A 72089-nucleotide genomic window follows, 5' to 3' on the forward strand; every position below is an offset into this window, starting at 1 on the left:
GGCCAGGGCCGGATTAACCATAGGGCTAACTGGGCTACAGCCCAGGGGCCTATGGCATCCAGGGGGCCCTTGAAAGTGCTCAGCAGCAGTATTGATCGGTCGGGGGCGGGGGCGCCCCCGGCGCGATCAGTGCTGCTGAGCACTTTCCCTGCAGTCCTTCCCCGGCGCGCTGTAGTCTCCTTACTGAGGAGATCTCGTGATTCTCACTCTCACGAGATCTCCTCAGTAGAGAGCGAACAGCGCGCCGGGGTAGGAGGTAAGTGCCGGGGGGGCGGGCAGCTCGGATCCCGGGGGGGGAGGCAGCTCAGATCACGGGGGGGGCCCTCACGGGGGAATGGAGGCCCCCTTAGCCCAGGGGCCTCCATTCCCTTAATCCGGCACTGTACACGGCCTAGAATGGTAAGATTGTAGGGTCGGCAGTCTTCCGCTTGTTGTATCATCTTAACACACATTTTCTTATGTATGTGTGGCTAAACCAATGATCATTTTACAGTACTGGAAGTATTGCACTTTTTAAATACACTTTTTGTCATGAGTAAAGCATGGTTTTATACGGTCACACAATCAGCCTGCTGAGAGATGTACACTCGATTGCATTGTTTTAATAAATTAAATGTGTTCCATGTATAGGGCGTCAACAGGGCTGGTGTAACAATCCTCCATTAATATGTGATTATCATGTTGTGGAAGAAAATAATCAAATAACAAACAAAACAATCAAACATTTGTACATCTCATTTAAAAGCACAGTAAAATTGCCCACATATCCATAGCATTAAAGTTTGCTTTAATAATTTAATAGTTAGCATTTTAGAAAGAATTTAATTGTGCATGCAGATAAATTACTCATAATTCCTGCTCAAAGAAAAATATAAAATACATTAAAAATCAACACACTATGATTCAACAACCAGCATTCAATGGACTCGGTGTGATGAACTTGGTTTTTGAGAAATCCATTATAAATATCTCCCCACATCCTGTACAGCTGCTATGATTAGTTGCAACAATAAATATAAGAGATTTGTCGTCAAATCACTAGAGAGCAATATTGTCAGGATATTTATGGCAAACTTTGGCTGGCAGTTGTTATTGAAATTATACTTTAGGAAAGCTATGCCTAACACAAACCTACCAAATTTAATATGAATGTATGGGGTCTGCTACCAGTCCAACTTAAAAAGCATCTATGCATAAAAAACCTAAATCTCTCAGGTAACAGCAAATGGCACATTAGTCTGAGACTTCAACATCAGGTAGAGATCCATATGTTATCCAAACCATCTCTAAAGTCAATTTCGGCACCAATGCCGTTAATAAAGACAATACAGTTTGGAGCTGCAAAGTCTGTGAAAGCAAATTATCTTGCTGAGTATGTTCCATATAATTAAACAATAGACTGAAACAAATGTTCCTCTATTAAAGTCCAATTATAGTCTAATTCCCAATAATTAGATACTCTATAGCGCTTAAAGTTCTTATATTTTTACATTTCTTTTGTTTTCGCAAAAAGTGGTAAAAAGCTTCCTATAGTGTATTAACTACTCATGCGTAAACATCACAAGGTTCATCAAAGTTAACATATGTAGATAATAAAATGATAATACAAACTTTGAAACGGCAAAGGAAAAAAAAACAGTGTCTCACTTAAATTCACTTATAATTGCGTGGAATAGGTGTTGTTAAATGCAGTAAATATTCCTTAAGGATGCTTCTAAAATATCAGCAAAACTTAAAATGGGTTATCCAGTTAAATTAAACAACTTCCCTCATCTCATCAATTATCATCATTATCATCAACATCATCATCAACATTTATTTTTATAGCGCCAGCATACACCGTAGCACTTTACGATTGGGAACAATCATTAATAAAACAATACTGGGTAATACATACAGACAGAGAGGCTATTTGACCCTGCTCACAAGCTTACAATCTATAGGACTATACCCTGTCTCCTCCTCCTTAGTCGTATGTTTGTCACTTATTTGACGATCCAACACGGGAAGCTGTGTGATGTACAGCGTTTGTGCACTGCTTTATTGCTGGATAAGTAAATAAAATACACAATGTGAACTAGTGTGCCATAAACGGCTTAACCTATAGCTAAGAATCATTTAAAATATACATTGTAGTCTTGATCAATATAAAAAATTTAGACATCCCTTATATACTTGTGGACAGTCAGATATACAACACAAGACCTTTTACAAGAACGATTTTTTGTCTCATAATCCACAAACACCAATAATGCCAAAATGTTATATCTTTAATATTGCACCAGGCAGGATATCACCCTTAATATCATGTCACACATTTCAATACAAAGGTTCAAAAATCTGATCTAAAGATCAGTTGCACTATGTTAGGGGATGATGAGTGCTGTGTTTTTAGAAATCTTTTGACATGAAAGGTCACAATGCTGTGAAAGAAAAATTGTATACAGAATAGTAATTACCATTAATTAAAATGCATTCAACCATATGCATGACAAGTAGATAGAGCCTAAACATAAATATTTACTGCCCACGCCTGTTATTCCCTGCTCAATAAGTTAATTGTGTGAGAGATGCTGATGCTTGAAGTATTTAATAGCTGAAATGACTACAGCATATTTTATTCTGTGAAGAATAAAATATATAGAGCTAAAAAATGGGTAGATTTAAATTTACTTGACATAATTTTTTTTACATTTAAAACATGGGATAATTAATGCAGATAATTTTCTTTTCGTAGAACAAGTTAAAAATCTATGTTTTTTTTACTCTGATGACATTGCATTTTCTGTACGCAGAGCTGGATTAGGGCTCTAGGGTACCTGGGGCACTTAAAATGGGGGCCCCTATAGTGTAATATGGCTATAATTGTAGATAAATGCACAGGCTATACTGCTTGCACTATTTTTAGGTGAACACAGTGCTCCCTTTCAGAGCATTGTGAAGCAGGACACACTTACCATACTTGCAGTCGAACCAAATCACAACTAAGTGGGACAGTCACCCAAATTCAGGACTGCCCTACCAGGGTCAGGACAGTTGGCAGACTGTCCAGTTCTCTCCTACCTGTTCTTGCAGCTTTCACTACCTGCGGCCGATGGTATCTTAAGCTCAATTTCTGCTTTCTGGATACTGGAATGCTAGTGTCATATTTGGGAAAAAAGACAGGTACATCAAATTTAGAAGGCCCCAACCAGCCCTTGTTCTAAATCAATAGAACACACGTTTAAATGAATAGGCATTCCTGCCTTCAATCAGCCCCAACTATTAATATTAATACTATTTACATTTTTATTTATGTAAAGTGTGCATTATATTTTAACTAAAGATTGTTGTCAATAAATAGTGCTTTCACATTCTATATCACATTGCATACATCCATCTCTATAATTGATTCAAGCGCAGAGTATTTGTTCTATTAATATTAATACTATTTACATTTAATAAACAGACATATTTTCCTCCAAATAGCCCAGACTGTAAACTAATGGTAATCAAATTTAATTATAGAACTATTTCCCCCGACCAGTCCTGACATTATATTAATAGCATACACATTTAATAAATAGATATATTTCCTCCCACACAGCCCCAACATTAAATTCATAGTATTCCCATTTACTAAATAAACCAATTTCCCTCCCCCTCACAGCCCCAGTGATAACCTAATAGCATTTATATTTAATAAAATATACCTATTTCTCCACAACCATTGCCAACATTAAATAATTAATATTCACATTTAATAAATCGCCATCCTTCTCCCCAAACTCAGCCCCACATTCAACTAATAGCCCCCAAATTACCCAACAGCATTAAATTAAAGGACTCATCCCCCCACTTTAAATTATTAGGCTCCACTATTAAATAATTATCCCCAACCCACACTCCTCCATTAAATAACCCACCTCCCACCCTCATTATATTAAGCCCTCCTCCCCTCTCTCACCTTCTTCCAGCCACATTGTGTCAGAGAGGCAGACTATACTGTCTACAAAACAAAAAGACAGTTGGCACTTGTCCTTAACACTGCATATCTGTGTGTATCTTGCAAAATGAAAACATAGGGTATTGGTCATATTTTAATCAAAACATTTAAGCCTGCATCCCTGCATACCTCATTGTATGCAGGTCGTAAACTAAACTATTTTATTAAAACACAGTTTAAATGCCATTAAAACCAGATGCACTCACCTCTTAGGTACAGGAGCTAACATCTATCAAGAGCTGGCTAAATAATTGTCTCGTTGCTTTGTATACTTATAGCATACTTAGTTTATTTCTGAGAAGAACTTTGTTACATTCTAAAAAGATACAGCATACATCTTGAATTTATATCATGGTTCCATCCAATCAGGAGCAACCTTTTTTCCTGAACTTACATGGTAGCATTGGCCTCGACTCAGGCAGCTCCTAAAAAATAATATTCAAGATGAAGGAGTTAAATGTGAGGAACTCAAGAAAAACTGTTATCCATAGGTCTGTAGAAGTGTACTGGTAAACTGTTTTAAAAAGTGAATATCTCTTTTAATCCTTTCTTAGAGGCAAACGAGTAAGACATATGATACACAAAAACTTCATAACTGAGACTCAAAGTTCTACATGTTTGTGACCTTTAAGGCAACTTGCAAATAAGTTGCGTTTTTAAAAAGAGCATGTAACTTGTGCTCCGCCCGTATTCAGATCCACAGATATCGCAAGATTTGTTTCCATTTGAAAGTGGAAGTGCACTCTGCCTAAAGCCATACGTAAACACACATAACAGACTGCAGTATACACACATGTGTAAGTACAACAAAAGGTCACATTAGAATGCATAAAACTTCTATTTGATCCTAAAATAAAATAACACCTCTTAACAGTATATTAATTTATATAAATATTTATTTTTTTCAAATACTTTTTAATATTTTTTTGACTAATTACATAAACTAAGATGATTTCAATGTGTATTGTACATACAATGCATTATAATAGTATATTTTAGTTGCATATAGTTGATCTGTGATAGCTACTGGAATGCATACGTGCAATTTTTAAATAATAGACTATTATCATATAGACTATGTCAGTCATCACTATCAGTTGGCATTTACACCTGCCCTGTAGTGGTTGCAAAACATATGGGTGAAAACAAATGTATTTATGATAAACCCAGTACTTGGATCGGCAGCATCTGCATCGGACATAATTGCGTTCATTGGAGGAATGTCCATTTGTAGGCATACACAGAGCTATTTAATGCAAGATATGCTACGCAAAAGGATGTACATCTGAACATGAATCAGGCCCAAAGTCATCTATTTAGATGGAAAAATGAGTAACACAGAATATTGTGCCATAATAGGGTGCAAAATTTTTGTAGTGCAAGACCAGGGTCACAACTAAACGAACAGTGAGGCAAAAAAACAGAATAGTGTAGAGCGAATAAGTTGGCAAAGTAAATCATGGACAGATAACTATCGAGTAATCACAACCAGGAAACCCAATAGGAGATCAATCACAAAAGGCATATTTAAGTTAAAGAAAAGTCTACTGAATGCACATCCTCACTACTGCTGGATTAGACGGCAGACAGGAGATAAACCACCAGCCCCCTTGGGAGAATTCCTGTGAGAAAGTAGCAAGGTCTGTGTAACGAAATCATGCACAATGAGTGGTTAAGACAAAGATAAGATAGTTAGGGGCGTAGTTTGCTGAAGTACGTGATTTTGTACAACCAGAGTGTTATAAGTATGTGAATTTATAAACAATAAAGTAGAGATAATTGCACACACAGAACTTGCAGTGTCTTTTATTTTCTCCGGCCGATAAGCTCATAAACTGGTAAACTGACGCTCACAGATGAACTGACAGATTAGATCCAACACCCAGGACATAAATATTAGATAAGTGCAGAATGGAAATGGCTCTGAAAACGAGATTGGTTTTTAGTAAGGGTGTGCACCGGCCACTTTTGGTGTTTTGGGTTTTGGGTTCTGATTAGCTTGAGGTTTTGGGTTCTGATTTGTTTTTCCAAAACACCCCACGAAAGGTTTTGGTTCTGATTTTGGGTTTTGGGTTCTGATTTTTTTTTAAAAAAAGCATAAAAAGTGCTAAAATCCATATTTTTTTTTTTTTTTTTCACTCCTACACTATTATTAACCTCAATAACATTCATTTCCACTCATTTCCAGTCTATTCTGAACACCTCACACCTCACAATATTGTTTTTAGCCCAAAAGGTTGCACCGAGGTAGCTGGATGTCTAAGCTAAGCGACACAAGTGGGCGGCATGTGGCCCATCGTAGGTGGCTGTGTAGGCTTGAATGGGCTTTTGCTGCTCCTCCATCCTCTGCAGCATATAGAGGGTGGAGTTCAAGCGCGTCACTACCTCTTGTTTTAGTTGATGGCAAGGAAGGTTCATGCTTTTTTGATGTAGCAGGAACAGTGAACGTAGTTTAATATCTGATACTAATATTTCTGCACTGCAGGAACAGTGAATGTACTTTTATATCTGAAACTAATATTTCTGCACTGCAGGAACAGTGAACGTATTTTAATATCTGATACTAATATTTCTGCACTGCAGGAACAGTGAACGTAGTTTAATATCTGATACTAATATTTCTGCACTGCAGGAACAGTGAACGTAGTTTAATATCTGATACTAATATTTCTGGACTGCCTATTGAAGTGGAATCTCGACGGGATTTGGTACCGGGGACACAATACCTCCATCAACCGTCTAATTTCCACTGCACAGATGGCAGACACCGGATGCACGTCTAACACCAACATAGCTGTTACGGCCGCAGTTATCCGCTTTGCCATAGGATGACTATATAGGAGTGGCACTGCAGTGGCAGACAGGATGGCAGTTTGAAAAACTAGGCCCCAAAGAGCACATAATGATAAAAAAAGAGTTGCAAGATGGAATTGTCCTTGGGCCCTCCCACCCACCCTGATGTTGTTGAAATAGGACATGCGCACTTTAACAAACCAATCATTTCAGCAAAAGGGCCTACAAAACTGTGGCTGAAATGATTGGTTTGTTTGGACCCCCCAAAACGAGCTGGCAAAGAAAAAAAAGAGGCGCAAGATGTAATATTCCTTGGGCCCTCCCACCCACCCTTATGTTGTTGAAATAGGACATGCACACTTTAACAAACCAATCATTTCAGCAAAAGGGCCTACAAAACTGTGGCTGAAATGATTGATTTGTTTGGGCCCCCACACCAAAAAAAGCTATTCATCTCTCCCTGTACAAACTAAACTGGCTCTACTGAGGCAAGATGTCGTCCTCATCCTCATCCTCTGATTCCTCGCCCCCTTCAGTGCGTACTACCTCATCCTCACACATTATCAATTCGTCCCCGCTGGACTCCACAACCACAGGTCCCTCTGTAGTCTCTGGAGGCCAGTGCTGTTCTTGATTGAGGAATTGATAATTCATTTTTATGAACATCATTTTTTCAGTATCTATTTTTTAGGACTGCAGAAACAGTGAACGTAGTAATTTAGATTGCAGTACCTATTTTTTGGGACTGCAGAAACAGTGAACGTAGGTAAATTTAGCAGTACTAATATTTCTGGACTGCAGGAACAGTGAACGTAGGGAAATTTAGCAGTACTAATATTTCTGGATTGCAAGAACAGTGAACGTAGGTATTGCAGTACTAATATTTCTGGACTGCAAGAATATATTGCTCTAGAATTTTTTTTATACTTTTTAAATTATTTTTTTATATTTTTTTTTAATTATTTTTGTACAATTTTTTTTTATTTTTTTTTTATTTTTTTTATGATTTGTTAATAATTATAAAATTACTATGGACTTATCAGAACAAAGCACAGGACAAAAGCACCACTGGACTCAGCAGGACAGACACTGGCCAAAGCACCACTGGACTCAGCAGGACAGAGCACAGGACAAAAGCACCACTGGACTCAGCAGGACAGAGCACTGGACAAAATAATAAAGCACCACTGGACTTATCACACAGGAGCAGGAGCACCACTACCCTACAACCTCCCTCTTCCCTGATCACAGCCCAAATGAAGATGGCGGCAGCAAGCGGTGAATTTATGACATCCGAGTCTCGCGAGATCCGACGCGAGACTTGGATGTCATAGCCTCGTTTCGGATTTTTTTCCCGGGCGGAAGTACCCAAACAGGGCTCGGATCCCGTCGGATCCGCACTGTTCAGATGGCCTCGGATTAGCGGAATCCGAGCCCGCTCATCCTTAGTTTTTAGAGAGCACCTATAGATTCTAGGGGAGATAATCAAATGTGTTAGGAAATTCTATAGGTGGGTAATGGCACGGGAGGAGTCTTAAAAAAGTAAGGGAAATGCAAAAGTTCAGTACCTTTTTTTGAGCCTGAGACTTCTGTTTCATTAAGGGAGATTCAATCCAGCACAATGCGTCTCTGGAACAGTCCCACAGAGACACATTGCGCCAATGTTGAGGATGGATTCTCCACTCATTATAACTTGCACCACATAGAAGTGCAAGGAAAAATGAGCAAAGATTCCTTATCGTAATGGCCGACAACATGCACAGCAAGGTGATGTCCGGCAGTTCATCGCTGACAATTGAATCTCCCCGAATGTATCAAAACAAATTGTTTGTATATTCAGTTATCAAGTTCTCATGTCCCAGCTACTGATCGCAACAGACAATCCAATTAAACGCCTTTTTTCTGCATCCTAGCAACAAAGGGAAGATGAAGATCTATAGTACATGCACACATTTCTCTAATATATCTCATACTGACGACTTCCTGAAGTTGGCGTCCGGGAACTGCCTGGAGGTGGTAGCCATTACTGGGGTGGGGCTATGCAAATTGTGCCATTCCCCCCCCCCCCCCCACGACGTAATGATGCAAGCACATAATTTTACAGTGGGGGCAGGGTCATATACGCGATTCCCTGAAAAGCATGCCATTTTGGATCTAATTCTGCCCACTTCACTAGGAAGTGGGTTGATGTGGGACTCCAGGAGACTTATCCGGAATCTAGGACATTGCGGGAGAGTTGGCAAGTATGATATATGTGTGCTATGTAAAGCAAACACAATTTAATAGATAGTATTTTGGGTCTATTTACTTAATGTGTATTGGTACTACTGCTTTTCACAATCTGTCTCTTTATTTTATTACAGGGAACTTTACTCTGTTTTTTTTATTGTGCCTTTGCATTTGTCTAGTGAAAATATGTAAAGATAAATGCAAAAGAAAAATTCTTGTTTTAGAACTTTTTTTGTTATTGTTATTTTTATGATCGTACTAATTAATGTGTTTGTTGAGCTCACCATTCAGGAATTGTGCTATTAACTGCCTTCCCTTCCCTAAATTCTCTGTTTCTACTCTCAGAACTCTACTGTCAATCTAATTGATGTTTGTACATTCCCCCATGGTTTATAGCTTAGCCTAGTGGCAAGAGGTAAAAGTGATTTCGTCAGCAAGGTATGATGTTTAGAAGGACTAAGGTCATGTTCAGATGGACCAAAGTGGAAGCATATGTTTTAGGTTCCAATCCCTTTAAACCATATGATAAAAAACATTATCTAGAAAACTTTTATTTACATTTAAACTTTCAATTGCGATTAGTATAAATATAGCAACATTTTTAATGAATAGAATTATCCTAGACATTCCTACAAATATATATTCTCAAAGACTGACTGAAAATTACAATCTGAATGTGTCATCAGATGACAGTTAAATGATTTAACACTGTTGAACTGGAACTTAATTAACAACGTGCTGATATATGAAATAGTTTCTTGAATAATAAGTGGTGCCTTTATATTCAGAATTTGGGCTATTTTATAATTACTGTATTAAAGGCTCCTGTAACATTTGTATTATATAAAGGGATACAAATGTTAAAGACCTAAACTTTGGGTATCCGAGTACCGATCTTTCCCGCCCGCTCCGAATCCAAATCGAGGCCGAACGTCATTGTGACGTCGTCGGATCTCGGGGCTCAGTTCTCGCGATACTTCAAGATTATAAATACCTGCCTCCACAGCAATCCATCACCATTTGACAGAGGGAGAGAGCAGGGTGTAGTCACAGGCTGATTAAAGCAGGGACAGAGAATACAATATTCTTATTGCAATTGCTGTAACAAAAATCACTAGAGATGAGAGGAGGATAGAGGTTTATTTTATTTTTGTAATATTTGGCACTCCCAAGTGCTTTTGGGGTGTCCCCCATAATTGTGCATAACTATTTCTGGCTGTCAAAAGTGATATCTGTCAGCAGTATCTACCAAATAATTTTTAGCACTCCTCAGTGCTTTTGGGGTGTCCCCCATAATTGTGCATAAATATTTCTGGCTGTCAAAAGTCATATCTGTCAGCAGTATCTACCAAATAATTTTTAGCACTCCTCAGTGCTTTTGGGGTGTCCCCTATAATTGTGCATAAATATTTCTGCCTGTCAAAAGTCATATCTGTCAGCAGTATCTTACCAAATAATTTTTACCACTACAAGTGCTTTGCGCTCAGAATGGATTCAAAGCAGTCCACATATGATCAGAATGTGCAACCATGTTCTGTCACCAGTCCTGATGTTAGTGTTCCCAGTACGTCATCTGGGCAAGGCGATGTCAAACTACACAGTGTTTCGAAATCAGTCCAAAAAAAAAAAACCCCAAAAAAATTTACTGTGTTGAAGCGAAAAAGAAGTGTTATTGAGCAAAAGTTAAGTGCCGATAAAGAAAAATTAGCCAGCATGCCATTCTACACACGCAGTGGCAAAGAGAGAATGAGGCCTTCACCTTTGGCTATTAGTGGCAGATCCCAAAAAGTTACCGAGCCTACAATTGATGCACAACTACTGTTACGCGTCAAAGCCAAGCTGCAAGATAACAGTAAGGCATTAGAGGATAATGTTTGCTCTGATTCACAAATTACACCAATCCCTGTGGAGAGTCCATGCAACAGTGGTATGTCTAATCGTGAGCATTCTGTTAGTGTACCCATAAAGAAGGGCCCTTTCAGCAGTTCTGCTGATGTGTACCTGAACAGCCCGAGTGTAGCCGCTGATACACAAATTGAGGATGCCACTTTGGAAATAGAAGAGGATGAGGGGGAGATTTGTGGAGGTGACAAGGGCGCTAATGAGGATGTTGATGATAATGATGCAGACAGATACCAAATTGCCTTTCTCAATTTCTATTTATATTCTAGATTATATAACGGCTGAATAGTTTTCTATTTTACTCCTAGTGGATGCAGACAGATACCAAATTGCCTTTGTCCATTTCTTTCTATATTCGAATTTCTAGTTCTACAGTCTATGCAGGCTGCTTTTTTTTTATTCAACTACAAGTGGAGGGCGGGGGGCATAGATAGCCAGCAAACTACCGTGGTCCATTTAATTTCACTTTCTAGTTCCACAGTCTGTGCAGGCTGCTTTTTTTAATATTTAACTACAAGTGTAGGGTGTAATATACACCCAAAGACGATGGCTACATTGCCAATATTCAAATATGGAGGAGGTAGACAACCAGGTTTGTCTGTATAATTTGCAGTCAAGTGTTCGCATTAAGGGCGGCCTACCAGGGATTAAACAGTTTTTTTCATAATTTATTAGCTTTAGAATTACCTCACTTATCTAAGAAACTGGTGGAGCACTAAATTAGATTATTTTAGACCAATTTTTTCAAAAATAGCAAAACAAAACCAAGCAAAACCAAAACCACAACCAAAACACAAAGGCAATCCAGATCCAAAACCGAATACAAAACCAAAACACGGGGGTCAGTGACCATCTCTAGTTGCAAGTGACAATAATGGCGGTAACAGAAATTGGAAGAAATTAATTATATATAATTTCATAAACAGAGTTAAAATAAACTAGACTTCAATTATCCAAATTTATCACACTAGGGGGGTTTAAGTGCCACCATAAAAAATACTATTGAAAATCTGTGTAAGGACTATGTAAGCCGCCCTAGACTATACTAAAAGCATACTTGCCAACTTTTAATTTTTTACCTACGGGAGATTCCAGAAGAGGGGCATGGCTGGAAGGCGGAAGAGGGCGGGACAGGTCGATTGCATCATTTGCCCCCTCCAGCTGAAATTGACATATTGTTGGAGGGGCGATGCCAAAATGATGCGATTCCCCTCTAATCGCGTCATTGAGGCTTTACTAAGAAGTGGGCAGGATGCGGGAGAATTTCCTGCTATTTCGGGAGTCCAAGAGACCTACCCGGAATTTGGGAGTCTCCCGGACTGTCTGGGAGAGCAGGCAAGTATGACTAAAAGTGTATACTGTCAGTAAAACTTATGACAACTTCTGAAAGTACTACATTTAACATAGCATGCATCACATCAAGGGTTATCAGACTTTTAGTTTCAGTCCCTGGATTTCTTTTTCCTCTATATTCTAGTTATTTATTTTACAAACATTTTAGAAATACATAAATAATGTGTCTTTACAAATATTTTTATTATTAATATCCTGTATTTATAAAGCACCAACATGTTACATAGTGCTGTACATTGAAGGAGTCAAAATACAAATAAATAATATACAATAACATGAACCAGAAAGATGTCCCTGTCCAAATGAGCTTACAATCTAAGAGGTGTGGGGAACACTGGAGTCATACGGTTGTGGATTAATTGTATCTGGTTTTGGGGAAAGTCTATGCGGCTACTGTACGGATTTAGAAGATGGAGAAATATTGCCCAATACTCGATTTTTATGAAATGTAGGTAAAGAATATTTTCGACGCTTGTCAACTCTGTGCTGTAGTCCAACAAATTTACATTGTGATACTACTTTGCTGAATTGGAGCTGCCACATTTTCAAATATACAGAACCATTTACAACAAACAGGTTTCAACATATTAAGATAAATTCCAGAGCTTTACTTACCTAGAGGATCTGTTCTCCTGGTCTGCTAGCAGGGGAGGGCAGGGAAATTTTAGTCCTGGGGGAAAGATTGGACTCAGCAGACTATTTTAAAGGGAAAAAAATGCAGATGGCCCAGTGACCCAGCCCAAGGCAGCCCACTATGGGACCGGCCGGGGGGCTAATGCCCCCCTGCTCCCCAGCTCAGCCAGCCCCCGTCTACTAGGTTCCCCAAAGTTTTCAACAGTCCAGCATCAATCTCCTTTTCATTAATACTGCTTGACTGTTTCAAGCAGGCATTGATGTTGTAGGTGCCGTTCTCCTGTAAACTCCCTATTGATGCGAATGTTAGGTTTACAAGAAGCAGATTTAGGAATTTGTTTTATATTTCTTCATGTATAGATAGGGATTGAAATGATTTGGAGGTTTAACAAACAGAAAAGTGACAATGCTGCCGAGGAAGATTTAATTGTAATAAGCAAATGTTTCCAGGCCATTGAAGTATGTGATTAATTGATTGGTTTCTGGGTATTGTACTTGTAGGAATAATGAAGACTGAAGGGATTTGGAATATTTTGAGATGTATTTTTTTTCTAATTTCAGTGATTTGGAGAGAAGAATTCAGTTTGTAAATGTACTGATCACACTTTATGATTCCTGTGAAATAATTGCACTATTGCTTTGTTATAGTTATCAGAGTCATTGAACAACTATAGCTTGAAGTCAATAAATATTTTGTTAGGCTTACTAGGTGCAAGAGAGCCGGTGGCAGGCGTGTTAGGACTACTCTGTCTTCCTCCACTCCACACTCCGACTCCAACTGAGATAGTGATATTGAGAAATGTAGCCAGCTGCCTATCATTTTGTTATCATCAGCTTCATCTTTATGTTTCAACCATATAATAGAAGAGTTGTACTTTGTGTGCTTGCACATACTCCCATAGAGAGCTAAAGAGATAGTGATTGATGTGATGTGCTATCTGAATGTCACGCTGGTACAATCACCTTCATTCATTTCTCTCCCTCGTACAAATCTGAATGGACACAGTTTTCCCATAGGAGCAGAGGGTCAAGTTAATTTCAAGATATATGTTCAAACTGTTTTCCTTGCTGTTCTTGAAAATAAATTATTTAAAGCCCAATCTCACATTGATGCAGACATATACAGGGAAAGGTGTATATACAAGCCGAAGTGTTACCCATACTGTCCTTTATTGCGCAACATTTCAGATTTACGTATATACAGTTTCACTTTCTTTTCTAGTCTTCAGAGCACGGCAGACATAGTGCAGAGCACATATACTGTATAGGAAAATACCACTGTTCATCAATGTCATAAGACAATCTTCAAATAAACTTGGCTAGCATCAATCTTCAATATACACATAAAACCATGTATAAAAACAAAATACTCACTAAACCGTGAGCTCATCCCTTCATAAAACGTCCGACAAGTTGTGCACATAGTGTGATATTACTTCTGATATATCCTCCAGAAGCAACTGTGTGTTATTGAAACAGACACCTGGGGGTAAATGTATTATCTTGCGATTCATGCAAGTCGCCGGAAATCGGCGACTTTGCAGCAAAAATTTAAAGCGGTGATGGAAGGTAAACTAGCCTTTAGAATCCATTGCTGCTTTAAATTTTTACTGCAAAGTCGCCGATTTCCGGTGACTTTAATACATAGCAAAATGGATCATTTACCCCCAGATGTCAATTTTCCAGGCATTCTGATCACCTTGAAAAAGACTTTACAAGTTGAAACGTGTTGGTGTGTAGTGGGGAAATGTGATATGATTCTTGAAGAGGGGTCCATTAAGACGGCAGCATTCTGGGTGCTACCTGTCTAAGATTTGGATGCTCGTTTTACCTCATATCATCTGAAGGGAGAGAAAAATCCCTATAAAATCAGAATGCCCTGGACAATTGAGACCAGGGGGTATATTTACTAAATTGCGGGTTTGAAAAAGTGGAGATGTTGCCTATAGCAACCAATCAGCTGTACTTAATAAATGATAGCTAGAAGCCCGCAGTTTAGTAAATCTAGCCCCAGGTGTCTGCTTGACTAACACACAGTTGCTTCTGGAGGATATATCAGAAGTAATATCACACTCTGTGCACTACTTGCAGGACGCTTTATGAAGGGATCAGCTCATGCTTTAGTGACTATTTTGTTTTTATATATGGTTTTATGTGTATATTGAAGATTGATGTTAGCCAATTTTATTTGAAGATTGTCTTTTGACATTAATGAACAGTGGTATTTTTCTATGTATATTTAAAGGAAGCGCCAGACCTCATCCTTCCATTATTTATTTCTGATTATATTGTGCATTCTGGGTGTAAGTGCTTAGAGGCAGAGGGGCTGCATCCTTGTGGTGTGCCTGTTGAATCTGCTATAATCTGCTTTATGGTTTACTTACTGTCTTGAACTTACATCTTAACAAGGGACCAGGAGTCTAGTATACTCTTAAATATAAATACACCAGCATTATTGTACACATGAAGTTTTACATGCCACAAATGGGCTCCAAACGAGGCCAATAATGTGCAAGTGTAACAGAATGCCAAGAGAGGCCTTAAGCCGAACAAATTTAAAATTATGTGTTTGTGTCTTTCAAACACTTACCCTCACAGAGTTAAATCTTCAGAAGCTCATAACCAATTGGAGCCCAGGGGAGTGTCCTTGTTTCAGATCCCATGGATGACGTAGTGTTTAATGGCGATTCCAGCAATCCCCAAAGGGACACCCCTTCAACAAACATGTCTCCCATGGTGTTCTCAATGGAATCGCAGCAACAGGTTCCCACAAATGCAGAACCCAGTAGTGCTTCCCACAGCGTTTCAATGGGGACAAACGCCATACCTAGCACATCTGCTGCCCCTCATATAACCTATAATATAGGGCCACCTCCCACATTTCCACCACACTCATGACACCTAGATCAGACGAATGTTAGGCCCTTTCCACGTGCTGGTTTTCAACAGAGCGGCACATCTATAAATTTGAATTGGTCCCTTCCTTACCCTTCAGTGGAAGGGGGCATTACAGCCAATTTCAACACTTCATGGATAGCTCCATACCCGTCACCTACTGGCCGACATACGCACTACTATCCCTGTCCATCCTTCCCTAGCTGGGGCCTATGTTCACTTCCATACACTCAACATCCCCCCCCCATCCGTGCCAGCTTCCCTAACTTTCTACTGGTACTAACATTCCTCCTCTCCCAGCGATACAGGTCCAGTTTCCTGCCACTGAGTCACAACAGTCAAATCCAGAAGAAGCAATACAGTCGGCTAATCCAATCCACCCGATTCCCCGGAAGCAGCTACAAATGAACAGGCAATGGCAACGGTCAAGTAGGCAACTACTGAGACACCTGGTGAGTATGAAAATCCCCCTGCTTCATGCCCACATACAACAAGACCGCCCATCTCCACAACTACTGACGACTCCTCTTCCTCCCCTGACCGAGGACCCAGTAAGCTAATTAAGATACTTCACAAACATTCAGGGGTAGCAAGGCGAAGAAAGTTACGCAGACAAAACACGGGCCCACAGGAAAGGCAAGCACCCCCATGGTGAGATGCGAGAATACAGCTTTGCTGTCCGGTATACACACTAGCATGAGGGACAAAATAAAGAAAGGGTTTTATGTTGATTTATTTGACCTGACCACAACAGCCCAAAAGGAGCTTGCAGCAGTTGGGGCAAAAGGAGGCATAGGTATTGAAGCATGTAAAAAATTCCCAAATTGGATAAATGGTTATTGCCTGTTTATGGCGTGCTACCTCGGGACCAGACCTGAGGAGGTGATTGATGTGTGGAAATATTTGCATCTCATAAATGAGTTGTTCATGTGCGAACGACCAGGCAGATGGTGAGCTTATGATGAACAATTTACGAGAAAAAGTTAGCGATCAGGCCGACATCCCTTTATGATATAGAGATGTAGAGACATGGATGAAGCTGAACCGGGCGAATAAGGCCCCATATCAAGCGATCCAGTTAGCTCGATTTCCCCCAGTGGGGAGATGCAGCACTCCCCAGGTCAATAAAAAAACTGATGCTTCATGTTTAACAATTCGTGTGGCTGGGGTGAAGCCTGCAAATATTGGCACATTTGCTCCAACTGTAGAGGAGTGTAGCAGGCAGAGGGCGCGGTAAATCCGGAGGCGAATCATAACGCTTTTTCCCCTATCATCATGAGAAAGTCTGCACAGATGTTAGCATTTAACGCATCCTAGATCCTTACATATCCCCCATCTCAGGTTTAGTGATTTCACCAGTAGGCTTAGTTCCCAAAAAATCCTTAGGTAAGTTCCACGTTATACAACTCATATCCCACCCCCCGGTAGTTCCGTGAACGACACCATTGACCCTATAGTTAGCACAGATACCTACCAATCTTTCTATGAGGCTTTGTCCCCGATCAGTAGTTTCGGGCCAGAAGCGCAAATGGCAAACTTGGACATTGAATCTGCATTTCGGTTATTCCCCCTACACCCGTCTTCTTTCATGTTCAAGGGTTTTAAAAATTGCAATGGGTTCTACATAGATAATTACCTTCCCATGGAATGTTTAGTGTCTTGCGCTTTCTTCGAGTCTTTCAGCACCTTCGTTCACTGGTGCATTGCAGCAGGAACAGGCAATCATGGGATAGCACAACATCTAGATGGTTTCCTGTTCGTGAGTCCTCCCTTCTCCAGTATTTGCAGGGATACCCTGCTTGCTGCCCAATCGTTTTTCCACACCATGGGGGTTCCCGTTGCCCAGGATAAAACAGAAGGGCCCATTACCACACTGTCTTTTCTCAACATCAAAATAGACACAGTCGCAGAATGTTGTAGGCTGTCTCCTGACAAGATAGAAAAAATTGAAAACCTAATCACAGAGATTATCTCTCCCCCTTCTAGTACCTTGCGACAAACCCAATCACTGTTAGGCTTTCTCAAACTCTTGTGCCATCCAATGGGCGAGGTATTTTTGCAGGAAGCTCCAGCTGACCACAGCCGGCTTTTCTCGCATCCATGCACATAGTAGACTGGACGAGGAGATTCGAGGAGATCTGAGAATGTGGATTATTTTTTTTTTAATTTTTCAACGGTTGCTATTTAGTGTGGACTTTTTTATGGCTTTTCACAGATCTTTTAGAGTCAGTGAACTGGTTGCACGATCCAAAGAATCATTTTGTACAGCACTGCTAACCAAGCATACCATCTGTCTACTATCTATGGTGAAATGTAAGATATCTAGCTCAAAAACTGATCAGGCAGGCAAAGGCCACTGGTTAACATTGAAAGCACAAACTAATTGTAACTTTTGTCCAGTAGCATTGTGCCTTAGTCTCGTAAACGTAGCCTCCAAAGAGGTGCGTGTTTGAAAGTCAACATCAACACTATACATTTTATAAATGTTTTCTCTGTGAATGAGTAGGGGACAACCGTTACTAAATAGATGACTCTATCCTTATGGCATGCTTCTGTGATTTTCAGCCATGAACTTACAATCCAGCTGAGTTTATTTTCAATGAAATGGGGAAGCAAAGACCATACTGGAAGATTTTATTAACGGAAACTTTGACCCTCAACAAAACAGCCTTTTCTACTGCAAACTTAATTTGATGCTCCTATGTGGCTCCAGCGCAAGGTATTGTATAAAGAAAACAAAAATGAAGGGAAATGCAATGAGTAAGGAATGACTTTATACAATGGGGCCTTTTTTTCCTTTTATTTGCATATTTATAATACAACAAAACTCACATACCAGATTTATATGATTTGATAGCAGCTCCTACAGGATATAGAATTAGATATATTTAGTTCTATATTTGTAGGGCTTTTAAATATATTTTAAGTTAGCATGAACATTCTGTTAAGGGATTTGTTCTTATCTGGAAAAGGAGGTAATTAAATTCTGTTGAGATCGTCCATGAAAAATTTAAGACTGGATATTATTAGACACGCTACTCTGTGAGGATGTTCAGCAAAGAGCCACAGAAAGCCGAGAGAAATGTTATATCTCAGCCATAGATCAAAATTCTACAGTAACATAACTGAATAATGAATGGACAGCAGCTTTCAGTGACAAACGTTTAGTCACTCAGGTCCAGACATTAGTCCCTGCATTTTTTTTTAATAAATATATTAAGATATAGGATTCAAAGGTGCAATATTATATCAGTTCTCAGCATGCGTATTTAGTCCATTCAAACTTAAATGCAAGTTTTAACAAAAAAAAAGTTTTTAATGGAATCATTGGTTGTTCATTGGGGTAATTCAGCTAACTCTTTTTGTGAAAAAAATAATCAATCTAGCAGAAGGGCCAACTTTCTTTTAGACAAGCACCATGACCTGACGCCTGTAACAGGGCAAATGTATGTGGGTGAGGAAAATAAACACACATGTCATTAGTGCACTTTGCTATTTTATCATATAAATATCCAGGCAAAACATTTTCCACTTATAATTAAAGTAGCTCTTAGCAAATGCCCGTCACAATAGGTATATATTTTAACAACATATTCATGTCCGCAAAAAAAAAATCACAGCTTGTCATTAGTGCTGTTAAGTGTATAAATACTAGAGATGAGCCGTTCGGATTCAAAGAAATCCAACAGATCCGAGATTTGTAGTTCCGAGTAGATACAAATCAGGACTCGCGCCAAAATCAGATCTGAAAAGTTGGCAAAATGTAATTTCCAGGAAAATATGAAACCAATATGCTTGTTATACAGGAAGTGCGTCATTACACTAACGATTAATGCATTCCAAGCTGGAACTCATAGCGCCAGAGTCTGCATTTGATAGTGGAGGTGCGTTATTGCACCTCCTTGTTACATGTCTTAGATAGTCATGGGGAATACACACCTCCTAGGCAGGTGTCTCAGTGACTCACCTAGGAACCACTGTGTTTGGTTATTACGCTGAAAAGTACATCTGGTTTTGACACTTCTGGGTTTGGCACTTCGGGTTATGCATTCCAGGTTGAAATGCATATTGTTTGGAGTGCCTCATAGAGAATACAAGGGAGCCATTTCCACGAGCCATTACCTTGTATATTTTGCAATGATATGCAGACTATTACCGTTTGATGAATCATGAGCTGCGACTGAAGATAATCTGGGATTGCATAAGAATTCAGGGAACTACGTGTTATTTTTAAATATCTGTCTTTTCTGTTGTTCTCTGTGGTTGTCTTGACAAAGGTCCAAATACAGGACCGAAACGTCAACTTATAATGTGAGGTATGGAATTGAAGTAAAAGAAAATTATAGCAGAGATGGTGATTGTATCTTATAGTAAACTACCATGTATGTTTGCATATTATCAGTTGTGAAGAGATCATTAGAAAATAGACTGTACATGACTGTAAATGAATGTTAATGCTGCAAATAGTAGCAAATAGAAGCAAAAAGTGCTAAACATTGCATACTTTTACCTATTGTTCACAATTTTAATTAAATCCAAAACCAAACCAAAACCTTTCAGGATTTTTGGGCAAATGCTGTAGCAAAACCAAAACACAAAGACGTTTAAGGGCCAAAACCACATCCAAAACCAAAAGACGGGGGTCAGCACACATCTGTAATAAATACCCAGACAATTCATTGTCATCTGACCTGGCATATTATTACAGAGCACTGACTGCTTAAAAAAATTATTTTTTGCACAACTTGTTTTATCACTTGCTATTTAATAGTATAAATACCCAGGCAATATGTTGGCCTCTACTGGTGTCTATTTGCAAAGAAAAAAAAATGTCTCCACTTGCATTAGTTACCTATTTTAGAGTGTTGAATGTGTGGGTGTATTAGCTTTAGAACCATGAAAATTATTTAATTGAAACCCATATACAGTAATGCTCGTATCTAGTTACAACTAGTGCACAAAGCTATATGCAAACATTTAGAAATCCTTTTGCCACTGTAGAGATAAGGTTTTAACGAAAGCCATAATAGCTCATTTAAAATATTTGTGAACATGCTGAACTTTGCAATACATGTTGATGTTCAGTTTTTTCTTCTGTAAGTCATGTTTTCCTTTAAATGTTATTAATGTACACTAACAAAGCTTGGTAGAGTATTTATAAAATAATGCACATCCCCACAATCAAGAAAAATATACATTACTATGTTTTCTACTAACTCTATTTAATATTTTATTTTTCCATCTTGGAGAAACATCAATGCCAAGCCTTCTTGCTTACTCAGTAATTCCCTCTACTTAGGATAATATATCCTACAAGCTGCAAAAAAAGTACCAAAAAGTTCCTTACTCTAGAGATGATGACAATACATTATTTAAAAGAACAGCAGCAACTGAAAGCTTAAAATTGACAATTTGGAAATTTTTCAAAAAGACATCAGTAACAGGGCAATGGTCAAGTGTGTAGTATGTGCAGTTGAGGCCGGCAGGTAACAAAAATAGAAAAGTCTGCCCTGATGCAGCATATAGAAAAATCCATCATAGCCTGTTTTGGGAGAAACAGAAAAGACCTGTCAAACCAGATTGTAGTTTCAAAAAATAAAAAATAACATGCTAACTGTAAATCAAATCTTATTGTCCTAGCTGATGGTGATGAGTGTGATGATGACAATAATAATGATGTATATAAGCCCATAGGAAATTTCAAATCAGCTTAGCTATGATCACTAACCGTTATTGCTGGAAGTATTAGACATATATAGAAGGGGCGGAGAAATGCATCAGGTGACGCTGGTGTGCAGAGATGCACCTTGTTTTCTTTATTGTGTATACACGTTTTTTTCCGATACTGAGACACCAAGACGATATTGCTGTACTAAGTCTCCTTTGCACTACACGATAACAGCTACACTAAACTCAAATGACTCAACCACAGATTCCAAGGTGGACACCAGGAGTGATCACCAGTCCCTGTAAGATACCGTGGATGTTTGATCGTCAAAGAGGAGACGTTTGGCATACATAGTGTGCACGGGCTCTGTTCATACAGTTTATTACCTCTGAACTCAACCTTCTCTGAGGACATAATTGTGTGAGTTGGCTGACATTAACTTTGTGCCTAGGGGTCTTTAACTGGAAACACTCCTTTATTTATGGCATCATTGGACATTGGGTCTTATAGCTGTCTATATTAGTGCTTTTTGTCTATTTTAACAATTCAATTGTTTTTAGGTGCTTAATTGGCACGGTGAACGCTCTTGATTATTTTATATACAGATTTTAATAAAAATGTTCTTGTAAGATTTACCAGCGCTGCCACTTGTTCTCTCCCCTTTTTTTTTGCTACATCTCTGCCTGTAATCACTCGTAGTAAAAAAATATAGCTTTAGTAATTATAACTTTCAAGTTTGTTAAATTGGTGTAATTTCAGGAACTGATGGCTTGTGCTGAACCAAGATAACTAATATCTAGTTGCTTTTATTTTTCAAAAAGTCTGCACTAGATAAATAAGTTGATATTTTTACCAACTTACAAGTGACGCTTTGCCATTCAGTCATATGTTTACTCTAAAATCATTAAATGCAGAATTGAGCACTGACAACTAAAGATTTAAAAAGTTACATTTGACAACGACTTGAATATTATTATCATCTTGCACACACTCCATATTTCTCTAAATGCTTTGTTTAAATGCTTAACCTCACTGTACAGTGATTCTTCTTGAAGAAAACTGTCTATTTTAAGATTCAAATTCACAAGAAATTATCTTACCGTGTTCATAAAGACGGAACAATTATTTTGTTACACCCAAAATTTGTGGTAAATGTCTTTATTTACCCATGGCAATTACAACTGATAGACATCCAAATCTGTTAGCAGAGATGATTGTGGTATAAGCAACACTTTACTTTTTTAATAAAAAAAACACCATGTCCACAAAATAAACCAAAATAAATACAAGCTCTTACAGCTTTCAAAAAAACAACCTATCAAAAATAGTCCACAGGTTCCTTGCGTTGCAAAATAAAAAAAACATTCAGAACCATGCTACCTAGCTATTCAAAGGAAGAGTTCCCAGCGCATAATGACATAATTACACTGATAGCACTATTTATAATATGGGAATTTCCCATGTCACTGAGGTCGTGGGAAATCCCTATGTTATAAATAGCCCTAGCATTGTAATTATGTTACTACACGTCGGGAGCTCTTACTGTGAATAGCTATTTTTTTATTTTGCAACACGAGGATCCTGTGGATTGTTTTTGCTGGGTTTGTTTTGAAAGTTGGAAGATCTTGGAACTATTTTGTTTAATATGGGGGCATGGTGTTTTTTTTAAGGCTTGGAAGACCTTGGATATATTTTATTTTTTAGTTTTGGACAAGCATGGAATTATTGAAGGTGAAGGCCCTGGGTGTTGGTGAGTACTATAGAGTTTTTTTCTATTTATTTAAAATAAAGTTATTTTTAAAATGAGTATATGTGTTTTATTTACATTTGTGGTTCACCACAGGTCCCAGCGGGCTCTGGGTGCCACACCCAGGCTGTGGGACAAGCCCTAGTGCTTTCAGTATGGGGCTGGATACCCCTGGGGTGGAGGTCCACATTATCTAGGAAATGCAGCCCCATGCTGACTAGCCTAGGACTGGCTTTTCATTATGGCAGGAGGACCCCACGCTATAGTGCCACCAGTCTGGGCTGGCAAAGCCAACTTCTGCTGCTAGTAAAATCGGGGGGACGCTACACTTTATGCCCCACTGACTTTGCTAGTACCAGGAGGGATCTTTAAAGTAAATGCTTTCTGTCAACACTGTGACTGTTGACATTACAACCTGTCGACAGTCACATTGTCGACATTTTAACTGTGGAGACTTAATGAACTTGTCACCATTCTTTGAAATGGTGACACTAGCTTTGCCTTACCAATTATGCCACCACCAAGGCTTTTTGTGAAGAGCTGACACTTTTATTCAGGAAGCCTTAGGTTCTCCCTTAAAACTAATCAAGCACAATTGACTTTAATCAGAGTTACCATAAATCACAATGTTCTCCCCTGTTTCAACTATGTAGCGTTTTGACCAAACTGTCGCATGAATTCATAAGAACACAGAGACTTGAACGTATTAAGTATAATTTAATATAGAAAATTCTTCCACAATGCTTAAGGTAAAACAATTAACAAATGACATACAAATATATAATGCAATGGTTTCTTGTAAAATAAAAAGGATAAACACAGAATTGATAAATCTTATGCATGATCAAGTTTCTGTTGCTGGGAGAAGCAGAAAATGGAACACTCTTCCATATGAGATGGACTACCCAAAAGTGAAAAGGGCAGCATGGTGGCTTAGTGGTTAGCCCTTCTGCCTCACAGCACTGGGGTCATAAGTTCAATTCTTGACCATGGTCTTATCTGTGTGGAGTTTGTATGTTCTCCCCGTGTTTGTGTGGGCTAACTCTGGGTCCTCCAGTTTCCTCCCACAATCCAAAATAAAAATACTAGTAGGTTAATTGGCTGGTATTAAATTGGCTTTAGTCTTATGCAGTCTCTGTGTGTGTGTGTATGCTAGGGAATTTGGAGGATGATGATTCATTCTGCTTTGTTGTGTGATTGGGGCATACTAAGGGAGAAACCAAAAAACAGTAAATCATTGTTAGCGCTCTAGAACCCTCTTTATAAATAATGAATCATACACAAATGGAAAAATTACCATATGGACACAAAAATCAAGAATCTCAATTAGTTTAATCTAACATAAAAACAAAATAAGTTAATACACATAGAAACTGAACATCATCATATACGCTAACACCTCTCAATGAAGGCTATAGCAATAAAAATAGTAGTCATATGATGTCATATATATGTAATAAACATAAACATTGAGGATCCAACTCTCTTAGAAGATGAGAGATAAATCTTGATACGTCCTGAGTTTATCAAAATATAATATCAAAACCGCTTAAAAGGAAGGTAGCTGCCAATCCAAAGTAGATCTTGAATCAACACATCTGATATAAATTGTTAAAAGGGGTCCATTAGGAGAATAAGTATATAATTATTATTATTATTATTATGATAATTTATTTGTTAGGCTCCACAAGGTATCCGCAGCGCCGCACACAGTACTAACAGTAGACTATACAGGATGAAACCATACAGAACAATGAACAAAAAGTACCAATACTTCAGAAACTCCGGCTAGTCATATGCAGTAAAGACGGAGCGGAAGAACAGGTATGGAGACAGGAGGGGAGGGGGCCCTGCTCATACGAGCTTACATCCTAAGGGAGGGTAAACAGACCAGGCACAAGAGGAGCCAGTTGAGGCAAGAGGAGAGAGGGAAGGATGAGCAAAGGGAGGAGATGGGGGTTAAGTAGATGGTTTGTAGGCTTTGAGGAAGAGGTGAGTTTTCAGTGCACGTTTGAAGGAGCACAGAGTAGGAGAGAGACGGATGGAACGAGAGAGGTCGTTCCAGAGAATTTACACTCTCCAGTTTTTCAATATATAGTCCCAAGAAAAATCATCAAAATCAGATAATGTTCATGGTCCAGAGCCTAATAGTAACTGGAATCAGGTAAAGCATAGAAAGGAACATACACTTCTCACCTGCTCTAATAATTCGATCCCATGGCTTCCTCCAATTAATCCTCGAACGAGTGGTGTGCACGTAGATAATCTGCAGAAACCATCATGATCATAAACGTTCTGTATGAGAATAGACCTGCTGTGATCAAATTAATTCTTATACCAATACTGCTCTCAACACCCTCTGACATGTTTCGCTCCATCAGAACTTTTTCAAAGCATATGGAGAGTCCCACAGGTACTTCCTTATAAGTTGGATCTTGGCCAATCCTGATTCCTTTTCTGATTAATTAAGTAAGCTATACCTGCTCATCTCATTAGATCGTTTAAGAAGAAATATTACAAAAATATATATATTTAAAACTTGCAAATAAATAACAATTCAAAAATAATCAATAAAAGATTTTATAAAAAGCACTCTTCCAAGAACACCAAGGACTCCCAAATGACCAAGGGACATAGAGGAAAAGGGGGGGTAGAATGTTTGCCGAGAAGAAGAAAGAATTATTAGAGGGAGATAGTAAGGGAGTATTTAATCTATCTAATAAAGCTTTGACTAATGCAGAGATTCAACTTCCTAAGAAGGGAATAAATTTTGCTCCTAACATTGGACTTAAACCCTTAGATCTGTTTGTAGAACTAAACAAGTATATACGAACATTATGTTGTAAAAGGTATTTTGCCTCGAAGAAGTTAAAGAGATATGATGAGGATTTGAATCCGATTATTCTAGACTTTGATGAAAAGATGGGTCTAGAAATGTTAGAAAATTTGTGGATGGAAGGGAATTCCATAGAGATGACGATTCAGAGGGAGGAGAAACTGATCTATGATGTTAACGATGGTCTACAGAGAGAACATGGGAGGATATTCAAGAGTAGATCCAATTTTTATCCAGTGGGTGAAGTTCAGCAATAGACATATTTTAGAAGACCATGTTTTAAGAGATTAAACAAATTTGCATTGGGTCCTACTACCACCAGAACCTATGGAAGGGTAATTTAACTAAGGAGGAGAGGAAAGCCCTAAAGAGTTTACAAGATTATACAACTATCATTATTAAACAACCAGACAAGGGAGTGGGAGTAGTAATCATAAATAGGGAGGATTAAATGGCAGAAGCTCATAAACAACTATATGATTGTTAGGGCTCACAACCATGAAGATGAACTTTTAGAACAGTTAGAGTAGAGGTCTTCACCTTTAGCAGCCGCCTTTTCCGTAGAGCTTTATATGTTCACAGGTACTCAGATGCCCCCAGTTCTTAAGCTCAGAGTAGTAAAAGCTCATCAATGATGGCTGTAGCGCAGATGGAACGCTAGCCCAGACTGGAGCAGGTGGTCAGTGGCAGGCCGAGGTCAGAGGTCGGTAGCAGACAGGCAAATCGATATCCAGGCAGAGGTCAGGGTAACAGGCGAAACAGCGAAGTCCAGAATACAAATCAAAAAGTCAGGGTCACAGGCAAACAGTGAAGTCCAGGATACAAGCCAAAAGGTCAGGGTCACAGGCAAAGTACAGGATACAGGCAAAAGTCACAACGGAAGATCAGGCAGACAGGAATCTAACAGCATATCAGCAACAGCACAAGACTGCAAACGCTATAACCGGCAGGGAGGCTAAGCCCTTCCTGCCTTAAATACAGAAGGCAGCCAATCTAGGCAGGGAGGCTGCCTAACAAATTAATTACTGGTTTAATTAGCCTGCAGGCTGTTTATCAGTATGCGCATGGGCCCAGCTTTCAGCGCTGCCAGGACACGGCGCTGCTTTCGAAAGCGTCCGGACCGTTGCCATGGAAACCAGAAGTGACGTTCCTGCTGTTGCCATCACAGCCAGGATGCCAATGGAGGAGGCGAGCTGCGGATGGCCAGTGCTCCTAACACTGATCTAGAGTTTTATCAGCCTTTCAGGAAAGATCCTAGTCATAGCTCTAGGCTACAATTTAGGGATTTGTTGGAAGTGGCCCTGTCTGAGGGAGTGATTTCCAGGAAAGTTTATCACTTTTCATATATTAAAATTCCTCTTACACCTATTTTTTATTATCTCCCAAAAATTCACAAACCACTTGAACATCCACCAGGGCACCCTATTATTACGGGAGTTGGGTCTCTTACATATAATTCATCTGACTTTGTTGATTTTCATCTACAAAAGTCTCTCTGAGATCCCATGTACAAGATACCATGCATTTATTAAATCTTTTACAGGGACATTGTTGGCAATCTTCAAATGCTTTTTTAAATTTGAATGTCCAATCACTGTATACTCATATTCCTCATATCAAAGGAGTTAAGACAGTGAGATATTATTTGTTGCAGGATGCAGGGATCTCGAAGGGACTACGGAAATTTATTTTAGATTCTATTTTGTTTATGTTAACACACAATTATTTTTTGCTTGACACTTCTATATTTTTGCAGGTCCTTGGGATGGCTGTTGGCAGCAGGTTACATAGATCAGTGGTCGGCGAACAGGGGTAAAAATGACTTTTCCGGGGGTAACCATACGCCGCGGCTCCAAAGCGGGTTTTTTTTTTCCTACGCCGCGGCTCCAAAGCGGGTTTTTTTTTTTTCCTTAAATACATCACCTGACCGCACGGCTCCCAGCAGTCCCCTCTCCTGCTCTCTCCCACTGAATGTCATCACGGCCGACGTCAATTTCAGTGAGGAGCAGAGACGAGCAGCGGCAGTAGAAAACAGTTGATGAACAGAAAAGAGAGAAAGTCAATATAAAAGTAAGTTAAATAACAGAGGCATATAGGGTGAGGGAGGAAAGATAAGGGGGAAACAAACTATGGAGGCATATATATATATAGTCAATTGCATTATTATTAGATGCTTGACTAGAGCCCTGCGCAACAATCAGGCCCTACCTGGTGCTCAATTAGAGGTGCTTTAGTGTCTTTTTCTCTCTTTGGATTGTTTTACATTGGTACTTAAATCAATTTCCATGTGTTCATTTTGTACAGCTTTCAGCAAGTGTGAATCTGACTTATTTTTGAATTTTATTGGAATAAATATATTTTCATTGTATTTTCATTTAATTTTTTATATATGGAACATAATGTCCTCGTAATTATAGCTACAAATACAACTTCTTGGAAGAGATTCATCCAAACCGTTTTTAGATTTTGTGGTCTGATATGGTCATCAATTGCTGCCAGGCTGTGTACCGTACTAGCAGGATATATCATCAATTTCTGGGGGTACAGTGTGCATTACAATTAATTTCAGTGGTTATGGAACCTTTCTGTGCTCTCTAAATGTGTGCTGAAGGGTTACAACTTTTCCAATCACTGTCTTTTTTACCCTTCAGATAACATCAAATAGAAAACGAATATACCAGGAAGAGTTCCTTGATTATGGGTTTACTGAAATTGACGACAAAGGAATAATGAAACCACAGTGTGTTGTTTGTTTAAAAGTACTGACTGCAGAATCTTTCAAAAAGAGTCAATTGAAGAAGCACTTGGATAATTTGCACCCACATCTGAGTTCAAAACCGCGGGAATATTTCGCAAATTTGGAAATGTCTGTCAAAAACAAAGACTGGACAGCAACTTGAGAGGTACATTCAATCAACGTTCAGCATCAAAGGCTAGCTTTGAAGTGGCCTGGTTGATTGCTCGGAACAAAAAACCGTATACTATTGGTGAAGAATTGGTTAAACCAGCAGCTTTGAAAATGGCAGAGATTATGTGTGGTCAGAATGAAGCCAAGAAACTAAATTCAGTGCCCTTGTCTGCAAGAGTTGTTAAAGGAAGAATTTCTATTTTAGCAGAAAATGTGAGGCAAGAAGTTATTACCTCAATAAAAGAGAGTAAATACTTTGCTATTCAGCTTGATGAGACTACAGATGTTAGTAGTAATTCGCAGCTGATGGTATATGTCCGCTACAAAGGGTTACGTCTCATTGAAGAGGAATTGTTGTTGTGTTCGCCTCTCGACTTGCGATCTCGTGGGATTGATATCTTCAATAAAGTTAATGAATACTTTAATGGCGTCAATTTAAAGTGGGAAGACTGCGTTGCTGTGTCTGTTGATGGAGCTCCAGCTATGTTGGGTCATGTTAATGGTTTTTCGGCTTTGGTGAGAGAGAAAAATCCAAAAGTTGAAGTAAACCACTGTATTATCCATCGCCAGGCACTGCTTGTGAAACATTTGGAACCTGCACTGGAAGCCGTCATGCATGATGTTATCAAGATTGCAAATCTTATCAAAGGACATGCACTAAACACGCGATTATTTCGTGAATTATGTAAAGATGGTGAGGCTGAATATACAGACCTACTTTATCATACAGAAGTGAGGTGGCTCTCACGTGGAAATGTTCTGAACCGAGTGTGGGCTCTCAAAACTGAACTTGAAATTTTTTTGGTTGATCAAAAGCATGTTCTCGCAGAGAAGTTTACAAACTCCACGTGGGTTGCACATCTCGCATATTTAGCTGATATGTTTGAGCATGTTAATATATTGAACAAAGAATTGCAAGGAAAAAACATAAATATAATTTCAGCCAGAGAAAAGATTTCTGCATTTGGATCAAAGCTTTTATATTGGAGACAGAAAGCTGAACAGAAAAAGATAGCTACCTTTTCAAAGTTAGCTTTGTTCTTGGAAGACTGTGAAAATATTACTTTTGAAGACATCAAGGATACAGTTATAAGGCATCTTACCAAACTCAAAGAGCGGTTCTCTGATTACTTTCCAGATCTTGATTCACATGCTGTAGGTTGGATTGTAGACCCATTTCAATGTGAAATTAATGTTGTACCAGAAGAACCTCAAGGGTTGGCAGAGGCACTTCTTGAACTTCGATGCAATAATGAAGCACGTATTGCATTTGAAAGCAAAACAGATCTTTCAAATTTTTGGATGTCGACTGCTGCAAAGGCATTCCAAATTGCACATGAGGAGGCAGTCAAAAAGTTGCTGCCTTTTGCCACTACCTACCTTTGCGAACAAGGATTTTCAACTTTAACAAACATAAAAACAAAGCAGAGAAATCGATTGGACGCTGAAGACTGTATCCAAATTGCTCTGACATCAAAATGCCCCAATATTGATGCTCTCGTATCAACAATGAAGCAACATCATTTCTCAAAAACCTGAAGTTTTGAAGCTGAAGCTGATTCCATACAGGTTAGAAGTCAAATAATTAATAATATATGATTTCCTTAATTACTATTATTAATATTAGTAATATTTTGTTAATTTCTAATCATGGGGGTAACGTCGCCATTTCTAAATATATTTTGGGGTAAAAGGTAAAAAAGTTCCCTGACCCCTGACATAGATGAAATGTTTATTATTTGGGATGGGGATGCACATTTAGCACTGGATTTCATTTCTTATCTTAATAGCAATAATTATAATTTTAAATTTACTCACAATTTTAACACAAGCACTATGAATTTCCTGGATCTCACTCTCTTAGTACAGGGTAGTGAGATAATTGCATAGAATTATAATAAACCATTTGATAGCTGTAATTACCTACACTATAGAAGTGGGCATCATAGATCATTGATAGGACATATTCCAAGAGGCCAATTAAATAGATTGAGAAGGAATTTCTCATGAGAAACAGATTACAAAGAACAACCTGATAGCATGCTCTCAAATTTTGCACTGAGAGGTTATCCTGGTTATATTTTGGGAGAGGCATTGGATTTTACTAATAACCTAGACAGGAAGGATTTATTATTACTGAATTCTGTGAGCAGGCTTTATGGAAATAAAGACTTTGTAATTAGGAGTGGGGATGATTGGATTCCTTTTGTTTCGAAAATTAAACCGTAAATCTTATCAAATAAGGAAAATTTTAAATAAAAATTTTTGAATATTAAAACAAAATCCTATTCTTGGAAGTGAGAAACCACAAGTTATTTTTTTAAGAAAAATGTCAATATTGGGTCTTTATTAGCACCAGGCAGGTTAAGAACTATTACACGATTATCAGGGGAAGTAGAGGGGAGGAAAGGAGATTGGCTCCAGGGGAAAGTGACTGGTTGTTATAGATGTGGCAAATCTAGGTGCTTAACTTTTAATCACATTGGGAACAAAGTCAATTCTGTCATATCCTAACAAACAGGTGTTCCAAATTAGGGACTTTATTAATTGTGTATCTGTGTATGTGGTGTATGTTTTCGAATGCCCATGCTCATTGCAACATGTGGGCAGGACTACAACAAGCCTTAAAGAAAGGTTTAGGGAACACAGAATGAATGCTATTAAACGGATAAATACTCATAGTGTGGCGAAACAGTTTGCTTTAGTACACAAAGGGGGATCCCAAAGGATTGAGGGTTATAGGGTTGGGACAAGTGAAGAATACAGGTAGAGGGGAAGATCGTTTTGTTAGGCTGTGTCAGAGGGAGACATTTTGGATATTTAAACTCCAGACATTATACCCAGAGGGTTTAAATGAGAAACTGGAGTTCAATGAGGAGTAAGCAAGCGAGAAATTGTTTTCTTGAGTAGAGGGGGTATTTGGACTATTTGAGGAGTCTCTCATTTGTGAAGAATGGATATCCCGAAATATTGAATTTGGAGGTTTTGCTTATCAGGATGATACTGATTTAAAGCAACATAATACTTCAATATAATAATAATAAAATAATTGGCCTATTTATACGGACTTTTTCTGTTGTTTTTATTATATCTAGACTATATATACCCCTTTGGGATATATATATATATATATATATATAAATATATATATATATACAAGTTAACCCGTGCATGATACTCATGCATTCTAGTCAAATCAAGCTACTTAATGTGTTAAAAAGGTTCTTGTCATGCATTTGGGCCATAGCCCAGGCCTCAACCACCAACCACTCCCCACTGTCACCCCCGGCGACCACCAACCACTCCCAACTGTCACTTCTCCTTCAAGAAATATATATATATTTTTTTTTAAATCTTTATAAACACTTTTAACAATTAACAAATTAAATTAACAAATTAAAAACATCTTAGTATACCAAATTTCAGCCCTTTCTGAATTTTTTTCCCCACACAAACTAAGAATTTAGTAGGTCAGTGTATAACTCTGCCCAGCAGGTGGCGCTGCAGCTTGGTTTTATTTTTTCCACACACAGACAGACTAACACACGCCACTAGACATTTATATTATAGATATATATATATATATATATATATATATATATATATATATGTATATATATATATATATATATATATATATATATATATATATATATATATAGATGATAAATCCTTAATTGAGATGACTTGATAATAAATACTGGTATATGGAACAAGCTGCAGGAGATGAATGCTATAATTGGTACTGCTATGGTAATGTTTCTAAATGTGAGTTATGATTATTAATACATTTTTTATTAGTTGTTTTTTTAAAATCTTCTATTTATTGTTTTGAATAGTTATTTATAGATAAGCTTTTAATATTCATTATTAAACGATCTAATGGGAACATTTATGATCTTGATGGTTTCTGCCCAGGTAGATTATCTAGGCGCACACCACTTATTCTTGGATTAATTGGCTGGAGCCATGGGATCAAATTACTAGAGCGGGTGAGAAATGTATATCCCTTTCTATGCTTTACCTGATTCCAGTTGTTATTAGGCTCTGGATCATGGATATTATCTGATTCTGATGATTTATTGTGGGACTATATATCGAAAAACTGGAGAGTGTGAGTTATATACTTTAACTTCTAATGGACCCCTTTTAATGATTTTTATCAGATGTGTTGATTCAAGATCTACTTCGGATTGGCAGCTACCTTCCTTTTAAGCGGCTTTGCTATTATATTTTGATAAACTTAGGACGTATCAAGATTTACCTCTCATCTTCTGGGAGAGTTGGATTCTCAATGTTTATGGTTTATTACATATATATTAGCTCTCATATGATGACTATTTTCATTGCTATAGCCTTTATTGAGAGGTGTTAGCGTTTGTGATGTTCAGTTTCTGTGTGACTGATATCATTGTATTAACTTATTTGGTTTTTATGTTAGATTAAACTAATAGATATTCTTGATTCTTGTGTCCATATAGTAATTTTTCCCTTAAGTATGACTCATTATTGATAAGGGGGTTCTAGAACGTTGACAATGTGTTTTTTGGTTTCTCCCTTAGTTTGCCCCAATCACACAACAAAGCAGAATGAGTCATTATCATCTAAATTCCCAAGCATACACACACACACACACACACACACACACACACACACACACACACAGACTGCATGAGACTAAGGTTACTTTAATACCAGCCAATTAATCTACTAAAATGTTTATTTTGGAATGTGGGAAAAAATTGGAGGACCCTGTGAAAGTCAAATAATTGGATGAAGTAAACTAAATTGATTTAATATTGTTTTGCTGTGCGATTGTGGTTAGTACGCCATGTGTAATGTTGCTATCGCATGGATTAATAACACAAACATTTACATTTGCACTTACACTTGTAAATAGTACACATTTATTAAGGTTCCAATTTATTAGTAAAATGTATTAGAGATTATTTATACATAGATAAAACTATAGTAAAGGTATTTATCGTTCAGGTCCTCTAAAAGGTAAAGAGTTTGGTCTCATATTAAAACTTATTTCACCAGCATTAACCCGGTTTCGATAGAGTAGCAATCGCATCTAATGGGCGCAAGTTATGAACAATATGAGAGTAATACTCAAAAGTGCTTTGTTTATGGGTCAGTTTAAACTGGTTATTCGGCGGGAAGACACGTAGGCAATAGTTGGAGTGAGTTGCTCCCACCCTTGGAAAAGATCAAATGAACTGACCTATGACCAGCAGACAACTGAAACATCATTACCCCTGGACCAATAAAGACCTCTCTTAGTGTTATCTGTACATATTTGTGACATCATCACTGTTTATGTTAATATAAACTGCATATAATTAAGCTCCTGGGCCATTGTTAAACCTCTATCTTCCTGAATACAAACTTCATGGACGTGGGCCCAGGACGCGCTAGCGAAAATTTAATGTATTCGTGTTTAATACTTTTGTAATTCTGGGTGGAACAAAAAATGTTGAAATCCAAATTCTACCAGATAAACATGCAAAATTCCTTGCTTGAATGTAGAATGAATGTTCTGCAGGATACTTTTGAAAATGTTGCTTATCTCTAAGCAACAGCTAATCTAATTTTGTTTGTGTTTTTTAAAAGTAAAAAATCTTTAAACTTCATGAAACACCTGATCCACTTCTAAAACACTAGGAATGCCCCCTGCTGTGTTCACTGTTTACCTGTCCCACACCCCAGAATTTTTTTCCTGCAGCTGCACAAGCCAGCAGTAAAGATTTTGGTAAATGTTCAATTAACGAATATTGAAGCCACAAGTGAAGACATTTACATACATGTGGTGTGTATTAATGTAATACAACTTAAAATATAATATTTAGTTAAGATTTTGTATGTGGCTGGGTGACACATACGAGCCTAAGTTTTGCTACAACTCTCCCAAAAATTGCAGAGTATTGTAGGTGCAAATGATTCAGTAGTAGTTTTCCAATCCCTACAGTGCCTGCTTTCTAAAAATGTATGGGTTTGTGGTATTTTCAGAACCGTAACTGACATTTTACTGCCCTAGGCATTTTGGTGTGGCCAATGGATAGGACAGCATTAAATAATTGCTACCATTAAATTAACAGCGCTTTCCATCACCCCAGCAAACAATTAATAGCTCCCACCCTCCACCTACCATTACATTAATTACCTCTATCCTCACCCAACAAATATATTAATAGCCAGCATCAACATTATATTAAGAGACCCCAAGACTTACCTTTATTCCATTCAGAGATGAGTGCTGTAGGACTCCTTTGTCTGCCTGGCTTGCTTTCTGCACACATGTGCAAGGGTGCATATATACAAGTTTTGTCAAATTATATTAAACTTTAGGCAATAGCAGGAAGCTGTGTAGAGAGCTGCCCTGAGTCTGCTTTAAATACATTTCTATAAGAGCCTGCTTTAATAGTATTTCAATAAGCGATAGAGTCATCTGTTGATGGGCTATAGATGGAGTAGAGGACAATGCCACTTTCTGTACTGCAAGGGCACTGGGCTAATCTGAATGTTTCAGGTTAAGTAGGTAAAAAGCAAGTGGGGTAAATTGAAGATGAGTGAGACAAAGGAAGGGCAGAAGTTAGTGGAGAAAATCACACACACACACACACACACACACACACACACACACACACACACGTAAATAGGCATTAAACTAAGAAATTAAGCCATGATAAATAGATAATCCCGGGAGTATTATACTTATTCTCATTTCATGATATATGCAGTAGTTGTATAAATGGGGAAAAAGGGCAGGTACCAGTAAGTTTTATAAATCCATCTATTTTTCCTTTTTCTAGATACAGTACTACTTTGTGACTTACAGGTTTCTCTGAAACCTGAAGTGACCAAGCATATACTAGTAACTTACGAGATGGAGGAGGGAGGAGGCAGCCAATAGGCAGGTGGAGAGAAGGGGCTGCAACTCTCCATTTGAAAAGGAGTTAAGCCAGTTAGGAAACTGGAAGTGGGTCTGTATAGTAGAACCAGCCCCTAAGAAGGTGCCATAAGCCATAGCTAGAAATAGTGAAAGAGAAAAAGAAGAGCTTCTTTAAATTAAAGAAAAGTGTACAAATGAATAAAATGAGATGGCAGCAAAGGACAAATAAGACCAATGTGCAAGTGCAAATAAAAGCTATAGCTGGCCACTAATAAAACCTGATTCCCAAACCGCAGTGGCTCACTTCCCACTGCCCTAGCTACGGCGTTGGGCACAGTCAATGTTTGGGCTATATATTACTAGATTTTATTTATCTTAGCATTTCTTTGCAGTTTCGGACACAATGTTGGTTTCATGTGAACACTCTTAAAGGATTAGATGTGTGTTGCTTCTATGAACTTTGCACACAAAAATTATCTTTAAGTCTTTTCTTTCTAAGTGCTTTGTGTGTTAGACCCAGTTTGGGTAAGACTTATTTTATCACAAACTTGAGATTTAATACAATATTACTGCAGGATAGTTGCTAGTGCAAAGTAGTGGGTAGTACTCTGTCTGCTTTCAGGAACTATAAGGATTTTGGGGTGTAGTCACTGTTTGGTGGTTTGTAATCCATGTATTCACATGTTGGCCTTTCCTTCAAATTTGCATCTGAAACCAGATTATAGGTGCCAGGGATTTGGCAGTTGTTATTATTATAACTATTAATGTTGCCTCTCAGTTATATAATGCCACCATATTACAACATACTTACCTACTGTTGAAGGCAGCTGTCCGGGAGGGGGTCAAAGGGGCGTGGCCACGCATTGTGTGCCACAATGCCACATTTAGCCCCGCCCCCACCCATCTTCAACAACAGAGACAGCTGGATCCGGGATTTTTGCCTGCTCTCTCGGGAGTCCGGGAGAACTCACAAAAATTCAGGAGTCTCCCGGACATTCCGGGAGAGTAGGCAACTATGTATTACGTAGCACTGCACAGATAGTATGCAATCATTCAATCAGACTTTGCCCTGTTGGATTCTATAATCTAAATTCTCTACCACATAAACACACATAAGCACACTGGGATCCATTTTTATCACCAGCCATTTAACCTATCAGTATGTTTTTTGACTGTGGGAGTAAACAGCAGCATGCAGAGGAAACCCACACATGGGAAGAACATATAAACTACACACAGATAGGGTGTAAATCTATCCTATGACCCAAGCGCTATGAGGCAGTTTTGGGAATACATTCATGTGCAAGCCTAGACTTGCATGGCACAAGCTGAATTTTCATGTTTAGGAGGTATTTGTGTCTAAGATCCTGTTTGGATGTTGTTTTATATTACAAACCTGAATTTGAATGCCATTTTTGCAGAAACTGACTGTATGTCCTAAAATTTCAGCAGGGTGTTTGTGAGTGCAATTTACTTTTGAATAGCTAATGAGCAAACAGAATCCCCAAGGAAATCCAGGTGCTTTTTAATATGGCCCTAAGACCCCTAATGGAGTGCTAGAAATACAATGTCCAAAAAAGTATATATATTAAAGAAATGACAATACAGCATAAATTAACATTCAGATAATAATAGCATATGACCAGGAAAACATTTTCACAGTTCTACATATAAACTTGGAGTTATTTCAATCACTGGCTATGTTTATAGAAAGGTTAGGTTAAAAAAAAATAATCACAATTTGTGCAGTTTTTGCTTCTTCATAATCTAATTCATGAGAAAATCAACATTTGTTTATAATTTGTCAATTTGCTCAAACTAAGTAATTTAAATGACATTACACTACATTAAGGATAGGTGACAGCAGCACCTAAATTGTAACAGTTTTCAAAAAAATGATGACTTTCTTCCCATGCTCGTGCCATCGGATTCTCTTTTTCAGCACATTATACCAAAAGAAAAAAGAACCAATTGTGCTTGACTGATTTATACCAGCTGTCACGGGATGTGGGAGATAAAATATTGTACTATCCTTGAAAACTTTGACCTTACAATATTAGATGTGACTCCAAAACTTTAATTTCAACAACTGTACCTTGAAACAAAAACTATCAATTTATGCTGTAGTCATACCAACCATCATAAATCAGGACTGATGACACATAAATGTATTATATATTTCTTATCCAAAACGCACCTAGATCAATTGATTACTTTTGTTATAATGCAAAAGTGATGCTAAAATATGTATAAATTACTTAAACACCAATAAGCTGATTCCGCCACACTGTTCTAAACCCTATATACCTTAAAATCATGACTCATATAATGAACCTGAAATAAACCAGATGGACACAATAATACATTTTGGCAAACTAAGGTCACAGTTTATTAATTAGTTAGAAATTGTAGAAAATGGTGGCAACGAAAGCGACTGCAGGCAGGCTACCAGTCAAAACAAAGTTTATCAGAATACTTTAAAAGGGGATGGCCAGCCGACCCAAATACCCCTGCGGAAACCTTATGGCGTCAGAAAGACTCCACCCCCTCTGGCCTAGCGGGTACGCTTAATAAAACGATACCCAGGGCACCTGCAAAGGAGACCCCCTAAAGAGACAGGATTAAAGGGAGGATGACTCCTGCGCCCAACCAAACTAACTGCGCCCTGTATTAACCGCTGCCCTGGAATGCCTGTGTAGTCAGAGGAGTCGCCAACCGGATGTGGCCCCTTACACTTTGGCAGCAATGGAAAGGGTCCCAAAATTTTGCTGTACTGGCCGCAAAATTCCTTATGGGGGCTCTGCCTACATGGCATCATGGTAATTAATGATCTTCCCCATTCACATCATGACCGCATTAAAGCAGTGTAATAGTTGCAATGTTCATTTAAGTAAATGTTCATCACTAGGATTTTTAGACTCACAAAATATTTCAATTTCCCCTTGCAACATATTAAATGTGACTCAAATTTAAATTTAGTATTGAACTCTTCTTTTGTGATGTTAGGCGATGGCAATATATTCATAATCTCTGTATGGAATATTTAATTTATGCTGTTATAAATTATTCAATTCAAAATCTACAGAATAAAGGATGGCTGGTGTTTTGTTTTCTAAGGGATAAGAAGCAATATCCAAGTACATTAGTTGTCCATTAAGTCGATTTTGTGTTATGTACTTCAGATAATATAACATAATCTAATTATTCTTCAGTTCAAGACTTTAACCCATTACATGAAGAAAATAAATCACAGAACAATAGAAAAAAAACATAACACATATATTACAAGCAGTATAAGCAGTATGGCCAAACTTGGGTTCTGGGACATCTTAGAGTTTCTAGGGTGTCATCAAGTAATAATTGCCTACTCTTACAGAATTTCTGGGAGGCTCCTGAATTTCGGGGAGTCCTCCCGGAAGAGTAAGCAAACCTGCCAGATATTATAAAGTGGCAAAATTCACGGCATTGAATAGTGGGGAGCGGGGCTTAATCACGTAATTAAGCCATGCCCTCAATATTCTGTATTTTTAGTGAAGGCGGGGCTATAGTAGCGCAACAACGCCATCGCGCCCCCTCCTACTCTCTGTCACATGACCTGTACTCTGGGATCTCCCAGAGTACAGATTTAAAAAGTAGGTAATTATGTATCAAGTTCAAGAATCTTATGTATTCTATTAACAGGGTTAAAGGTCTGAAAGAAATAGTTAACACTGGTTAGCACAATGGTCTTGCCTCTTGCTACAGGTGTAAACCTTCATATCTTATTTATAAAGGAAATGCCATTTTGATTCATGTCAGTGTCAGTTCTAAAGCCGGTTCTGGGTTAAGGAATATGGAATATTCTCCAAGAAAAGAGGAAGGCATTAAGAAAATAAAGGCAATCGAGAAAAACTAGACCAGGAGTTCTTTATAATGTAGATTTTGATCCACAAAATGAGTTCATATGCATTTTCCGAAAATCTTGTCATACTACTAATGTATAATGTAATTATTACTCATATTCTAGTAACTAACTTTCCTAATAGAACTATTTTGTTAAAAGAAACGTACTTTACTTGTAGTCATCAGTAAAGTCACAAGACAGACACACAAATCATGGCTCCAACCGCCTCAAGAGAAAAAAAATAAGAGAGAAGGGGCGGAGGGGCTGTGTTTTATTATACCATACATTTGAAAGATTATTAACCATGATCTTTATTACTAAAAAACTGTATGGCATTCAGAAACACAAAAACATATGTTATCTATAAAAACACTACTCTCTAGATATAGGGCAGACATAACACAGGGTGGCTTTAAAAAAACAAAGCAAAAACTGTGCTACATTTTTAGGAGTATTTTCATGCTTTTTCCTACTTTGCAATGTTTGCTCTGGTTTATATTTCGAGGTGTCAAAATCAGAGAGAAACACAGGAAAAATACTGCCACCTTCTGGCTAACGAAAATATTTTCAGTATCCATATAGAATGATTTTTAGTGTGTCGGCGTAATATTTATATTATTACTTGCACATACTCTATGAACATTTAGGAAACATTTTGTATTCTTCTTCAAGACTACGTGCAATTTCACTTTAAGATGCTAATTTATGTAAATGTCATTCCTTACTCTTCGAATTTACATGCAAATGATTTTCTACTACAGTCAGTTTTTCTGCATGACAAGGGTGGTTAAGTGCCTTTCTCCCAATAGGATGAGTCAGCCATCTTGGGCCCGCTCAGCTGCTATTCTATGAAATCACTCATATCAGTCCCTGCCACCATTGGAGCTTACAGTCTAAATTCCTTACCATGCACACACTGTGGTCTATTTTTGTCAGAAGCCAATTAACTTAACAGTATGTTTAGGACTGCATGGGATTAAATCCATGCAAACACAGGGAGAACATGCAAACGCCACACAGATAGAGCCGTGGTAAGAATCAAACTAACCAATGTAGCACAATGCTCTGCCTTGATCTTTCATATTGAATAATTTTACAAACTGATTCCATTGTTGGCAAATTTTTCAAGGGACCATCTTAGTTCCTTTATTACTTAGGAAGATGTATAGACAGTTAATTAGCTTGGAATGACGTGCACCAAAATATAGCAAATAAATAGCATTTTTGAGAGCAAGGAAGCAGGGCCCTTTCACATTTAAGTGATGTCAAAACTGTTCTAGTATCATTGAAGGCGATTATGGGAGCCAACCAACCAAGGGACATAAGATATCAATTAAATGTGTTTTTTTCCACATGAAATAAAAATAATGTGATTTATTGAAGTTACTTAATTACATGGCATTATGGCATGGTATATGTAGGGTAATCTAGCAGATCAGTCAAAGATAGACTGCATGAGTATAGATCCAATATTCTGTCCTGTGATACTGAAATAAAGAAATTAGAGAAAGTAAAAGAGAAAACCAATGTTTAAACATGACTCATGTGTTGCTCTGTGTTGTTTTAGATGCCCAGTGCATGCAGGAGGGGGGTTCTATTAAATACACTAACAGGGATTTGACAGAACCAGAGAGAAGTTTTTAGGATTATTATTCTTGATACTATTGATTTGATTACAATTCTGCAACCAAATGTATCAATTAACAATATACCTTTAATTGTATCTAACTGTATATGTAACAGCCAATTGTACATCAATACACTTCAACCCTATTTCGTCGAACATAGGTGAAAGGTATTGCTAGTAAAAGTGTTCATATGAGTGTTGGCCTAATCACTAAGTCCATCTATATATAAATATGTTGGATATGTGAGTGTCAGACACAGCAGATAAAGTGACAAATATATGTACAAATTATGAATTATACTATAATATATTTATCAGAGTATACACAAATAAAATTATATTATGCTATCTATGATGGATGCATAGTATTTCACTGTCTTGCTTGGTTCATATAGTATTTGTGTATAACTGGGTATTAATTTATGTACATATTGGACTGTTTATTTGTTCCCAGTTAAATTACCTATGACTGACTACAACTGGCTAAGATTGTTGAAATTACTAATTATTATTTAATACTTTGCATCTACATATTTGTAAATGTTCATGTTTTTTCATATGTTAGGGGGGAAGCCTCTAAACCCTGAAATGATGGCACTACCTCTCTTTTATGGCAGTATTAAATAAAATAATGAAATGTTTTAGCAACACTAGATATTATTGGTGGAAGCAGCTACGGTCTAATTTAACTTTCAAGGTGCCTTGCATATCGGCTCTCTCACTTATAATTCACAAGTAAGTTTTGGATACTCAGGTGGAAGAATTAAAAGCCCCTGACGCGTTTTATCTCACTCAGTCAGACTTTTTCAAAGACAATGCCGCAATACCATTCAAACCTTCTTACAACAGGTAATATTTATTCTGCCCCTAATTAAGTAAATGGGGACCAATACTTATCTAATTAGAATAACCTTCAAGGGCTCACGACATCTTTATATCTAACATCCCATTTTATTTCACTGCTATCAATTGCTACATTGCAAATGTGTCATTTACATAAATCTCAGAACCTTGGGAATCCTAATAATTAATATAATGATAATAATAAAAATAAATATAAATAAAAATAAAAAGTAAATGAATAAATAAATAAGATATTATACAATTACAACATTACATACAACCAATAAGATTAAAAAGGGGATGTTTAATTGCCACAGCTCCAAAAGACATCTCCCTACAGACCTATCTAAAAATATTTTTAATTTTATTTATTTATTTACTTTCTGAACCACTCTGTATTTCACATAAACAACAATATTCTCAAATATATGTTAACAGCCTTTATATTATCAAAAACACTTAAAGATACTTAAAAAATAAGGCTGTTATATAGAAAAGGAATTCCATAATATGAAATAATAATCATTATAAAACTGACATAATATTGGGATAAATAGCACCATAAGGGAAGAGATATCAACAAAATCAGTTAAATAAAAATTCAAATATCAGCCTTGATCTAGATCTCAACAATAAACTTGATCTAATCTTATTTTTAGAGGTGATGGGCCTGATTCATTAAAGAAAGTAAGACAAAAAAATGAGTATGTTTTCTCCTGGAGAAAACCATGTTACAATACAAGGGGTGCAAAATATTGCACACAAATACATGATAGCTTTATTTGTACACTAAAATTTAAAGTTGATCTAGAACATACCTTACCCCCAGGTCTCACAGAAATCAGTGGTTTCATTTAGTCCATCTGGAACCAATGTTTGCACTTTGAAGATCCATATAGTCTCTGCATCTCAAAGACACCGATATTTATCCCCCTCCAGGTGTTAACCCTATCTGTTCTACACCAATTAATCTTAATCCCACTGTATCTATTTTATGGAACTGAGAAAAATAGACTATGTGTTTGTAGACCAATCTGTATATTCAATTTATGTTCCCTAAAATGGGTTTTGAGGGATCTTGTGGTCCTCCCAATATATTGCACTTAACATGGACACTGTAACATATAGATTACATATGTAGACTCACAGTTGATAAATTGGCTAATGGAAAAGGTCTTAGCTGTTACAGTGGAATTCATTTCTTAGGCTTAATTAACCATAAAGTCACATGTTAGGCAAGTTTGATTATTACATTTAAAACAAGCTAACGGCTTAGATGGTAACCAACTATCTATTTTCTTCAGTGGTATGAAATCAGGTCTAAAATAGCTAGGTGCTAATATATTCTTCAAATTCTTATTATTCTTCCAAAAGACTACACTTAATTTTTTGCCCAAAACAGGTTCCAACACTGACTCTTGTTTTAACAGTTCAAAGTTTCTTGTAATTACTTTTTTAATCTGTGATGATCTATTAAATTTGGACACAAAAACAGACATATCTTGATCATATTGACTACTCTCTTATTATCCTTACTCTTAACACTTTTCTTCTCATTTAATTCCCCCAAAAGCTAAGATAAAGTATGTTCCCTATTTTTTCTTGGAACATGCATGGAAGTGTGATCTTTCTGCATTGCAAAGGTCACAGCTTCTTGTAGTAGATTCTTTGGATATCCCCGTTCTAAAATTTTTTTAGTTGTTTGTGTCATAAAGTCTTCATCCAGGGTGCAATTGTGCCTTAGGCGAGTCATCTGACTCTTAGGGAAATTGGTAACCCACGCTCTATGATAACTAGTTTCATAATGTAAAAAACTATTAACATTTACCTGTTTATTATAATTGGTAGAAATAATATTTTTACCTTGGACCGAGAGAGTAACGTCCAAATAATTAACCAGCTGTGAATCATAGGAATAAGTGAATGTAAGATTATAAATGTTAGTGTTTTAAAAAGAAACAAATTAGTGAGCCAGTTCAGAAACCCCTTTCCAAATAATAAATAAATAATCTATATACCGGCCATAGAATACAAGCTTCACCTGGAACTGGCCAAACCAGTGTACTGCATCCTCTAGTTGTCCCATATAGATGTTTGCAAAACTCGGGGTGAACCTGGTACCCATGGCTGTGCCTAGTGTCTGTAAATAATAAGTGCTATCAAAAAGAAAATAATTGTGAGTAAGAATGTATAAAAAAATAATCTAAAATAAAAGTGCAAAGTGTCTGTGAGGTCATACTCTTATTTTTTAAGATCTGTTCTACTGCTGCCACACCTTCTTTATGGGGGATATTGGTGTACAATGCCTGTACATCTAATGTGAGGAATCCATATCCTGGTTCCCATATTATTGATTCCAATTGTAACAGAAGAGATGTGGTTTCACGGATGTATGACCTCAAAGATAAAACATGTGGTTGTAAAAAGTGATCAACATAAAATGATAGACTAAATGTAAGAGAACCAATTCCCAAAATAATAAGTTGCCCTGTTGAAGTAACCAGGGATTTGTGAATCTTTGGCAAAAAATAAAAAACAGAAATGATAGGATGTTCAGTGAAAAGAAAAGAAAATTCATCCTTGGAAATCACTCTCTCGGTCAATGATCTTTGTAACAATGACTTCAAAGATCACTGAAATTCTATAGTCAGGTCTTTTTACAATTTCTTATAAAAAGAAGTTCTTATTGTCTTAGAGATTCCTATATATAATATAATATATCTGTCATCACCACTGCTCTATCTTTAGCTGCAGCTTTTATAGTCACCAATTTAATTTGTTGAAGTTGCTTTAATGCTATTATCTCTCCTTTGGAAAAGGTTTTATAACCCAAAGCTTTTTTGGAGTGTTGTAAAAATGTAACCATGACACATTGTGACTGACTCCTTCATATTAATTATGCTAGATACTTGTCTTTTAGCTTAAGGGTCAGATAAATATTTCACCAGTAAAGGATTTGAGTGTTGTTGGTTCCTTCACATTACACTTGTGTTTATTTGTGGACAATAGTTCAATAAGGATTTATAGCTGATAAAATATGTATATGCAGGTTTATTTTTCAGCAAATTTGCCTATTTAGCTGCCGAGCGCATACATACGTATGTCCTCTCCTCTTTTCCTCTTTTGTGAAGCGCCTTGTGTAGATGTTTATTTTAAATGTTAGCAGGATTGTAATACTATAAAGCAGATGCCAGAAAAAATAAAAACATCATTAAATTCCTGCCCACAATTACTTTGTGGGTATCCTCTTAATTACATTTAATATATTTATCCTAAAATCCTACCAATTGGAACCTCATGTTAATTAATGAATTAAGTCATGAGAATCTCAGGACATTTTTGCATTCTACATTTTAAATGTCCCAAATATACATTTATACACATATATAAGTATTAATGTTTTCACATTACAGGGTACCTACAGGCTATCTACCCGCACCAACTTGTGGAGAATACACTCTGAAATAATCTTCAATGACTCCCACACCAAATCAATTCACAATCAGGAAAATATCTGTATAAAGACATATATAACTTATTTAGCACAATCACTGAAGAGCTGTAACACGTTTATGAAAGTGTTTTGCTCACACTGGTAAGGCAAGGGGCTCTTCAAATGTCACCAAACCTTTGTTTTGTATACATTCGTGACCACAAATTTTGAGAATGACACAAGTATTGGTTTTCACAAAGTTTGCTGCTTATGTGGTTTTAGAGCTTTTTGTCAGATGTTGCTATGGTATACTGAAGTAAAATTACAAGCATTTTATAAGTGTCAAAGGCTTTTATTGACAATTACATTAAGTTTATGCAAAGAGTCAATATTTGCAGTGTTGACCCTTCTTTCTGAAGACCTCTGCAATTCGCCGTGATATGCTGTCAATCAGCTTCTGGGCCACATACTGACTGATGGCCGCCCATTCTTGCGTAATCAATGCTTGGAGTTTTTCAGAATTTGTGGGTTTTTGTTTGTCCAACCGCCTCTTGAGAATTGACTACAAGTTCTCAATGGGATTAAGGTCTGCTGAGTTTCCTGGCCATGGGCCCAACATTTCGATGTTTTGATTCCCCAGCCACTTCATTTTTTTCTTATGGCAAGGTGCTCCATCATGCTGGAAAAGGCATTGTTCATCACCAAACTGTTTTTGGATAGTTGGGAGAAGTTGCATTTACAATGGGACAGTACAGCAAAAAAATATTTTACATAATACAGGAATCAAGTTTCCAGCTACCACTGAAACAGAAATTTACAGGCAGTCTTGACCTTTATTGAACGTACCCATTTCTCTTTGCACATGGAGACACATGGAGAAAACAGAATAAAAATTAAAAATAATAAAAAGTATTTCAAAGACAAAAGTTATGTGGGAAACAAGTATCTTGTCAACAGGTTTAACTTGTCATTTCACAACAATTACATTGGTATAAAATATTGCATAAAAATGTGTTTTCCCAAGTAAATTTCACCTGGTTGGTACAAAAGGCTTCTCAATGAAAGGGTAAGCTAATGCACAGTATCTGCCATCTGCGAGGCCATATAAAAATCAGATTATTTTACTAGAGGACAGACTCTGTGGCCACCGTCTGAACTGGAAAAATACAGGTTTCAAGCCTTGTAGTTTACTTTAATATATTGTTCCACAACACAAAATCGATGCAAAAATGGGAGCATGACTTCACAAGATGGCGTTTGTCCTGTGGGTGCCTCTGATTTGCATTTTAATAAGTGACTCTTAATGATTTTAATCATCAGTCCTCATGAAGATCATATGACCTTGGACATAATGATCGAAACAAACTTATTCGATAACATCTCCTTAATGTAATAATCCTTCTAACATGTTTCTATCATGCGAAAAAGCAAAGATTTTGCCTTTTTTGCTCATCTAACTGGTAGTAAGGAATTTAAACAACCCTTCTATGCATTTAAAAACTGAAAAAAAACAATGTTTTTTTTTTTTATTCCTTTGTACAATGTAAATGTTTTGTAAAATAAAAGTGATCTGTGTCTTGCTTTTGTTGCAATATAGACTTGTCAGTGTGAAACGATCTTAGAAGCTTTGACAAAATGCATTGTGTGTAACAGGATTAAATGATGGCTTTTGGTTCAGGAAAGTGATTTATTGCTTGTCTAGATACATGAATAAAATTGGCAAATAGTAACTAGAATTTAAATTTCTGTGAAGTCTATCTTTGTTCTGACATTTAGAGGTTGCAAGTGGACAACGCAGGAAAACAGTAACATGATGGATAATAGTATTGCAATAAAACATTAAAAGTTATTTATAATCAAGTATAACATACAGAATATGTGCTTTTCTTTTTTATTAATTACTGATTATTTGTAATGATAATCCATAAAAAATGCAATAAGATTTGGGGTTGCTATGGACACACAAGTTTTTTTCTAGACAGCGGTTGTCATAATTGTTCCCTATGGTGTCAGGAAAGCTTTTTCCAGTATGATTTTGTGCTCAGCGGAAATGGCAGAAGTTATTCAGGTAGATATTTTAAACATTGCTGCATTTATAGATCTGTGATGCAGAGGAGCTACATTTTATCTATTGACATACAGGAAAGCATATGTCAAATAAAAATTCTGCAGAGTATGCTGGTACTGAATAAATAAATATTCATGAAAAAAAATCACATTGCTGACAATTTCATTGTGTATTTGGTTACCCTGCAATTGCTTATAGCAAAATTATATCTTATATACAAGAAGGGAGTAAGCTATTTATATGGGCTTAACCTGATATACAAATATACTCAATTCTCTTTTAATGTGCATTTATTAGTGCAAGTGATAACTTCAATAGTGTTTGCTCTGTCACTTTGGAATAAAATATTATTCACCAATAGAACAGTGCCATCAAGTGGCCAATTTATACTGTCAAATGGTAGAACTCATAGGCTTAATTTCTGACACATAAAATGGCTGAGGTACAAAGCGAACTCCTCTTTAGTTCTACTGTGCACCTCAATTTGCACTCTGTGAGCCTGATTCATCAAGCAATGTAAATGTTGATTGTGTGCATACAGTCCACAAAATTATTCTGCACATCCCCAGAACCGGTTCATATGCCACAGAACACAGCCACGTTCAATTCATCTTCGAACGCAAAGGACACATACTACAGCCTACTATTTTAATAGAGCAATGTACAGTAATGGCGTGCCAATCACGAGTACACACAGCATTGTCCAATACAAGCTCTGGGCATCTCAAAAGTACTTGATTTTCAACTGCATCTCTTGTGTCAGCTACAGGTCTAGTCTACATGCTGATTACTAATGATGACAACTGTGTATGTCAGCTACAGGTCTAGTCTAAATGCTGATTACTAATGATGACAACTGTGTATTGCATGCTAGTATAAATGTTTGCAATCAGAAGCAACTGTAAACATTTATTTTACATATAATAGACATTCATAGCATACTAATAAATGTATTTCATGAAAAAAAATGTTTTTTTTAAAAACTATTTGATCAATAATGCACCTTCCAAAACGAGGCAAAACGTCATTGTGACATCATCGGATCTCAGATCTCGTGAGTTTTGGAATCTATAAATACCACCCTTCACAACGATCTAGAAAGCTCCATTGCTAATTGTCATTGGTGAAATCCAAATATACAAGTCCTTGCAGGCTTTTTGTCAGAATTTGCACCACAAAGTGTAGGGTGTTATTTACACCCAAAAACAAGAGCTCCATTGCTGAATTTGTCATTGCTGAAATGCAAATATACAAGTACTTGCAGGCTTTTTTTATGAATTTGCCCCAATAAATGTAGGGTGTTATACACACCCAAAAAGAACAGTTGCGTTGCTATTTTTGTCATTGCTGAAATACAAATATACAAGTCCTTGCAGACTTTTTTTCTGAATTTGCACCAATAAGTCTAGCGTGTTATCCAAATGGATTTACAGCAGTACACAGAAGAGCAGGAGCAGCAAGCAGCTACTGCCACCAGTCCTGATGATAGTAATCCCTGTACGTCATCTGGTAAAGCCTATGTAATAGGCTTTAAGTCATTTTAAATAGTCTTTTTAAGTCAGGGAATAAAACATAAAAAAAAACCTTTTACCGTGGGGAAGAAAAAAAGAGTTGTAATCCCTGAAAAGTTATCGACCCAAAAAAAATAATTGCCAACATGCCATTCTAAACACGCAGTGGCAAAGAAAGAATGAGGCCTTCGCCTTTCTCTATGAGAGCTAGTTCTGCAACTGTCAGTGGGGCATCTTCTTGTAAGGTCAGTCACGATGATGCAAGACCTTGTCATTCTGAAAGAAAAAAGTGTGTTATATAGGTATCACAAAAAGGAGAGCTGCGTTGCTAATTCTCATTGCCGAAATGCAAATACTAGTCCTTGCAGGCTTGTCTTCTGAATTTTCAGGCAAATTCTGCTGCGTTATATAGGTAACAGACAAAGAGGAATGCTCCATTGCCAAGAGTCATTGCTGAAATAGAAATTATAGGGCTGGCTGGATTGGTCTAAATCTGTGGTTACATTTTACTGTACCATAGCTAACTCAGAAACAGGAGAGGGTTCAGTGCTGAAACAGAAATTGTAATAATAGGGCTGTCAGTGTTCTTCAAAATCTCCAGTGACATTGTATTGTGCCATAGCTCATGCAGAAACAGGAAGGGTGACATTGTTGTTGTCACTCTCCAGTCTCAGGTATGATGATAGTAATCCCTCTACTTCATGTGCTAAAGCCTATGTTCAAGTACATAGTGGTTTTAAGTCAGGGAAACAAAAATGTAAATAAAAAGCTTGTAAATTTTCAAAGAAAAAAAACCTCTCTAAATATAGTTGAAAGTTTACTGTAGAAAAACATAAGATTGCCAAGATGCCATTCTACCCAAAATCTTACGAGGCATTCCAGCATCAGGTAGCTCCCTTCTCTTAGCTAGATTTCAGCACCTGCAATCTACACTGTCATCATATTCACCATCATCATTGTGTACATCTTCCTCAAACAATACAAATTCATCCCCACTGCAATCCACCATCACAGAAGTCTGTGTACTTTGATGTAATTGCTGATAATGGCCTTCCTCATGGAATTTGTAGTTCATTTTATGGCACAATTTTTGGGCAATTCTTTTAGAGCAGAGCAAATTTCAAAATGTTGTACTGACTCATCTGCATCTCCACTGGGTGTCTTGGGAAAGCTTAGTTTTTTCCGAGAAGCAGTTGCCAGAGAAACAGAAGGAGGAGACATCATTACAAGATGTCGATAGCTCTGGGATCCTGGCGAAGCGAATTAAGTAAAAATCTACAATTACAATATAGTTAGCGGATTTGCTTAGTTTTATTTCATCCTTCAATTTCTCTAGCTACTTCTCAAAAAGTATAATTAAGGCAATCACTTGACTAAAGTCTGCACTCTCTTCACACAATTTATCGGGACACAAACAGCATCTCCTGCATGTCATTGTCATTTTTTAAAAGTTCTGTAACACCAAGTTGATTGTGTGAGCAAAACAGGAAATGTGATGGAATTCCCCCTGCTGTAATGCTCTAAAATGCTCTAACAATATTGGTGTCGTTATCAGAAATCACATATCCTCAGGAGAATACAAGCAGGATTAGTCATGTTGCAATGACATCCCTTACTTTTTGTAACAGATTGTCAGCTGTATGCCTCTTAGTGAAACCGCGGATACACAGAGTAGCCTACTTCTGAAAATGTGACGTACTTGGGTACATGCTGCTGCTTTTCCTGCTGGTGAAGGCAAATCACCAACCCAGTGGGCTGTCACAGTCATATCATCTTTAGTTTTCCCAGTTCCACTTGTCCCCATATCTGTGGTTAAGTGTACAGTGGGTAGAATGGCATTTTGTAGCCCAATAATTAAATTTTTACGAACTTTCTGATAGAGGTGAGGAATAACTTTTCTAGTAAAATGGTGTTGTGATGGAATTTGGTAATAGGGACAGAAGACCTCAAGTAACTGTCTAAAACCATCTGCATTAATAGCGGACATTGGACACAAATCTAATACTAGCATAGTCCCCATGGCATCTGTGATCCGCTTTGCGACTGGGTGACAGTTTTCTTACTTTCTTCCTCTAGCAAAGGGTTGTTTAACAGTCAATTGTTTAAACTACTAGTAATTTTCTTCTGGGTTAAAGATCCACCCCTAGCAGCAGCAGTAGCAGAACTAATGCTCAATAATTCTTCAGAGGAATCATGGTTAGTGGAGGAGTCATCTAACCTTAGCAACTTGGATGCAGGACTGACTCCCATCACTTGTGAGGATATTGATGATGAAAGTGTTGGGGTGTAGATTGCAGGTGGTGGGATCTAGATGAGAGAAAGGAGGTAGATGATGCTGGACTGCTTGTTGTTATTTTTTTAACATAAGTTTCTGGTTTTCCCAACAGCTTTCCATGAACTCAGTTCTCAAGCCGTAACATGGATGACATTCCTAGATGGTTAAGGACCCTACCTCTACTGAGTGTGGCTTTAAAAACGCTACAAATGGCTAGACAACTGTTGTCAGGATTTGTGTAAAAATAAATCCACACATAAGAGGTGGATTTTTGGTCTTATGCCCAGGCATGACATTGGCCTTTTTCTTATCACTGGCAAGAACTGCTGCAATCTTTGTTTGAAAGTGTATGAAAATAATAGTGATCTCTGAGATGGTCAAAATTGACTGCAAATGACTTGAAATTAGTGAGGTTAATAATAATGTAGACTGAAAAAAGAGCAAAATTATGTGATTTAAGCATATTTTAGCAATTTGTCTAAAAAAATACAGATCTAAAACCAAAACCAAAACCAAAACACGACGCTAATCCAGATTCAAAACCAAAAACAAAACAACTTCACGGGGGTCAGTGAGCATCTTTATTGTTAACAGGTAACATTAATTAAATTAGTTTTTTCCTGTGCGATCTTTTGCGAATTTATGATCTACATTAGTACCTGCAGTGTCTTATGTAGTAGAGCACAGCATGCCAGCCTCCAATTTCAACAGCACACGTTTCTTGAGATCCTTGATAAATTCGGGAGCACACAAAGCCTAAATACATGCATTTAATACTAAATGTGCTTTGAGCTCAGAATGCGTGCCTTGATGAATCAGGCCCACAGACTCAGATAGGTTGGAATCAAACACATGAACATAGCACTGTGAGGCAACAATGCTAACCACTCGGCCAGCGTAATAAGAATACCCATAGATTACCAAATACCCATAACAAAACAGGAAAGGGGCTTGGGTTATATACAGATACAATGTAAATTTTTAGTACAGACTAAGACCCCTAAACATCACCATGTGCTCCTTTGGTCAGAACCTGTTCTCTTCTCTTTGGGGTACGTGCGCCATGAAATCAGACAGAACACAGCACTTACGCTTGAAAAGGAGACAAGTGACATGTACTAACATGTAGTGGCAGCAAAGTTTGAGGGTAAAAAAAATGTCTAAAGCTACAATACATCATATTTGGGTGGAAGGGGGCAGGGTGTGGCAAATCGCATCATTTTATTGAGGGGGTGGGGACAAAATGACACAATTCACCGCAAATCGCGTCATTGAGGTTTCCATAGGGCAAGATGCAGGAGAATTGCCTGTTCTCCCGGGAGTCCGGGAGACCTACCCGAAATTTGGGAGTCTCCCAGACATTCCTTGAGAGTCTGCAGGTATGCAATACAATTCTCTATGGATCCTAAAATGATGTCAGACTCTGTACGAAATATACATATTTAGTAAACCTGTATCAATGGGGTCCCTGTTTTCAGGGTAACCAACTTATTAAATGTTGTGATAAATATATATGTACTGTTTACCTGTGTTACAAAAAGGAAGCCCTGTCTGCCATGAAAAACAGAATAAAACTATGTGGAATAATAAATAATGAAAAAGATGTTATCTAGAGAGCAGGAACATCACCGAAAATTGTCCTAGTCATAATGAGAGGAAACCATCCACTTATGAAGTTAAAAACGAAAGGAATAAACATTACTTCTAGGATCCTCCTTCTTCCATAGTTTGCTTTTGTTTAAAATTTACATATTTTGCATTTGCTAATGTATTGTGTAATTCTACTATTATTGAATATATTATCAGAGTATATTTACAATGGGAAGGAGCAAAAGTGTAATTTAAATTAAATAAATTATTTTTTGGTTAAATGTATTATACAGATAATTATATTGTGCCAATTATGGATATTTAAGTACCCTAAACTTGCATAATAATATTGCAATTTCAATTGGTTATTGAAGTAATATTAAATCCACTTCAAACATCTGTGTTTTCAAAACAAATATATGAAATAACACATGTGTGAAATAAATGGCTTTTGTATCGCCCATTTTCCAGGTAGAGAAGATTTCATATTGTGCTTTGCAGAATCTGACAACTGAGATGGTTACGCACAGTGATCTTTAGACTATCTAACCAGCTTTGCTATGTGCACATATATTTTGCACTGATATGTAAAGCATTGTGACAGATTGATTTAAGGCTGATTTGCCCATCGTTAGTTTTAAGTCATGCTGTCAGACTTACTTGGAAACATCTGTGTCAGAAACTAGCAGCATTTCAGTATTATAGCTGTATTATTTTAGATAAGAGATTTCACATGCCGCATCTATATACTGTATATGTAGGCAGAAAAAACACCACATTGTATCATTATTGAAATACTTTAAAAAATAAATAAGCTAACTGGATCATATGACAAACACCTTGAGAAATAAATTAATGACAAACTGCTGTCTCATCTACATTGTTATATTTTAAGTATAGACTGAAGAAGTCCTAATAAAAAAATCAGATATATTTATACGCAAATATTCTATCATTTTATTATATTTTTTCTTACAAATTACACATACTATTTAAAGCACAAATTCTGTCAAAACAACATGTAAAGGTAAACTTTATATTTCCAAATTCCATATGCATACCAAACATCCCAACCATGTCTTAGGAAACCTTTTGTAATGGACCTATAATCAATAATTTCCCAGGGTAAGGGAGATACTTGATGCATTATAACCTTTGGTTTTTGGACTTACAAAGTTGAGTTTTTTGTGCCTGTCTTGGGTCACGATAATTTAACATTTTGATAATTTGAAATAATTTTAATTGTGTAAGTAAATATTGATGTGGTATGGGTGGGTTAGGAGAATGTTCAAGCAGATCTAGATCATGGTCAATTTTTTATTGATTTTTTTGCAGTTTATAGGTTGGGAGGTATGTTATAGGGCATCACAGAAAGATATACTACAGATAAGTATACTATCAAAAGGCTTAAGCAAGTTAAGTGAAGTTTGAAGTCGGTACTAAAAGCATGGACCATAATCAGACAGGAGAGTGTCAGCAAACCAGTGACCATAATGGTAGCATGGAGATGGACACATCAAACCAAAATGATGTTGACATGAGCTGGACTCCTGCTGAGACACTGAGCCAAATCAGCAAAACTTTCCATACAGAAGAGCTCAGAAAGGATCAGCAGAATCTGAAGTATAAACAGACTTTGTGCTAAGCAATCTATATTGTCCTGCCCCTTCTTGACCAATGTGGATAACTTGTGAAATAATGGAAAACTGGAGTGGAAAGTGAAATTGCTATTTCTATATTTATATCACACAAGCTTACTTGCTTAAGCCTGAGATTCTTTCCTTCAGAGTATCACCAAAATTTTCTCCAAAGTCATAGCTAAAATATTTATTCGTGCTCTCATTCTATACCTCACTTGGATAAATGAAGTCATCTGCTAACGGGTTAACCTGCAACTCTCCTTTACCCTCTATCCATAATAATGTAGCTAGGTGTAATGATATGGAGATAGGATCAGAGTTTGATAGCTACAAAGCAGGGCAAACCCGGGATAGATTCATCAGAACAGAATGGTCAGAGGCATCCTGGAACATTATACAATAAGGCAGATCAGTACAAAAGTGAGGGTGCGATGTTAGAACATCAGGGTAACAGTTTGAGCTGAACATAGGGCAAAAGCAAGGACTTGTCCAACAGCTAGAGTAGCTCATTCAGTAGAGCAGCAGCCTCCAGAGGCAGGAGCCCCAAGTTTGAATCTCGACACTATAATTGCCTTGATCTCCTGTGATTTCTTACTATTCACATTCTACTGAAATCTCTTTAGTGGCTTTAAATCATAAGCATAACCAACAAAGTCCTTGATTCCTTATAACTGATTTTGTTTTATTATATGTCCATGAATATAATATTTCTTCCTATCAATGATGGGTCTTCCTTACATTATTTCTAGCACTATTATAACGGTACACAAATGTTCCCTGATTGCTCAAAACCACTGTAAATTAATCTTGCAACTGTATCAAACTCTGTCCATATTAAACTATACATCTAAACTTAAATTGTACATATTAAATAGATAGCACTACTGGTAAAACTAGTGCAATGTCTTATCTACGACACTTATACATACCAATATCTTCCACCATTCCAGGGCAAACAATTTGGGGCTAAACTTACACCAGCCCCAATACACCCAGTCATGTTCATACTACACAAATAACAGTGCTACTCTACCAAATCAGTATATTCTGCTGTTTTGGAGCTCTGAAAATCATGGTTGTTGGGGGTATACAAACCTGTAACCTTACCTGTCCACACTTTATGAAGCTTACACTTGTTAAAGAACCATTAAAAAAGTAAATAAGTGTATTAAGTCCCCCACTCTCCTTTGGTGATAAACTCAACCTGAATAAGGGGACTGTCAAGGGGATAATTCAATAGCACTCTCTGGGGTTTATGTTAAGTTGCATTGTTGGCATATAATACGCTTTTTTACATCTGAGCATGTGTGCAAACCATTGATTTCAAAATTAGTGCATGGTGCGTTACCCAGAAGTAAAAAAGCGTATTGTACGCCAAGAACACAATTTGCGTTCAACTTAACATAAGCGCCTTTGTGTGCAACTTTTTGAACCATTTCTTGGGGTAGGACTGGGAATGCTCAAAGAAAAATTACACATACATGAACAATTTTGTGGCCAAATGCAGAATTAGGTTAGTATTTTGCAGAACAATTTTGAAAACGTTGCTTGTCTGTAATATTTATATATATGAACGTAATGTGCGTTTTCTTTATAAAATGCACGTAATTTGGACATGCGCACGTCCGTATTTATCTACGGTTCTGAAGAAACTTTACTTGTTTAATACGAGTATAGATTCGCTCTGCATACAAGGCTCTTGTTGTATTGAGACAGACGCATACAATACATATGTGCAATATAAAGTCGCAAAGAAAAATAAATAAATAAAATGTTCTCCACCAAATACATTTATCAAGATGTTCTCAATGTATACTGTACATAAAATTACTTTTTGCAGTTGTTCCTAATTGCAAACACATGCATACATGTCTGTAATCACTATCACTCTGCACTTACACCTGCCCTATAGCTTCTGAAAGTGATACTGCTGAAAATCACGTACCTGAGAGGTCCAGAGTTCAAATCGGCCGGATGTGCGTACGCTCAACCTTGACTCGTCCTTACTGTACATTGACTATGTGCATACACCCCTTCCCTCCACAGCTCCGCCAATGAAATCGTAGGCTGTCGGAAGTGTCCTTTTTTTTTCAAAGATGAAATGGATGTACTTGCATTCACTGGCGTATAGTCTTTTTCCAGGCATGTGCAGTGCAATTTTATGCAAAATACGGCACATATCGGCATTTGCAATCCCTAATGAATCAGGCCCACAATGTATCTTTAACTACTGCATTAAACTAAGTGTATATTTTTTTACTTAGAATCTTCCACAAGGTGTATTTTGTATTTTTATATATATTTTTATTTGGTGGATACAAACACAAAACTTTGTGCACAATTAATTTCCCCTCTTTATGTGTTCTTATCACTTGCAAATATTGCCCTACAAAATCATTGAAATATACCTGCATATCTGTTCTCTGTGGTATTTCAAATACAGTATTCTTGCATATTAACTAATCATATTGTTTGGCTCCTTTAGGCTGCAGATAAAATTAATTATTTAGTCCATTTTTATGGAACCACATAAAAATGAAATAATAATAGTATGTTTTCTACCTTTGGGATTGAAACCATTTTCTTGTATTTGACATATTTTTCATCTAGTACTCCACTGCATTGGGAAGTATTTATAAGTTTGTAATATTTAATTACGTTAGGTGGAGGAGAATACTGGTGAAATTTATTGGGTAGAAATGCACTGAATGTATTTATTTTCATTTGCGCTGTTTACAAGCAAAATGTGATGGATTACCATCCTCTATTCACCTATGGGATATAGAAAAGTACATATCATGTAGCTGTTAAACAACAAACAAATGTCCACTTGTAAATCACAATAGGCAAATGAGTTATGGCAGTTATCACTACTATGATATCATTGGCCATACCCTTATGTGTGACTTCACCAATATAATCATAATTTATTTATTTAGCACACCTGTCGGATATGTTAGCTGTCTTTTTTCTGCTAAGTCTTCCTTTACAACATGTGTAGATTGTAGGCATCGGAATTTTCAAATTTATGTAGGAAATGTAGTCGTCGGGAAAATGACCACTGCTTCATGTTTACTGAAACATCCATCTTACTTGAATGCAAAAAATATGCTTTTAAAATTACTATAAAATATGAGGAGAGTAGGAGATTATCTAATAACAAATAATAATAGATGGTAAATATGTAGCAGGGAATATAGAACTACCACTTAAATCCAAAACAGTTCAAATAAATGAAAAAATATGGACAGAATTTAAATGTTTATTTGTTTTCCCTCCTATTATTTCACATTGCTTTTATGACTTCAGAAACTTTTTAGTACATTCCCTGTTTCATTTTTTATAATTTTAATTAAATATACAGCTTGCCATGATTGATTGTGATTTTAACAACTGTAGTTTAAGTGGCGCATAAGTGGCATTTTTTCACACACTGAGCTGTAAATGTAAATGTTTAGGTATAAGGAGGGAATTCAATTGGCCACGAGATGCCATCAGCCCAAATGGTACAGAAATCTATGCTCGTTTTCTTTGCACCTCTATGGGACAAGAGGGACTATGAGCGGAGATTTTAGTAAAAACTCTGACGAAATGTGCCTCAGCGGCCAATTGTATCTCCCCCATAACAGTCAGCTCTTGTACAGAACCTTTATTATTATTGTTTATTATTTATAGAGCACCAACACAATTGTCAGCATTGCAAACCACTGTGCAACCATGCGGTTACTTCATTTTACCTAGCTGTACATATTTTTTTATCAGTGTATGTGGAATTTTAAAATGACACATCTGCTGCAGGATTTTGAGTGTTACAAGTGCACCTATAGTGTAAAACACAAATGTGTAGGTATCACCTTAAATAATCTGCAATAGAGCTCTGTCCTCTGTAGACACATTAATTCACATCATGAAAAGAATCAAGTCACACAACTGCAGTGGTTTATACCTGTCAAATAAATCAGAGCCTTTCCCAGTGCTACCGCCAGCAAGAAGTCAATAATCAATATACCTGTTTGACAGTTTGGCATATTTATCAAAGACAATGACTAGAAGTATTAGTACTGTTTTTTCAGATCACAGATACTGACAAGCAAAAGCAAAACTTTTCTGTATTTCCTCAGCTTACTTATGCATTGTTGTTGTTATTTTGAATGTAGAATATTGTATATGTGAGTTAACATAACTGTAAAATTCACATAGTGCAACATTACTGTAGTAAGATTATCAACCTTGTTTTCCTTTGAGTAAAGCATTAGGTTAAAGAAATTTAATGTGCAAGCAGTGGCGGATCCAGGGGGGGGGGGGGGGGGGGCGATCTGGGCGATCGCCCCCCCTACCAGGGGCTTGCTGCCGACAGCTGCACGCTGTGCAGGTCCGTTCAGCAGTGACAGTGTGCTGCCCGGATGCTCTGATTGTGTTTTAAACACAATCAGAGCAGCGGGTCAGCACACTTTCACTGCTGAACGGACCTGCACATACTGTGCAGCCACCCGGCAGCCTTAGAACACAGAAAGGGGGCGGGGCCTAAATCACCCCCCCTAAAATCACTCAGGGTAGGACAAATGTCTGGGTCCGCCCCTGTGTGCAAGCAATTTCCAGAAGTGACTGCTCCTGCAATGGAGTCTCATACATATTGTCACTAGGGAGTAGCTTAATACCCTTTAACCTTACCCTTTACCATTTTAAGCTGTCTCAATAGAGTCACATGATGAGCAGAAAAGCCAACACTCAGCACTTGAAAGCATGAAATATAAAACAATTATTGCAATTTAAACTGACACAGCACAAAATGTACAAAATCGGCCTGATCAGGATTGGGCACCTTGCAATATTTTTTTCTTAGAGAGGTGGTTTTAATGCAGGATACATAATAATACTGAACAGGAAATACACGCTGGGTGGAGAACAAGGAGAGCAATGCATATAAAAGGAGTTACTTTGCATCTGGGCAAAACCATGTTTCATTGGCGGGGAGGTAAATTTAAAATGTGGGGATAGATTTAAAGTTGGGGTAGGGCATTTCCTAGATAAACATTAAATTTCAATGTGAAAATAAAACTATCAAGTATTTGTGTGCTACATGAATAAACAGCCAGTATTTAACTCATGTGCAAACTAATAAACTAATTTACCCCCATGGTAACAGGGTTTGTCCCAGAGAACATTTACTCCTTTTTTTTACCTTACTATCCTTAATGACTCAGGCCCTCTGTGTCATACACTGAGTATAGTTTTGCCTCTAATGACTCACATGTAAAATTTGGCTGAAGAGAGAATATTAATCGCAGCTCCTCCTAATGTGGATCTATAACCTATAACAGATCAATCTGAAAATACAATTGAAAATACAGAAGCTCTCGTGGCGTAGTAATTAGTCACACTAAAATAGAATTTTCTCATTAAAATCAGTCTTATCTGAAAAACCAATGTTTGCAGGGTAGTTGTAGGATGATGTACACAGATCCCCTATAAGGATTATCAGGGGTGGTTTGGGAACTTATAGTGGCCCTGGAAAAATTCTGAAAGTTGCCTCAGGTAGGCAGGACCAAATCAATGGTAGGCGTGGTCGATCCGAAAGTAGGCAGAATTAGCACACCATTAGCCCTAGCGATATTGTTTTTAGGCGTGGCCATTGCAATACGCAATGGCAGGCAGGATCACAGCAACAGGCAAGTAGGCAAAGCATTGCACTGGTAGGTGGAGTAAATACACGTAGGTAGAGTAAGCACACCAGTGGGTGGAGAACACGATTGGTTATGTGAGCGGAGCAGCTAAATTCAGCAGCAGGGAGTTCCCAGGATTAGCATTAGTTTAATAGTAGTTAGGTCTCCCACCGTGACAAAAGTCTCCCTACCAGTTAAAATAAAAAATACACATTATCTCTGCCTACCTGTATACAAAACTTTAGGGTGTCCCAGCCATGGTGGTGTGTGTGCCCTTACTCCCAAGAGAGGTTCCACCCTGCTAATTCCTTCTATACCTCCCAATGATCTCTGTATCTCTTCTTGGGGCAAATGGTGGCTTTCAAAGATAAAAGAACAGCACATACCTTTAAATATAACTGCGATTACTAGTAAATACACTAACATGAACAATTCAAAAAGTGATTTTTTTAGAATTAAACGAAAATGCCCCATGGATTATACATATACAATACAAAGAGCATTCTAGTGACCACCATACAATACAGAGAGCATACTAGTGACCATCATACAATGCAGAGAGCATTTTGGTGACTGTCATACAATACAGAAAGCATACTAGTGATCTCCTTAAATACAGTGAGCATCCAAGTGACCTCCTTACAGGGGCAGACTGGGCTGTGGGGCAGGGGGCCATCTGCCCCCTGGGCCGCTCCCATAGAGGGCTATCTTGGGATGGGTCAATGGGCCACTAACATTCTTCGTCCTTTAAAATAGGCTGTTGATTTGAGTCTTGCCTGCCAGGCTGAACTTTGCCAGCCCTCCCCTGCCTTCTTACAATACAGAGAGCAGCATCCTAGTGACCTCCTTACAATACAGAGAGCATCCTAGTGACCTCCGTACAACACAGAAAGCATTCTTGTATCTGCCACAGAATACAAAGAGCCTGGGGATATATATATATATATATATATATATATATATATATATATATATATATATATATATTATAAACACACCATTTTCCTTCTTTAAAAACTATTGCTAAGACAATCATGGCTTCTCTCTTGGTACTGGCTTTTGACTGAGGAGAACTGTGAGGCTAGGTATATTTACATATCAAAACAATCAGCCTTCAATTAGGTACACAAGTACAGAAGTTTTGTAATCAGCTCTCGGAGACCAAGGCAGTCTTTTTGGATCAGACTGCTTACACAGAGACACATAGGTGATTTGTCTCCCCTTTTTTTAAAACAGAAAGACACAAGAATTTTGCTACATATGACCCTTTCGGGCGTTGGTAATGTTTTGAACATGAAGAAAGATACTTTAATATAAGTAAAATCTGTACTGTATATTGTTAGTAGTTTAAGTAGTTTAGTTGAAATACATGGATCAGCATGGAATGTTTATATCTGATTTGTGACCAGATCACATTGGTTACTAATGATGTGATATTTGAAATTATATTATTTATTTTCTAGAAATGTTTGTAGCTGTGTTATTGTAAATACTTTGGCAGATTTTGTTATTTAGGACATTCTCTGGTTTGTGAGAAATGTTAGTGTTCTTAAGAAGTAATGCAGTTTAAAAGTTTGAAATTAGTAGTACCTTAGGAGTTTGATTGTGCTAATACAATAGACCTCATACTTGAATAGTATTGTATTTGTGTGGCTTCTTTGTGAATATCTGCTAGATCAAGATTCATACTGTATGAATACAGTGTGTAACACTATAAATATATATTAACGTTCTGGCTCTGTAATTGTGCGCCCCGCCAGAACTGAAAACGAGGCAAAATGTCACTGTTACGTCATCAGATCTTGTGACTTTTGAATTCCATAAGTACCGGCCTCTGTGGAGATCTGAAGCCATTTCACAGACAGACACATAATGGGTAGCAGTGTTCTTGTCAGTCTACAGTGCAGTTGGCCATCGTCATTGCTAAAACAGAAAGAGGAGGGATGGCCGCTCAGAGCCGCTATTACACCTGTGACTCCTCAGCTGCTCCCACGAGTTGCCTCCACTATTCCAGCCTGCTCTCAGTTCATGGCCTGTGTTGAACCATCGCTGCTCCAGTACCCTTCTAACCATCTTCAGTGTACTTCATCGTGACAGCTCCGGTTCTCTCATCGCTACACTCAGAGCCGCTATTACACCTGTGACTCCTCAGCTGTTACCACGGGTTACCTCCGCTACTTCAGTCTGCTCTCAGTCTCTGCCTGAGTTGAACTATTCTCTGCTCCAGTACTACTACTACCATCTTCAGTGTACTTCATCGTGACAGTTCCAGTTCTCTCATCGCTACCACTCAGAGCCGCTACTACTATTGTGACTCATCAGCTGTTACCATGGGTTACCTCCGCTACTTCAGTCTGCTCTCAGTCTCTGCCTGAGTTGAACTAACGCTGCTCCAGTACTACTACTACCATCTTCAGTGTACTTCATCGTGACAGTTCCAGTTCTCTCATCGCTACCACTCAGAGCCGCTACTACTATTGTGACTCATCAGCTGTTTCCACGGGTTACCTCCGCTACTTCAGTCTGTTCTCAGTCTCTGCCTGAGTTGAACTAACGCTGCTCCAGTACTACTATTAACATCTTCAGTGTACTTCATTGTGACAGTTCCAGTTCTCTCATCGCTATCACTCATAGCCGCTACTACTATTGTGACTCATCAGCTGTTACCACGAGTTACCTCTGCTGTTGCAGTCTGCTCTCAGTCTCTGGGTGTATTGAACTCCTGCTGTTCCAGTACTGCTATTTACCATCTCAACTGTACTACATTGCGACAGCTTCCGTTCTCTCACCGCTATCACTCAGAGCCGCTACTACTGTATCTCATCTATTGTTGCTACGGAGTTAACTCGGCCACTTCAGTTGCTCTCAGTCTCCTGCTGTATTGAACTATTGCTGCTCCAGTACTATTATACCACCTCTCATGTACTTCATCATGACAGCCCAGTTCTCTGACCGGTACCACTGTGGACCACAACTGCCTCGGGGACTCATCGCCTGAACTCCCAGTTATCTCCACTTCCTCGTGTGGTCTGCACAATTCTGGTGCTGTCCTCCAGTTGTTCCAGTACCTCTACCTATCACCCTTGTGACAGCCTCTGTTTCTCCTGGTTGCACCACATGACCTCTACTCTCCTTGTGCCTCATCTGTAGCTGCCCATGTCACCTGGCTCCTCCACACCATTCTGCTATACACCCACTCACAGGACCGTGACCTGCAGGTTTGGTGCCGCAAAGTCCATACCTTCTTGTGGGGGTTCCTGGCGAAAACCACCGACCTGTTAGACTCCGCGCCTGTGGGTGGGCTAAGCAATGTCCAGCAGAGCCTAGGGATCAATTTCCTATAAAGCCAACCGTGACAGAAGACATAGCTTTTAAGCCTAGGATAGAGCACAGTTGCCAATATGTAGTGATCTGATTTCAAGATGTTGATAACTCGACCTCACCCGAATGGTCTTTATCAAGGCTTGATAAAGTTTTGAGGATAACAATACCAACAGGACTTTATCCCTACAAGTTCTGGTAGTTATTCTCAGTATATGGGAGAAGAACTTGAGAATTCAGTGGATATATATCTAGGTGGATTATTTGATCAATTCCTGGATTAATTTATGGTATGGACTCTAGATAACTCTGGACTCTATTATATTGTATATATTTGTAAGAGCAAAAGTTTAGCGCCGTATGTCATACTTTACTTTGCTATATGTTATATTATAGAAATTAGGTGGATTCTATCATTAGTATAATTAGCGGCAGCTATCCTATTTAGCGCGGATGGTTTTTTTCATCTCTATACACTAGCTCCCTTCTCTCAGCTAGATCCCGGTACCTACAATCTATACCGACAACAACTTCCTCATCAATAACCTCACTAAGTAGTATAGTTTGTCCAGCATCCAAGTTGCTAAGGCTAGACGACTTCACTCCTATCCAGAATAACTCCTTGACCATTAGGCACGCTGCTGCTGCTGCTGGGGGTGGATCTTCTTCTCAGAAGCAGACCAAGAAGAATACTACTTGTAGTTTACAACAATTGACTGTTAAACAATCCTTTGCCAGAGGTAGCAAGTATGAAAGCTGTCACCCAGTTGCAAAACGGATCACAGGCATCATGGCGACTATGCTAGTATTAGATCTGCGTCCGATATCCACAATTAATGCAGTTGGTTTTAGACAGGTAATTGAGGTCCTGTCTCCCCGTTACCAAATTCTATCACAACACGATTTTACTAGAAAAACAATTGCTCACCTCTACCAGAAGGTTCGAAAAAATTTAATTATTGGGTTACAAAATGCCATTCTACCCACTCTACACTTAACAACCGGTATGTGGACAAGCGTAACTGGGCAAACTAAAGATTATATGACTGTGACAGTCCACTGCGTTGGTAAATTGCCTTCAGCAGCAGGAACAGCAGCAACATGTACCCAACAATGCCAGACTGTTCAAAGGCTACTCTGTGCATCACCTGCTTCACTAAGAGGCATACCACTGACAACCTGCTAGAAAAACTAAGGAATGTCATTGCAACATGGCTTATCCTGTTTGGACTCTCTTCAGGATATGTCATCTTTGATAACGCCACTAATATTGTGAGAGCATTACAGCTGAGTGAATTCCATCACATTCCCTTTTTTGCTCACACAATCAATTTGGTGGTACAGAGCTTTTTGGAAAATGACAGGGACGTGCAGGAGATGCTGTCTGTGGCCCGATAAATTTATTGATATTTCCAGCATTCTGCAACAGCATTGCAGCAGCTGCAAGAACAATTAATTTTGCGCTTCTACCAACTGAAGCAAGAGGTGGTAACAAGGTAGAATTCCACAGTAACAAGGTGGAATTCCACACTTTATATGCTTGTGAGGACTGAGGAACAGCAAAAAGCCATCCATGCTTACTCAGCAAGCCATGACATTGGGAAAGGAGGGGGAATGTATTCTAGTCCAGTGCAGTGGAGAATACTTTCCGTGTTGTTCCATGTGCTGAAACCATTCAAAGTAGTCACCTGTGAAGTAAGTTCAGACACTGCAGGCTTGAGCAAAGTGATTCCCTTAATTAGACTTTTGGAAAAAAGCTAGAGATTTTGAAGGAGAAGATGAAACAAAGCAATTACACTAAATATGTTGGACTTGTAGCTCAAGAACTTTATTTGCTTCTCCAGAATCCAAGGGTTATCAACATCTTGAAATCGGATCACTACATTTTGGCGACTATGCTTGATGCTAGGTTGAAGAGCTATGTCTTCTCTTTAATTCCAACTGTACCAGATCACAAGAGATGCAATGAGCTCCTGGTGAGTTAGTTGACAGCTTCAGTTTCTCAGCCTGGTTCTCTCTCGTACGTGTGACAACATACTTTGTTTTTCACTTGGTTCACATCCCCAACTATAGGAGTGCTCTGGGTGACTGTGATGTCCTCGTCTTCATCTTCCAATGCTTAGTCTGCAGGTTCCGGCGACACACCCATTTGTTTTCTTAGGTGTCTTAGCTGCTCTTTAAACTGGAGATATTTATTGTCCTGTCTCAGGGCCTCATCTGTATTATTCTTCTGAAGTGCAGTGTATCTCTCGTGTACAAGCTCTCTTAAAGCTGTGATCTCATCCGATGGGTCACGTTTTAACTTAAGTATGGTCTCCTCAACTGCATCTATATATTGGTCTAAATCTCTGTTCAATTCAGCGTATTCCAACATGACGGATTCCATGCTCCCCACATGTTCCGTGTCACAGTCTGTCTGAAGCAGTTCTAATGCCACTCCAGTTGTAATATCCACTCCTGCATCTTCATAAGTTTGGTAGTTCTTCAGGGAGGAGAGGGAGGCATCCACAGAGGAGAAGGAGATTAAAGATGTTGCAGAAGCAGACATGGTTTAATAATGTAGAGTTCATTGACAGCACTGTTGGCCTTACGGCAGCTAAGCTATTGGTAGCTTATTTTGTGGGGGCCCAAACAAACCAAGCACTTCAGCCACAAAAGTGTCACTTCTTGTCGCTGGAGTGCTTGGTTTGCTAAACTGTACATGTGTTTTTCAATATCTTACATAAGGGTGGGAGGGCCATAGGACAATTCCATCTTGCACCACTGTTCTTTGTTTCCTAGATGTGCTATGAACTGCCGTGTGTTTGTGTCGATGCTCTGTCGCTTAGCATCCAGCCAGCTCGCTGCAGTCTTTGGCCGAAAGTGTATGAAAATAATATTGTGACCTGTGAGGTGGTCAAAATTGACTGGAAATTAGTGTTATTTAGGTTAATAATAATGTAGGAACAAAAAAAAGAGAAAAATTATGTGATTTTATCATACTTTAGCAATTTTTCAAAAAAATACAGATCCAAAACCAAAACAGGGGGGTCAGTGAGCATCTCTATTATCAAGTATTTGGTATTTGTGTGCTACTTGAAAAAACAGCCAGTATTTAACTTATGTGCAAAATAATAAACTAATTTACACCCCTTGCATTGTAACATGGTTTTGTCCAGAAAACTTAAGTAAGACAACTTATATTTTTGCCTCAGTTCCTTAATGAATCAGTCCCAAGAATTTCAAAACAATAGAGAAAAAAATATGCACTTAAATTACAAATTTGTTAATAATATAAGTAGTTTGCAACTGTTTTTGCCCTAGTTTATCAACAGATTAACTGTGCATCATTTTGATAAATGTACCCTATGTGATTTTTGTCATGCTATTGCCATCACAATATTGAGAATGCATGCACACTTTAAGAATATTGTTTTATATTATTGCTCGCTATAATTAGTTTCAGTCATTTCTTTGTAAATCGTAGGAATGCTTAATAGAGTCAAAGAGGTAAGAACAGAATAGATGAACATTTGTGTCACTTGTGCACCAATAATTGCTATAAATCTGTTCTGTAGATGACAGGATAGTGATCTAGTGTATATGAAGATAAAAGCATGTTATAGTTCTACGCATTATTCAAGTGGCAAAAACCTTTTCTTCTATATTAAGACCTACATAAAGGTCTCTTAAGTACGAAAATGCTTTAAGCTCAAATAAAATGAACATTTTGACCTTTCTTTCTTGAATCTTCTGAGACAATAGAATCTTTAGAAGATAAAACACACTCTATACAAAAAGACTTGTCCAGATTTCTCATAGAACACAGGCAAAACTAGCTGAGGATTGGAGGGATTTAATTAGTTTTTTTTTACATAGTGTACTATGTATGGGAAGTGTTTTGTTCCAGGTGGCGACTGCTCCAGAAAATGTGCTTGTTCGCCAAATGGCTTTCAGTAAATATGTAGACATTTTAACTATATATTTATTTTACTTGAAGCATTACTGGCCCTGTGAAATTAGGAGCCGGCTTCAGGGTGTGCGTTGTTTAATAACATTTCTAGATGTTGTAACTTCTCAAAGTAAAGACCATTCCCTGGTCTTACTGCCAAACAGGAGTAATTGTCAACTGTTTTCACAGTAGCATAAATTAGGCATAATGCACATCCTGATCCTCTGTACCTTAGCACATCATTTACTCCCTGATTGAATTGCTGAACACAATGCACAGGAACCTGGCAGTGCACCTGTCAAGAACTAATATAACCAATAGAAAAAAATTATTTGAGATAATCCCCAGATCCATGTTGTAGTATGAGACGCATTATTTATTCAGTTATTGTTGAAGTATGATCAAAAAAGCCAGATAACACACAAGAAAATATTAAAGCAGGGGCCTCCATGTGGGATAATTTTGCAATGGGGCCCAGTGATTACTTGTTATGCCCCTGTGTGATTTGCATGTTACTTTAATACTCTTCAATGTCCAAAGACTGAACTAATCAATGTCCTAAGCATGGAAACACACATTGCATCCGTTTTTGGAACTGCCAGTCAATGCTCTGAGATGTCCTATTTAATATTAACACCTGGCAGCTCTAAAATGCTCTGCTAAATTTGGATGTGCAGGGGCCATGTATTATCAATGCAGCATCCAGATAATGCTACTAGCTTTGATCTTAACATAGCTGTGGCTATGCTATGGTTTCCTAACTAGGGTGTTGCAGGGCTATGCCCAACCACTCTTATGGCATGTTAAACCCCGAGGTGTCTAGGTGTGTCATTTTTACTGCCTGATATAGACTCAAACATTACCTCATTATTTCTGATCCTTAATCTGAACTTTACAAAAAAAAAAAGAAAGTATACCAATAAAGTTTAACATTATAGTTTATGAAAATGTAACCACAGAGTGCTTTATTGATACACACTTGTCATCTTTCTTTTGTTTGTTTTTTATAGTTGGATTACAATGTGTGGGTTCACCTCCCTTTAAATACTTAAGATAATTCTGATTAAGCTAAAAACCGATATTTAAACAAGTAATACTAAAGGAATAAATGGTTTACTTTGTAAAGTGTAATACAATTATACTTTTCATCTGAACTGAAGTATTGGTTAAACTGCAGATTGAAAATGTGTCACTTTTGCTGCTATAAACCCCAAATACACCTTAAGTCCTAAATATTTATACTAAAAATAAAGATACAACACTGGAGTTTGTTGGCAAAATTATAGGTCACAGTTTATTAAAGATAAATGGTGGAGGAGAAGGCAAATTGCGAGGCTGCACCAACCAATAGCAATAGCCAACAGTGTATGGCCATCCAACATTAACCAGTGGTCCTAAGTCCTTTACGATTGGCCAATGCTAAATCTGGTGTTAGAGTGACTAGGCCTCCTCTGGCTTCACAATGACGTGCCCATAAAAGGCAGGTAAAGGGACCAAGAGCCAAAGTATTTCGTAGAGGGTAGTGATCTGCGGTCAATCAGCAATAGCACCGTATGAACTGGTCGCCGACTCACAAATGTCTTTCTGCCATAGCTGGAGACCTTTAATTGCCTACAGCCCGCCACCAAACTACCATTCCCAATTCCCAATATATCTGTTCAATAAAATAAAATAACCCATCTTCTGTGAGGTGGACCCTGTCTAAGCCTTGATCAGTTGTGATTAAGGGATGATTAATGCAAACACCTTTTAAAGCTCAGACTTTCTGCCCTGTGGACTTGTTCAATTTCTTTAGCACACCTCATATTACAGGGGCCGAGATCGGACATCTCCAAGAGAGTCTAGGGATCATGTCTGACAAGCATAAAGTTATTGCTGGCCAACGGGATTTTAGGGACCACAAGTCCTCTCTAATGGCAAAAATTAAGTTAAGTGATTTGCCTTTTTCCAGTTCATTGCCCCTGAATGTAGAACCAATGTGTAAGGGGGCTATCCTTTTCTATCTCAGACAATAAAGCCATGAGGGCCAACCATCTTAAACCCCTCCTACCAAGCCTTCGTACAGTTACAGAAAAAGGACCAGTTGTTTCTGGCAGGCTGCCTGACGGCCCAATGCACATATGAATGTCCAACCACCCATATACGAATCTTATCAACACTATCACCTAGAGACGAGCAAAGTAATCTGTTGTCAGAAACCGGCCAGATCTGACCATACACTGACCGCCCCTGTTACAGGGGTGAAACTGTACAATATAAATAGTCAGAAAAGGGATGCAGTAACCCATGTGAAGGCAAAAACCCATAAAACCCCCGGAGGCTCAACACTAATCAGGACTTGATCTGAGGAGAAAATGTAAAACATTCCTTCATGCCCTCGCTACAAGCAACAAGCAGCCAAGCCCTGGGTTACCAAAGGAAGGGGAGGGTTGTGGGAGGGGTTTTGAAATTGTGAGAAAGAAATCTTGCATCACCTAAATCGTATGTAGGTTTTATAGTTATTTGACTTCCATCTAAACAGGTGTTTAATGTCTGAGATGAAAGCTTCCACCTCAACCATGGCAGTAACCGCCCCAATCCTAAAAGAATGGGTATCCTAAAGGACCGGGTCCAGGCCCGGTATTTTAAGGATTGTTTGAATAGAGTGTTGAATTGAAGTTTGGTGAGGAAGAATCCATTGGCATGTACCAACCGTGGCTTCCCTTCCCCAGGGTCGAACCCCTGCACATTGGAAATACAGATCTACTGAACTTACACTGGAGTCCCTGTGTGCAGGTAAGTTTATGCAACAGCTTTTCCCAACTTGATCTGTCTTAGATCGAAGCAGTTTCTTCCAACTTCCAGCTGCTCAGGGACTTAAATGCAGCAATGGAAATGCCAGCCTCGACTGTAGCCACCCCAGACCAACTGAGTGAGTTCCACAGTACGACGGATCAATAACCACAAAGAAAGCTGCAATAGTGCGTTAAACTAAATTTGGTGAGATGTGCCCAGCGGCTCCAGGTTGTCCCCGAGGAGATGTTTGAAAAGTAGGCAAGTACAGGTTACCCAAAAGATGGCTCCCACAGCAGGAATGGGATGCAAAAAGCGTGTGAAATGAGCAGTGGGGGGGGCAGACTAACGCCACAGGACATGTCTTCTTTTTTTGAAGGGAAGGTACTGGGAACAAGGGCAAAATGATAAACCCGGGGGGGAGGGGCAAAGTGACGGGTGAAGTGATAAAAGGGGGACAAGAAAAGGAGGGAGACTAGGAAAGATTGCAGAAGCAGGATGCAAGGGGGAAGAGATGCAGCAGAGTGGGAGTGACAGATAAATCTAGAGGTGAGCCAGTGAATGTAGGACAGAGCTGAGGGTATTTATGACAGTATACTGAGCCTGCACTATGTCTGATATATATGACTAAATGTTCTCTGCAATGAACTACATAATATGTGCTATATAAATAAATGATAATGTTAAAAAGCCAACAGTAGCAATTATATTATAGCATAGTATAGTAACAGTTAGCAACTTGTGGGTCTCTTGCTATTGTGGAATTATAAGTCTCAGAATGCTGGGAATTGTAATTACAGCTCCAGCTGAAGAACCACAGATTTCCTAGTTAAGCATTGTATTAGATAACCCAAGGCTCTCCAACTGGAAACCAGCAAGTTATTTAGGTACTCTGCCAATCTCCAGCTTTGTGAAACCCTCTTTGCCTCCCAATAAACTTTTTCCCCAATGGCACCTGTAAAGCATCTCAAGGCTATGTAGCAGCTAGAGTATTATGGATGGTTCTCAAAGATGGGGAGCAGCCACAATATTTATTGAGATTAGGAACAGAGGATCTCGGCAGAAATGGGAGGCAGGTTGTAGTGGCGCCATAATCTCACTACAGTTTGCTTTGCCCATATGCTGCTCATCAAAATCTACTGCTGTGACGCTTCTGTAGGTGTGTGTGGGGGTCAGTTCACTATGGGTCTGTCACCAAAAAGTTAAATACATAAATAATATAACAAATACTAATAATAAAAATAAAACAAATGGAAAAGAAAAAAATGATTTTGCACCATAAGTACAATTCATTTAAAAAACAAAAACAATAGCATCACTTTAATCATAGCACAAATGATAACTAAAGATACAAATATAAATATATAAATAGATATGACCTTTAACCATCTCAGATAGCTTTGGATTTATTACTTTCTTTGTATAGACCAAAAAGTGTTGAATAGCAAAAAGTAATTCTCACACACACTGGTCTTCTAGTGCAAAATACTTCTAACTGTAGAGTAAGAGGTCCATGAGATCTTGAAACATTGTTATTTAGGATTAAAAGTATTTTGCATTGAATTATCACCTATTATTTCTTATAATTTTGTGCAGGTGGCGAGAACCTGATTTTTTCACCGGTACCCAACAAACAGTTAATGGAAGGTGAGAAGAATCTATTTCTTCATTGTTTACTTATGATAAGG

Source organism: Mixophyes fleayi, chromosome 3 (assembly GCF_038048845.1).
Source record: "Mixophyes fleayi isolate aMixFle1 chromosome 3, aMixFle1.hap1, whole genome shotgun sequence".
NCBI classification, from domain to species: Eukaryota; Metazoa; Chordata; class Amphibia; order Anura; family Limnodynastidae; genus Mixophyes; species Mixophyes fleayi.